Here is a 72089-nt window from a genome sequence, read left to right as displayed (position 1 = left end):
GCTTATCAACAGCAACTCACCGCTCTTCATGTTGAAGTTCGTACAAGCTTTAGGTCACTTCAAGAACATTACTCTTCTCTTGATCGAAGGCTTGGCCAGATTGAACAACATATAGTCGGATCATCACCTTCACACGGTAAGGCTCCAATGAAAAATGGTTCTGGTAATGCTGAGAAAGAAGATGTCGACTCTATGAGTCTGATCCCGTTTTGGTTATGACAAAACTAATGTTTCTTACCTGTGCACTAAGCTTCTTGAACAGGTTCATCCTTAGCACGCACTGATGGTAGGAACACAAGGAAGTCATACGAACTTCAAGATCAAAGCTTACTTATGGCATCTAAAGAATCAAAAGAATGAAGACCCTTTTTATTATTGTATTTGCATTCAATTCATTTGGTTTGTAAGTTAATATGGTTTTTAATAATTGCATCACACGCATGGTAGGATTATATGCTCCAAACCGTTGAATGACCTTAGGGATCGACTGACGTCAGATTTTTTGGATTATCTCTCAAGACCATAAATCGACCTTAAGACACATAATGAAAAAATCTTTTAAGCCTTGAAATTAGGAATAGCTTCCCAAGAGGGGGGGTGAATTGGCTTTTAAAAATTTCTTTTAATTCCTTTTGAGATACCTTAAACTTCCTTTATTTCTTTTAACCAATTCTTGACTTGTTTGTTTAATTCTTTAATTAATTGAGAACTTAGTTCTTTTATCCAATCAATAACACAATTAAACAATCAATTAATTAAACAATATCTTCAAGCCAAACAATCAATTTATTTGTCAAGTACAAGTTAAAAAACAAACAACCAAACCAAGATATAAAGTATTCAACACTTTGGTAATATAACAACTCAAGATGGTTGTTTGTTTATATTTTCCAAATTTGAACCTAGCCCTGTAGTGAATGAGAATTTATGCTTGCTAATGTAAAGCCCTGTATAGATGAATCAAATCACTCTTTCCAAATATTTAGAACTCAAATAAACTCTTGGTAAATTTATCTTTGGGATGTTAACCAAATAACGTACTCCCGTAAGGTTTCCGCAAGATATGGTGTAACCAACATACTCCCTTTCGGTTTCCGCAACCTAAATCAAAATTAAACCTTAAGTTTATTTGATTTCCAAATATATGTAGTTTATATGATTTTCAAATTTAAACCATCCACGAAATTTAAATATGCTGAAAATAAAGAGTAAGGGAAAGAGAAAATGAGACGGAGATTTTTACGAGGTTCGGCTTATACCCAGCCTACGTCCTCGCCTTTGGCAAACCACCAAAGGATTCACTAGTTCAGTTCCGTTGACAGGTGGAACAATACCAATTACAAAACTCCTTGGTTAAGGCTAGAGCAACTTGCCTTCTCCAAACGATATCCCCTCGTTTGGTCACTCCTTATATAGGCTAGAGCCCGCCTCTCTAAGCAATATCCCCTTACTTAGCCAACGATCCAAACACCTTGGAACGTCAATGAACTATAAGAAACACAAGATAAAATCTTCGTACAAGTATACTCTCTCAAAGAGCAAGTTAGTACAATTTCAACACATATACTTTGAATGTAAAATATTAATATGAAATACAATGAAGCTCAAGTGTAGAATTCACCAACATCCTTCTTAGAAGAGGATTAACAGTAGGAACTCAGAGAAAGAAGGATCAGAACTTCAGAATTCTCAGCAAAATAATTTTTCAACGAGTGAACAAGAGAGCTTTGGAAGAACAAGAATACTTTCAGCTTTACAAGCAGATTTTTCAATTCTTGGATAAGTTTTGATTTGCAAAACCATGTATTTATAGGTTTTCAAACTTGTTTCCATGTTGCAAAAGTTTCCTTTGAGAGTTTCCTAAATTTTTAGAAAGTTTGGAGCTCAAATGAATATATTTTAAAATATTAGAATTTGAAAAATTTTCCCGTTGAACAATGTTCAGTCATCTGAAATGTCTAGGTCAGTCGACTGAAGTTTCTTAACCCCTTAAAAAAAAAAAAAAAAAAAAACTGGATACAGGGTCAATTAACTGAAATCAGGGTTCAGTCATCTGATGTCGTAGGTTCAGTCGACTGAAGTTGCAAGTTCAGTCGTCTGAACTTGCTACTGTAACTCTCTGCCTATTTTGTCTTGTTCTTTTGTTAGCAGTGACCCCACTTCAATGTTTTGGCTATAACTTTTTCTTTATAACTAAAAATTAGGTGTTCTTGTGTCAAATGAAAGCTAAGATAAAATCCTACAACTTTCATGTTGACCACTTTTCAAAATAATAAGGTTTTGATAGTGAAAAATGCACCTTAATGTGACTATATAAAAATTGACAGCAAATAGAAAAACCCTTTTTGGTTTTTTTTATTCCAAAAATGATTCTAACCCTTTTAGAATAATTTTTAGCCTTAAAAATATTTTTCAGGTATTTTAAAAAGTATCTAGGTCTAAGTTAACCTAAGAGCTTCAAAATATTTCAAACGATATTTTAAACATTAAAAGTACTTACATGAAAACTTCTAAAACTTTTCTCATTCTTAAGTCTTCATGTTTTGTTTCTTCAAGCTTCCATCTTTTCTTCAAGCTTTCATATTCTTTGAGCTTTATCACTTTGCCTTTCTTTGGATCTTTTAATATTCCTTGGCTTTCAACAACTCATTCATGTCTTCATATTCTTCAAGGTTTAATATATCATCTTTAAATCCATGCTTGGACTCTTTTAAGCTTCATTTGATCCTTTTGAGCACTTTGACCTTTGCTTTCTCATATATGAGCCCTGTAATATCATTACTCACACAAAAACATTAAATTTCACTTGTTTGTTAGCATCAAAACAAGATAACAAGGTTTTAAACCTTGTAAGGCCAACAAGCCTATTTGAAAACACACAAAATAGGGATTGAATCAAATAAGGTCAAAAGAAAGAAATATATTTTTTCAAAGGGGTCGAGTGACCGACCCATTAGTGTTATAAATGCCTCCATTGACTGAACGACCAAGAAGTCAACATTTGACTTGCTCGGTTGACCGAACCATATGTGAATGCATTGTCCATGGTCGACTGAACCCTGACCTTGTCCCTTCCCACCTTCCACAGCCGACTGAATGATCAGTTCAAAAGTGCCTCGACAAATCGAAGCCCATGAACCAGCAAACCGAACTCAAGGCCGAGTGACTGAACCTCGAAGGGTTAGAAAATCACCCTGGCTCGATTAGCCAACTAGTGTCCCCGGGCTACCAAACCCTAAAATTATTTCAAACTTACTGTGTCTATTCGGGCGACCGGCCCTTATCTCCGGGCAACAGAACCTCTCGGGTTCCTGTATTTTTACCACGGTAATTAGCTCTAAACAGGGGTTAATTATTAATTAAACTTTTCAAAAATTCCCTTTGTGTCCCTAACAATCTAAAATTAAGGGAATTCTATATATACCCATTCATTTAGAGAGATTAGCAATGGATTAGCAATATAACTAGCAAAAATTCTCTTTGATTTTTCTTGAGCCCATATTGCTTATACTTCACATTTCTAAGCCAAATTTTTCATACTCTCACATTTTATTGCTTGCAAAATCTTTCTAAAGGAGAGATTTATATTTTCTTGTGATCCTTTTCTTGCAAACTAATTGCAAGTGAAAGGGAGCTTGTTCCTTATTGTTGTGTGCTCACATATATTGCTCTTAAAGCTCATTACTCTCAATATTCTTGTATTGCTTGTTATTTTTCTTGGAGAGTAAAGTTAGGGTTTATCTCATCATATTTAATTGATCAATATTATTTCAGAATAACCCTCATTAGCTTCTGAGTCTTGGCATCTTCATTGCCAGATTCGAAAGCTTGCTTACACTATTTGATAAACTATTTTTTAGCAAGCTTGATCCCTAAATCTCGATTGTGCTTAATATTTGAAAAATATTATTGCTGAGATTCTTACCTTGAGATTCAAAGTTCCTTTGATATTATATATTGATTATAATTTTTCTAAATCAAAGGTAGTCACTCTCACGTATACACACGTTTATTTACATCTTTGGAGAGTTGAAATCTTGTCAGATATTATCTCACTTGAGCATATATTCTTATTATATGTGAGTGCATATTTGGATCATAATATTGTACAAATCTACTTGTGTTAGAAGCACCTTTCCATTGTACGAAAAATTTATTGATTGTATTCCAAGCGTGGCCTGAGGTGGGTATTCTCCACCCCTTAAGGAGTGTTTGGGCCTTCTCCACCCCATAAAGAGAGTTTGTAAAGGTTGGGGTTAGCCCTAAAAATTTGACCTGGGGTATTCCCTTGCCTAGTAAGGAAAGGGTAGTTGTAATCGGCGCCACTCCACTCGTTAAGTGAGCAATAGTGCTAATACTCGGGCTTGCGAGCTAAGGTGGGGAGATAGACACATTTGCCGAACCCCAATAACATATTCGGTTTCACTTTTACTTTTCCTACTTTATATTCTACTCTTGCTTGATTTAATTCCTTTGCTGAATATATTGCATATATGATTGACACAGAATTGTAATTTGTTGAGAGATACTGGAACTGTATTGCCTGTGCTGAGATTTGATTGATTTATCATTTCTGCAATTTTATACGTGCTTGGGTTGCCCCTAGGTTGTGTATTACTGATGCTAGCTTAGTTAAAACTAGGAAGAAATTTTAAATTTCCAATTCACCCCACACACCCCCCCCCCCCCTCCCTCTTGGGAACACACCAATTCAACAGAAGATGAAGATGAAGATAAAAAGGAAGATGAAGATGAAGATGAAACTAAAACTAATAGGGCAAATGATGCTTAGATATTTTCATTACCTTAAAAAAATCTTTGGTTGTCATATTTAACTCTATTACTATTTTCTTTTACCATGCTATTTTGGAACTTGTTGACTTTCTTCTTATGCATGATGAATGGTTATTATCAGTTTTGTGATTATGATGGCTCACTGCATTACTTTTTGATTGTTTATGCTTTTCTTGATATCATTCTCTTTTTGATTGAAGTCAAAAGGGGGAGAAAAGATTGAGCAAAAGAGAGCATATGAAATTTTATTGAGCTGAAAAGAAATTTTATTGAGCTAATAAGAAAGCATATGAAATTTTATTGAAATTTTATATTGAGCTGATATTCTATGAAATTTTATTGAGCTGATTTTCTGATCATGAATGAAATACAAATTTTATTGAATGTGGTATATGTTTTATTCAGGGGAAGTTATAGTTGACAACTGATGATGTCATGATACATGTTCATTAAGTTAATATGAATTCTGATTTACTTTACGAATCTTGTTGAGATTATGCTTATTGTAAGGGGGAGCCTTATTAAGGCTTACTCACTTTTGTTCCTTATTTGTCATCATAAAAAAGGGGGAGATTTTTTGCCTAACAAGGCTTAATCTCGTTTTAATGATAACAAATTAAAGGTACTTAACTTGGTTGTTTAAGTAAAGTTTCAGGACTCAAATACTTTCATGTGATCAAGATTAAGTATTGGAAGAACTTGAATAAAGCTTGTGTTTAAAGTTATAAAGATAAATGAAGTTTATACTCAAGGCAATGAGTTATGATGAATGATTAAAGCATATTGAAGGAAGAAGCTCAAGATAGACAAAGAATGGAAGTAAATGCATAAAGACTTAGTTCTTAGAAAGTTATAATTTATAAGAAGTATCATGTAAGTTCTTCATACGATTTCAATATAGATGTTTGAAGCTTTTAGGAAAGTTCAAGTGACTTAGAGACCTTATTTCAAAATCATGGAAAATTCCTTTAAAGTCTTGCTTATTTTTTACCAAGAACAAAGTAAAGTTTTGAAATCAAAATTTGAAAAACACATAAGCTGAAAACAAGATAGACGACTAATGAATCTTCATTAGGCAACTGACATTTTATTCTGATAAATTATGAGCAAATAGAACTGAGACAGGCGACTGACCCTTAAAGTCCGGTCGACTAACCCAACACTGAGTTTCAAAAATACATTGAACTTACAAAGCTCAAGCAACTGACCTTGGGCATAGTCGACTGAAGTTCATGTTTTTAACTTTTAAACAACGTTTGAAAAGTTTCAAATTTGATTTCTTGGGCTCCAAACTTTGAGAATACTTGGGAAATACTGTAGGTAACTTGGGGAAAACATCAAGTGACTTTATTACTCTATAAATACTTGTTAGTTTCACAAATTACCTACAACAATCAAGCACATATGATTTACAATTTCAAAGTTCTCCTGCTGAAAGATTTTCTAAAGTATTGTTATGCTATTGCTGAAACAATCCACGATTTTCTGATCTTTTCTACTAAGATTTTTAAATCTAATTAGAACCCTGGCGATATTCTACTAAGCTTCAATCTTCTATATTGATTATTTTTTTAGTATGTTATTTTTCAATTGTACAAATCTGCTCTAACAGAGAGTTCTACTTGTATGAACCAAGTTTTTTCTTGTTTCTTGTTTTCTTGACGATTTAGGATTATTGGATCGTTGCATAGCAAGAGGGGATTCTTGTTAGAGAGGATAACTCCACCTTTGAGGGAGAGAGGTTGTAACTTCACCTAGTAAAGAAGTTGGAAAGGAAAATCCTCACAGCGTGTTGCTTGGGGTAAGGATGTAGGCTTTTAGCCGAACCTTGTAAAAAATCTGGTCTTTAGCTCTTCTTCCCTAATCTCCTTACTTTATTGCAAGTTTATTATCTGCGTGTATGTTTATTGAGAACTTACTACATATTGGAAGTTGCTGAAATACTAATTTTGTTTCATACTTGAAATCAAGGAACATATTGGTTATCATTGCTTGGTTTAACAAGTTCAAAGTTGAATACTAATTTTTATATCACAGCTGAGGTTAATCTTGCTTAATTAATTAAAGGAAAGCTTTAGGCTTTATAAAATTAATCTTTTGAAATTATTTTAACATTCTCACTATCTTTTGTTGAAGAAAATTCTTATTTTGAATATTGAAGTTTTGAGATTTTAATCAAGCTAGTATTTAATATCATTCATTTATAAAATATGATTTTGGATTGAACAAAGGATTGTTGACTTCAATATTACTGCTAATTGTGTGATTGTTAGACATTAAATTTAAAAGGGTAATACTTAACTAAGGTATTTACAAACCTAAGTTACAAAGAAATTTTGAAAACCTAATTCACCCCACCTCTTGGGAATATACCTAAATTCTCAGTTAATATGTTTTTGTGTAATTGAATATTAATGTGTGTATTAGTGTGTGTGCATTAGTGTGGGTATTATCATTATTTAGTGTTTGCATTATTAAAAATCTCTATAAAATTTTAAAAAAAAAATTTCAAAAAATATAATTTTTTTCCTTTTAGTTCCCAAAATCTAATTTTGACATATAATGGGATAAAGAGAAGATTTTACTATATAGTGTTTTTTCCTTTATCTCTAGGCATGATAGAAATTTTTAACCTTCAAAAATTGCATGATTCGAGAAGGATTATGATATCAACTAATAGAGTTAAATAAAACTTACCATGATTGCTTGCTTGTAATAGAGTCTTTGTTTGAAAAATGTTTTCAAAAATCTCAAATATATGTGTTTTTTCAGTGGTTTTCTCAATTTTAACTAGATGATGATGAAGCCCTAACTTAATACACATGCATTTAATCAAATCATGTTTTTCAAATCAACACCTTTTTCAAAACCTCTTGCTTCATTCATTCATCAAAGATTGGTAACACAAAAATCGGTCCCCCTTTTCTAAAAAGCTAGTTTTCAAATCGATAATATAAACCTGATGTTTTCAAACCAACTATTTTCTATCATCATCATCATCATCATCATCATTTTTTCTTTAAAATTAGGGTTCTAAGGCAAACCCCTTTTAGAGCAATACTTTGAGCTTCTCAAAGCCATGTTAGAGTGCTATTGGACAATGATGCCAACACTGAAAGACCCAAAGGGGTCTTTTCTCTTTTATTTTCTATTTCTTTTCTTTTGAAGGTACACATACATAATTGTGACTATTCTACGAATATGTGTCGATAAGGGTGCTTGTTGGCTAACTACCACTAGAATAGTTAGTTAATCAACCTTTTTATGCACAAATGCACTCTCGAACTTATTTTATTAGAGTTTTCTTTATTTTCCCTATATTTTCAAAAAAAAAAAGTGGCAACTCCATGTCATATGTGCTTTTATTTGTTTTATCCCCCTTTTTTTTCTTCAAATCTCCTCTTGTTTAGGGATCACCACTCCCTTTGTCAACATCCTAGACAAAATTTGGTGTTGATAGATCTCAAAACCCATTTCTTACCACAAGAAGGTATTAAAAAGTTTCTCTATAAAAGAAAAATAATAATTATGAAAATACAACATATATAAACTATTTTGCATAAGAAAAATTATTTTTATTACCTACACAAGTTCCAACAAATATCCTTTTGTTTTCTTTGGGAAGATTCTCCAATCTAGGAAATGGAAGGGTCACAAGTTTGGATTCCTTGCTATTGAACGTAAAAACCAAGCAAGCACACCTCTTTTTTTTCCTAGTTGGTTGCCTTTTTTCTATAAGCACACAACTACCTTTTCATCTTCTAGTTGATTATAAATGTTAGCTAGTAGGGTTGGTCCTCATACTCTCCTCCTATCTGCAGATCCTTGACAAATGAACTAAAAATGAAAGCAAACATAAAGGCTAAACAGAGCTACAAGTAACATTCTTAATACAAAACTATCATGCAATGAAAATCACTTTATGCAAACGAATAAATCAAATTTTCTATTTATAAAGTTTCAAATATCACTTGATCCATTCTCCTTGCCCCCTTCATTAACATCACATGAATCTCTATTATTGGAATTTGCGTGAAGTGAAGGATCAATATTATATCGAGTCTAAGAGTCTACAAAACCATGTGATTGATTTTGTCCCTCCAATATCGATGACTCAACAATAGAATCCAACTCTCTTTACGATTGGACTTGAGCTCTAACTTTGCGCAATAATGTGTTTTCGTCATTAGAATCAAAGGAGATGGTCTTCAATAAGTGAGTTATCAATTGCAACCAAAATTAAATAGATAAACTATATCACATGTTCATCAACCTAAGAGGGTTTGACCATCTATTAATATTTACTGATATATTAGTATCTGTGAAAAGAACATACATTCATAATTAAAGAAATAACAAGTGGAACATATAGCACCAAAATCCACTAATCATCATATTGAACTTGCAACGATTTGGAGCCCTGACTTGGCCATTAGTAGCTCAACAAGTGCTCCGTCTACATCATTTTAGCAGCCAATTAATTTTATTGTCATGTTCTTGCCCTAGCGTGTTATTCAAACTATTGAAAATTTGATACTCATTGTCCAAAACCAATCCCATATCAAAGTTATCAATGGAACAAAGTATTCAGAGTCTCTACAATATTTCACAAATATCATTCATTGAGCTTAAGAAGCTAATACAATTGACCAGCCACTTAACATTCTCCAAAGTGCATCAAGTGGGAAAAATTGACTAGTGTGAATACCAATGCTTCTTTCTTAACTCATTTTACCTTGGGCTACATCAACCCAATCACATTTGAATAAAGCAATATTAAATCTACTATAATAATAATTCAATTTAACAATGTTAGTTATGAACCATTGTACCTAACATTTCCAAGCAACGGTCATGCATCACTACTACTTGCATAGCTCTGAGTCATTACAATGACCATAATATCATTGTTCTTAAATTTAAGTCAAGAGGTCGTCCACAATAGACAAGGTTTCGAGATGCTTTAAACTCCCTTTTAAATAGCACTCACTACTTTTTAAATGGCAACCATTAAAAGAAAAAATTATATTAATTTTTTTTGAAATTCATATAAATTTAAATTAAAATGGATTTCTAAAATTGTAAAGTTCTCCCAAACCCAACCTGAAAATCATTGATTAACTTGCCCTAGAATGGAAGATCAAAGCAAGTTCCAAAAAAAAATTTGTCACCAGAACAAAATTTACTTTGTTTGCAAAATGAAGGATAGAAAAAAAGGGGGCGCATTTATAGAATGTAATGAGGCTCAAATATAAGTGTATAGAAGCATAACATTTTGTAAAGCCAAAATTGTTTTTATTCTAAAACTAATATTTATGCTATTGTGTTAACAAAAATGAATTAGTCTGATGTTTGGAGTAACCTTAGATTTGGATTTGCATTGAATTTGAATAAAAGATAATGTAGTTTTATATAAAAATTTGTCCATATCTATCCAAATCCAAATTCGAGGTCTGAAATCCATGCTCCAAGCGCAGCATAATATCTATTCATTTATAAACGATAAAATAAAATTAACTTGTGTCGTCCTTCACCTTAAAATAGCATTTACTTTTCTATGAATTGTTAAATTTATAAGCGCAAGTTATATGAGAGAAAACTAAAGGCTAGTTTAGTTGCGTAAAATAAATTTTATTTTTTATTTTAGTTTTTCAAATAATTACGAAGATGTTAGTTAATTTATCATTTTTACAACATTCGTAGGAAATAACTAAACAACCATAAACAATTTTGACATTATTTGCTTATGAAAATAATTTTATTTTTTATTTCTAATTTTTAAAATAATTACAAAAATACTACTTAATTCTCTAATTTTCTTAATTTATACAAAAAAAATTTAAAAAATATATTTACATTATTTTTCTATATTTTTAATACTTACTTTGCATATGGGAGCATGAAATTCGGATATTGAACTTTAACTTACGCAGGTTATTATTTTAAATTCACACAAATCCAAAAAGAAGTCTCAAAATTCATTAGTCTAAATATTACCTTATAGAAAATTTTGAAAAATTGAAAAACAAGTTGTATTTTTTGTGTAAAAATAATAAAAAAAATTATGTTGCACATTTAAATCAACCCTTTACGTTCTATCTTTAATAAAATCTTGAAAATTTAAAAGAAACTAATTTGTTTTAATTCCTTGAAAAACTAAAAATTAGAAAATTGAAGAAAAAAAAAACATTTTTCTCAACTAAATTGCTCTTAAGGTCTACCAAATCTTCCTTTAGGGACCAATCTTTCGTTATTATTTTTCCATTGATAGGATTAAACAATAAAAATTGGGAAAAAGACACTGACCTCTCCTTATGTTTGGTAAAAGGACATTCACCTCCCTTTAGGTTTCAAAAATCTTGGGGAGTTCCAAAAATCTTGGGGAACTCCCTTAATATTTAATAAAAAAAATCGCCTAACATTTGATTTTTAGGACACTTAACTCCTTTAAAAGACTTTTCTTCTTACAAAATATAAATCGAGGTTTGTATCATTTAAGCAAGCATTAGGAAAAGGTCCATAGAATTCTCAAATGTTGGGTTTGTGATTCATATTTTGAGTGGAACGCATGCACCGGGAAAGCATCTTGAAGCGAGGAACAAGAGAGAAGTTTGTAGGAAGGAAACTGTCGCCAGTTTACTCGACGGGTTGAGGGATAACCGTCGACAGTTTCACACTGAATACAAAGGAATTCTCTTGGCTTCAAACCGTTGATGGTTTGCCCTAAGCCGTCGATGGTTATATTCAGTATACATCATGGAATTCGAACGGAAGATCAGTAGATTGGGAGATTTCAGAAATTTTTCCTCTGGGGAATCGCTATAAAAGTGTTTTAGATATAGTTGAAGTCTTTTGTATGCATAGGATTAGTATTTAATCATTATTTTGTAACCCTAGTTTGATGAGCTTCTTGTAAGCTTCATTGTGATAGTGAAAAATAACTGTTGCTCCCGTGGACTTAGGCAAATTGTTGAACCACATAAATCTTGTGTCTTTGACCGTTGCTTTCATTTATTCTCATTGTAGAGTGATTTCTTATTCCGTATAATTCATCATTGAGTGATTGCATTGCTTCTTTTGTGATTATTTCATGAGTTTGTGTGAGGGCTTCCACTGCATGCACTCGGTATCAACAATTGGTATCAGAGCTATAGGTTCGAAATGACTGGGATTTCTTCTACAAGGTTTGATGTAGGTAAGTTTGGTGGAACAGGAAATTTCGGGCTTTGGAAGAGGAGAAGAACTTGCTAGTGCAGCAAGGTATGATGAAGGCACTACACGGAAAGAAACCGGAAGGCATGGATAACACGAATTGGAAGGACTTGGAAGTGAAAGTTGTGTCCACTATCAGGTTATGTCTGGCCAATGACATGTTGTATCACGTCATGGATGAGAAATCGCTGGCAGCAATTTGGCTGAAACTGGAGCGTTGGTACATGTTCAAGTCATTGACAAACAAGTGGTATCTTAAGCAAAAACTACATTGGCTTAAGATGGCATAGGATTCGAACTTGACTCGGTTCATCAACACATTCAATCAGATCATTAGTGATTTGAAGCGATTTGATGTGAAGTTCAAGGAAAAGGACAAAGCATTGATGCTATTGAATTCCCTACCTACGTTGCCTATATACGAGAATATGGTTACGACTCTGACATGGGGAAAGAAACCCTGGAGTAAGGGGATATCACGAGTGCATTGTTGGGGTTCCATCAAAAGAAGAAGGCCAACGATGAGAGTTCATAAGGTGAAGGGCTTGTGGTGAAAGGTAATCAGGATTATAAGAGATGCAAGTTCTGGAGCAGATCGAGTGGTAATAAAACTCAATCGCAGTCTAGGAGGAGGAATGACGTTTGTTGTTTAAAGTGCATGAAAATAAGGCACATAAAATCGGAGTGTCTAGAGTGGGAGAAGGAGAAATCAAAAACTCAAGAGGGTTCGTCAAAATATGCTAATGTAGTGAAAGAATGAGACTTAGGAAATAGTGATTGTGATATGTTTTCGATTTCATCAGGTTCAAAATGCCTCACGGATTCTTGGATCCTAGACTTAAAATGTTCTTTTCACATGATGCCCAACAAATTTTGGTTCACTACTTACAAATTGGTGAGTTCTGGGTCCATTCTTATGGGCAAAATTGTCGGAATGCGGGATATCAAAATCAAAATGTATGATGGTGTGGTAAGGACGTTATGTGGTGTAAAGTATGTGTAATGCCCCAACCTAGGTTTGCCAAGGAGCATTGCATCTCTCATCCTTCACCTGGACCAGACAATAGAAGGCAGTCCTTATCGGACTAATGACTGGCCCCACAGACCAACATGTGTCTTTTTCAGTGTATTTTGTCCTCACTCACACACTTCCTGAGAAAACTTCCCAGAAGGTCACCCATTCCAAGATTACTCCAAGCCAAGCACGCTTAACCATGGAGTTTTTATGGAAAGACTCCTAAAAAAGAAAGGTGCACCTTGTTTATATGGATAGTAATATCTAATCATTTTAAGTCTTTCTTTCACAGGGTATCACATTGATACCATTTTGGCGTTGTCACTTAACCTTATAGGCCTTGTGCCCGTGGTAACAACGGGTACCTATCAGAACACTCACAAAACACCCTACCCCACACGATAGGCCTACTCAGCAAGCCCATAAACGGAGAGTCTTACTTCGCTACAATCATTCATAAGCGTGAGTTCTCCAGGATCAGGGGTAACTACCCCTTTACTCTAATACCATTTTGTAATACCCCAACTTGGGTCTACGAGGGAGCACTGCATCTCTCCTTGTCTACCTAGATCAAAAAACAGGGGGGCGGGCCTTATCGGACTAATGATTGGCCCCACATACCAACACGTGTCTTTTTCAGTGTGTTTTGTCCTCGTTCACACACTTCTTGAGAAAACTTCCCAAAAGATCACCCATCCCAAGGCTACTCCAAGCCAAGCATGCTTAACCATGGAGTTCTTATGGGAAGGCTCCCTAAAAAAAAATGCACCTTGTTTATATGGGTAGTAACATCTAATCCTTTTAAACCTTTCTCCCATGGGGTATCACAGTATGTAATTGATCTACAGAAGAATGTGATATCGTTGGGCACTTTGGATTGTAATGGGTATAGTAACAAGTCTGAAAGTAGGACAATGAAGGTGTGTAAATGCGTCTTTATGGTGATGAAGGGGCAGAGGTTAGCAGGGAATCTCTACGCACCACTAGGTAACATAGTTGTAGGTGGAGCTGCAGCTGAAAATTATGAGTCAAAGAATATCATTTTGTGTAAAACAACCACGCACAAAATAGAGAGTATTCTTAACTACATTATTTTGGATGTTTGGGGACCGGTAAGGGTAGCATCACAGGCTGGGCATGTGTATTTCATGAGTTTATCACGAAAGGTTTGGGGGTACCTCATGCGGAACAAGTTGGAGATGTTTCACATGTTTAACTTGTGGCTGCGATGGAGAACCAGACCAGGATAGAGTTCCTCAAGTCAAACATTGGAGTTAAGTACGCTGGTGTTCAAGGAGTTTTATGAGCATGACATGTTATATGCAAGGCTTGCAAAGAACTTCTTGGTAAAGTCAACGAGTATGGCGTGTTTCTCGATTAATCAATTGCTAAGGGTATCACTAGATAGGAAAGTTGCATGAAAGGCTTGGATAGGTTATGCGGTAGACCACTTTGGTTTGAGAGTGTTCGGAGGTCCAACCATGCACGTTTCTAGTGAGGTGTAATCTAAGTTTGATGTTTTGTCTAGACGGTACATCTTTTTGGGGTATAAGAAAGATGGGTTCAAGCTATGTAAACATAGTTGTAGATGGAGCTGCAGTTGAAAGTTCAGAGTCAAATAATACCGTTTTGTGTAAAACAACCACACAAAACGGAGAGTATTCTTAACTACATTGTTTTCGATGTTTGGTGACCGGTGAGGGTAGCATCATTGGTTAGGCAGGGGTATTTCGTGAGTTTGTCACGAAAGGTCTAGGGGTACCTCATGCGAAACAAGTTGGAGATGTTTCCCAAGTTTAACTTGTGGTTGCGGTGGAGTACCAGATCGGGAGAGAGTTCCTCAGGTCAAACATTGGAGTTAAGTACGCTGGTGTTCAAGGAGTTTTGTGAGCATGACATGTTATATGCAGGGCTTGCAAGCAACTTCTTAGTAAAGTTAGAGAGTATGACGTGTTTCTCGATTAATCGATCGCTAAGGGTATCACTAGATAGGAGAGTTGCAGGAGAGGCTTAGACAGGTCATGCGGAAGAACACTTTGGTTTGAAAGTGTTCAGAGGTCCAACCATGCACTTTTCTAGTGAGGTGTGATCTAAGTTTGGTGCTTTGTCTAGATGGTATACCTTTCTGGGGTATAAGAAAGATGGGTTCAAGTTGTGTAATCCAATGGCAAATAGGGTGGTGATCAGTGGAGACATGGTTTTTGGTGTTAAATCCATGGTGCAACGCATTCAAGTAGATGAAGAGAAACGGGTGCTAGAAAACTACAGCGGCAACAAGCATATTATACAGATGGAGTTGGAGACTCAGGGCAGAAGTGCAGGGAGTTCCAGCTCAAGAGACTTACAGTATCACAGTATAAAAGGTAGTAGAAAGGAAATTGTGGTGTAGGTGGAGTTACAAACTCAAGGTAGAGATAACATTGGTTATAATGTAGAGAGTTCAAGCTCAAGATATTAACAGGATCACAATGGGCCTAGATGCATTATCAGGCCACCGCCTAGGTATAAATTTTATGATCTAATGTCATATGTATTTATTTTTACCAAGAAGGATCCTACTACTTTTCAGGAGGTAGTACACAACCAAGAGAAGGGTAGGTGGATAGGTGCCATAGTGGAGGAAATGGAGTCATTGTATAAAAATCAAATGAGGGGGTTAGTGGAGCTCCCAGAGGGGAGAGGGAGATAGGATGCAAATGGGCAATTATTCTGTTGTTTTATGTGAGTGACATACCAATTGCTAGGAAGGTTCCGACTGAGGTAGATCAGTTGGAGACTCTATTGGGAAAAGAAGTTGACATGAAGGTTTTGAATGTTGTCAAAAAATATACTTGGGTTAGAGATTCACAAGGAGAAAGTTGCAAGGAGATTGGGATTATCTCAGGATGGTTGTGTGAACAAAACTGCAAGGATATTGTGGTTATCTCAATGTGGTTTTGTGGTGTAGGTGTTGGAGAAGTTTAATGTAGTTAATGTTAAATCAGTCACAAGTATACCATTGGTGATTCAATGTAAACAATCTACCACTCAGTACTCAAGGACAGACGGTGATGTTTAGGACATGTCAAAGGTTTCCTGCGCCAGTACAGTGGGGTACTTCGGCGAGCAATAGATTGATCCGTCAGTTGTGAGATTCATGGATGTAGACTACACAAGGAACTTGGATGACAGGAGGCATACAACGAGGTATGTTGTGGGAAGGCCTAATTGTTGAAAGTCTAGGGTACAGTCTCAAGTAGCACTAGTTACAACTGGATCGGAGTACTTGGCAATGGCTAAGGCTGCCAAGGTAGCTTTGTGATTTAAAGGATCGTTCAAGGAGCTAGGTGTACAGTTAGGTGGAGTTCCTGTTACCACGAACAAGTTCAAGCATCGCTTGAACTTGGTTTACATCTCCAGTTGTTAAATGGGAGGATGTCCCAATCTACTGACCCAGGAGTAGCAGCGAAGTTATGCTTTCGGATTTCTCCTAAGTGGTAAATATTTGTCAAGGTAGATATTATTGGGTTTGTGACTCATATTTTGAGTAGAACGAATGCACTAGGAAAGCATCGTGAAGCGAGGAACAAGAGAGAAGTTTCCAGGAAGGAAACCGTCGCCGGTTTTACCCAATGGTTTGAGGGATAACCGTCGATGGTTTGAGTGTAACCATCGACAGTTTCAAGCAGAATGCAAAGGAATTTTCTCGGCTTCAAACCGTCTATGGTTTGCCCCAAACTATCAACGGTTACATTCAGTGTATGTCACAGAATTCGAATAGAAGATCAGTAGATTGGGAGAATTCGAAGGGTTTTCCTTTGAGGAATCACTACAGAAGTATTTTAGATATAGTAGAAGTCTTATGTACACATAAGGTTAGTATTTAATTATTATTTTGTAACCCTAGTTTGATGAGCTTCTTGTAAGCTTCATTGTGATAGTGAAAAACAGTCATTGCTCTCGTGAATGTATGCTAATTGCCGAACCACGTAAATCTTGTGTGTTTGATTGTTGCTTTCATTTATTCTCATTGCTGAGTGATTGCTTATTTTGTATAGTTCATCATTGAGTGATTGCATTACTTGTTTTGTAATTGTTTTGTGAGTTTGTGTAGGGCTTCAACTGTGCCCACTCGACAACAACATCAAAAGTTCAAGAAAGGTCCCTAAGATGTTTTAAACTTATAAGGGAGGAGTCTTTTAGTCAAACCTCACCATAGGTCAATATCTTTTATCCTTAAAAATTTTATAATTCTAAAAACTATATGTTCATAAAAAAGAGGCCTAACAAATAATAGAAGACATACTTCTACCTCATTTTCATTTCATGAACTACATGTTTATCCGGTTTTCATTTTGGGTACTAAACATCCGCGCATTAGATTTTATTTAGATATCTAGTACTTATTTGATGACAATACCAGTGATGGCAAAACTTTTGATATCTATGTTGAAAATATTAAAGAAATGAAAGGAAAATATCAAAGAATTCACATTTTCATGTTTTGTTATCGAGAGAGAATGAAAAATATACCAAATTCATGAACTAAATATTGATTTTACACATCATTAATATTTCATTTTTCTTTATTATTAATCATATAAAAATAAACTTTCATTTTTTATAAAATTTAATATTGAAAGAAAATATAATAGAAATTGAGTTTCCTCTTTACTTTCCTTTCCTTTTCTTTGACCTAAACAGACCGCTCAGGTCCATTTAATTTTTAGTTTTTTTAAAAATATTATAATTTTTTTTTTTGTTTATTTCTAATTTTTTTAAATTTCATATTAAAAAGATAGGAAATAAAGAATTTATTTAAACGTGCATAATCATTTTTTATTATATATCTTTAGATTTTAAAATAATCACAAAAAAGACAACTTGTTTCCTAATTTTCTAAGTTTTATATAAAATACTATTTAAAATCATAAATTTGAGGGTTTAAATTTAGATTTACATCGATTTAGAAAAATAAAAAAAATAAAAGGTTTTATATATAATCTACACAAATTAAAGTCGAAGGCCCTAATCCTATGCTGTATATGTAAAGTAAGAGTTGGAAATGTAAAAAAAATAAATAAATAAATAAATAAAGATTCCAACTTTTCTATATAAATTTAAAAATTTGAAAAACAAGATAATATTTTTATAGTTATTTAAAAAATTTTAAAAAAAATTTACAAGCAAATAGTATCAAAGCTATTTGTTGTTATTCATTTATTTCATACAAATGTTATAAAATTAAATAATTAACTATTTTTTGTAATTTATTAAAAAATAAAAATAAAAAATGAAATTAAATTTTTTGTCAAAAAACCAACTCAAAAGAGATGGAGAGGCAAATGAATGACACATAAAATACCTCACAGCCTAAACTCAGGGAGCCTCTGGCTGCAAAACACAACCTAAGCAAACTTGGGCCAATGCCCCACACCAAAAGAATGCACATACAAAATAGTTTAGAGACAAATGTTTTGAGACTTGCTTGTGGACTAATGGTGTTTGAGAACATAAAATTTTAAATTTAAATTTGTGTAAACTTGCACTGAATTTAATTGAGTTTTATTCTCAATTTTGTTTTAATTCATCCAAATTCAAAGAGAAGTTTTGAACTTCACACTCCCAAACACATACTGAAGGGAGAAGAAAAGACAAAAGAAAAAGAAATGGCTTATCAACTAAAATTGGCAATTAACTAGGCCAAAGGTTCCCAATTGTAAGCCTTTAAGCTGAGTTAAAACATATTTTTACATCATCCAAATACTGCTAAATAAGGTTCAGCAGTACTCCCCTTCCAAGCCTTGAAAGTGACATCTCTCATTCATAGCATCCAAAAATTGGGGGACATTGAAGAAGAGGGTATCCACATACAGAACTATAAACAGATGGAACAAGTTCTACCCTGGAAGAGAAAAACAGCGGTAAGCAGAAGAAGCTATGGAGCTAGATGGGCACTTTCAATTTGTACCCCGTTTTGGTTCCTTAATTATTACACAACTGCATAGAGAAAAAGAACTACTGAGTTGGAAATATGAAAATTTAGAGAATATTATCAGCGACGCCTAGAGAGGAAGAACTCATAATCAGGGTGTCTGTTCACAGAAGTCAGCTTTCCCTTGCTAACGGCAGCTCTTGCCATAAGAGATGCCGTGTGCTCAAGAGTTCTGAGCCGTTCTTTCAAAATTTTAGAAGGGCCTAAGCTCGGTATTTCTGCTGGCTGGCTCACCGCAGACTGCTTCAACTGGAACCAGCATTCACCCTGTTCAAACATTTTATACACATGTTAAACCCTATAAATTTTGGATTTTGAGAAAGCACATACTGCCTGAAACATTAGCACAATAACAGTATTGATGTCATGCATTTGTGAACTTTTAGCACATCCAAATGTGAAAGCTGGAAGAAAACAGCTGTTGCTATATTTTGGAAACCAGAGAAGCTGAATATGAAGTAGTGCTCTTAATGAGAGGCAAATGTATGTGCGCGTATAGAGAATAGGAAACCCATGGATCGTGCATACGTGCCCGACCCTTTTCATGGCTGGGGTAGTCATGACATCGAGAATAATGCTGTGGCAATGATTTTCTCTGAAACCAAGACATGAAATATTCAGAGAGTCGAAATGTATTACTAAAAGAACAGGGGTGAAACGTTGCCAAAGATTTAGCGTAAGTCGCAACACTAAAGCCACAAGATGTCACACAAGAGAGAACCAATGTTATGATTAATAAAAAAAAAAAACAGTTTTTATCAGAGGACAAGGGAAGATCTCTCTTTATGACAGAGAGAACCAACCATGGTACTTTGTTCATCTCTCTTTCACAGGAGGAAAGACGATGGACATCGAGGGAGCTGTGTTTCTTTCTCTTATCAAAAACAGCAAGCCCATGGGTGAAGATCCTTAGGAAAGCCAGCCATTTTGTCATTTTATGATTTAGAGCAAACATTTCTGGATGTTTTGCATCAGTGGAGAAGATTCCAATCAAGCATGCAATTCAAATTATCTGTGTAACAGATGGAAAGGAGGCATCAGTGTGGAAGAAGTTTTGGGAAGCAACTATGGGGGCAGTAAAGAGTTGAAATCCAAAGGCTTCCAAAGAGCGATGCACTATATTGAGGCTCTATGGATGTAGGCCTAGATCACAAGCAGAAGCAACAGGATTTCATAGGTTGCAGCCAGTTCCCGAACAGAAGTGCATCGTCTTGATTGCAGCTCTATGTATGTAGACCAGGATCACAAGCAGAAGCAACAGGATCACAGGTTGCTGTTGGTTTTGAGAGAATTGAAGTTCCACACCTCACCAGCAATACTGGAGAAACTCCACTGAGATTGATCAAGAAATAAAAGGTTTTGGCAAAGGAAGGTCTCTGACTAGGATGAGTGTGATGCAAATCGATCAGGAAGATCTTATTTGGGCCAGTATTGGAAGGGCCCAGGATAATCTATTAGCCCGACCCAATGATACGAAGGCTTTTATGGAATGAGTGGGGAGAGCAGGTTGTGCGGTGAGGAAGAGAACAACTCATTTTCCTCACAGTATTAAGGAGTTACTGATTGAGCAATTGCGAAGGAAAGGGCGTGTTTTCAGATTTTAAAAAGGAAGCTGAGGCCCCATCCTCTGATTTCGGGGAAGGTTTCGAGATGGAGGCTGCAGATATTTCTAGAGGCTTCGGAATCAGACAAATGCGACTAGAGAGGTATAGGTACAGATGACATGCCAATTTGAGAAGAACTTAGCCAAAAACCATTTGGGGTTAAATTCCACACTTTAGCAATTTCCTGACAATTCCACTGTCCCTATTTCCACTCCAAATTTTGAGACAAGGAGTTTTGAAATTGATCAACAGGAGGCCCAACACATATAATGAAATTTCAGAAGGTACTCTTCTCCCAACTTTGTCGTTACCTCATACAAACTTTGAATCACCTGCACACCATAGGGGGTAAATAAATGGGGGCACTTTCAAAAGAGTGGACCTTTTAGATGATGTGAGGGGTAACCAGGCCACTTAGGATTTCCCACATGAGTTTGATATTAGTTTGGTGGATCCTTGCAGAGAGAAAGTTAGGCTGAGGTGATGGAACCTGGGAACAGGAAAAAAGTGAAAAATTAAAAAAGGGGGGTGGGGGGGAAGTTGGATAGGTTAGCTTCTTTGGTTAACTATGACAAAGGAGGCAGTTCCTAGGTGGTTATTAGTAGTGTCAAATGGGGCTTTTTTGTTGGAAAATGTCTGGATTAGGGGGAGGTAGTAAGAGAAGAGTGATAAAGTAGATAGTTAACAAGGATAGTCCTGATATCTTGTTTTTGCTGGGCTATGTTAGGAGTAGGCATTTTTTTCTATTAGGAGCATTCGGGACTTTAGGAGTAGAGATTGGTATTTCCCCCTTCATCTCGCACATCTGGGCACCAAATTGAGGTGCAGGACACGAGGGTTGCTTCTATCACAAATTGTCTAGTAGGGCCTTTCTTTCTATTGGTTTTGCTGGAGCTTAAGCTTTCAGAGAGTGGTTTATGGGCCAACTTTGTCTTTCCTTGCCGAATTCTCTTTTTTGATGAATTAGTCAGTGTCTCTGGCCTTTGCAATCTGCCTTGGAATGTAGAAGGGAATTTGAAGCTCTAAAGATATTACAGGGGTCATGGGTCACCAGCAGTATAAGGAGGTTTAATATTCATGAGTGCTGGTTCAAATATGCTCCTTTGAGTTGAGGTAGTTTTACACGGATGGCGTCATGAGATGGACAAGCCTCTTCCTTTATTGACAATCATGTTTACCAATGTGTGGAAGAGGTTTTTCCAAATGTTGTGCAATAGACCCTTGCCAGGCTTGTCTTTGATCATTGCTATGTGCTTTTAAATTCAAATCTTGTGCAGTGGTGTCCCACCCTTTTTAGATTTGAGGGCATGTGAATGACACGCACTCCTCCTTTTGGTGAGTGTGAGTGTTGTTAGGGAGAGTGTCAGGTCCATGGCTGGGACAGCATTAAATTGATGAAAAAGTAGTTGAAGTTTGTTAAAATCAAGTTGAAGAAATGGAATAAAGAGGCGTCCTAGAATGTCAAAGAGAGTATTTTTTCCCTTGGAAAAAAGAAAACTGTATTTTTTTTTTTTTCCCTGAAATTGTTGGTTGGATAGTCTGGAGGAATGTGGGTAATTAGGTGAGGATAGGGCCAGAAGGGTTATTCTTTCTAATGATTTGGGTATGCTATTTAGTGCCAGAAGTCAAGGATGAAGTGGGCAAGGGAGGCGCCTATAGTTTGGGATGATTTCAAATAATGGCTAGCGGGGGGCCAAAAAAGGATTTATCAAGGAATTAGAACTAGATTCAAGGAGCTTTGTGGGGGATCATAAACAGATTGGGGGATTGCCTGAATAGATTGATGTTCGAGGGTTTTGATTGGAGTCCCATTGGGGCAAGCTCTGCTTAGTGGATTGAGCTGCTTTTCAAAGTTGAAGAAATTAAAAAAAAAAAAAGACGACGGCTGCAATGAGTAGGGAGAAAGATCCACGTCCTGGTGGTTACAAGATCGCTTTTTCAGGATAGATGAGAGTTTTTGCAAAAGGGGAATAGAAGGTTTCTTGAGAAATTTCACTGTAATGGGGTTGTGGAAAATAGTGTGAATTCTACTTTTTTTAGCCATAATCCCGAAGGAGGAGAGTTCCAAGAGGACAAGGGACTTCACGAATATTGTTGGTTTTTTGAGTCCGATCTCTGTTTTGATGCTAACGAAACACCAGTATCTTATGTGTGTATTTAGTATGTGAACAGGCTTAAATTTCAGCACACATAAGGAAAGGAAAAATGAAAGCCAGAATAGAACTTAAAAGCTCACATCATCTGGCGTATTCCAAGAAGGCAGTAGAGTAAATATGAAGAAGAAGACTTATGTTTTTAATTTGTAATGTATTTTGTTTTACATTTGACCTGTAATAATACATAGCCTGCATGATGTGAATGATAAGCTTAGATGACCATAGATTAATCGTAGGGAATCGAACAAAGGCCATAGATCGACCCTAGGACACAATACCCTTAATCTAATTCACAAGGGTTTCAAAAAGAATTTAGGATCAAAAATGGGGCAAGAATGCGGTCGACCGACGCTAGGTTTTTGGGCTTAATTAAAAGCCTCGGTTGACCAACCATCACAAGGTCATTTGACCTTGGCCAACCGAACTAAGAAAGTTGACCAAAGTCAAAGATTTAGTCGACCGAACCCTTAGAAGTATAAGTGCCTAGGTCGACCGAACCAACCAAGAGTCAACATATTGACTTCGTTCGGTCGACCGTTCTGAAATGAACGTGTCCTCCATGGTCGACCGAACTGACACGTGTCTGACCCCCAACTACTTGGTCGACCGAACGCATAGTTCAAAGTGGCCACGGTCGACCGAACCTCATGAACGGTCAACCGAACCTCAACCATGGTCGACCAAACCTACGAAGGGTTCAAAATCGCCCTTGGACGGTCGACCAAAACCTTAGTTCAAAAATGTCACGATCAACCGAACTTAGTGATATGGTCGACCGAACCTTGAATATGGTCAAACGAACCTCTCAGGTTGACAAAATTTTTACCGCAATTAAAAAGGGTTATTTTTCATTAAACCTAATTAAACATTTTCAAAAATAATCTTTGTGTCCCCAACGGTCATATTTTCACTCATATTGGGCATTTGTTTTTACAGATCATATTGTTTTACTCTCATCTTGCATTCATTTTTCAAATCATATCTTTAGAGAGTAAATCCATAGTTTTCTCCCACATACTTCATTTGATAACTATTCTTGAGAGTTAATATTATTTGCTTGTGAATCTTGCCCATCCATTACAAGATTCAGAAGCTCATTTGTTTGTGCTTGCAAAAATATTTTTGAGCCATAAACCCTACATTCTCCAGCACCTTATTGAGAAAAATATTATTGGAGAAATTTCTTGTTTGGGCATAAAATCTTTGAACACTCATCATACACATTTTTTTTACACAAAGATTATATTGAGAAAAAAAACCATACTCACACTGAGCTTATATTCTCATCATATGTGAGTGCATTAATTGATTGTGTGAAGTGGTATATATCTGCTTAGTGTAAGAAGCATTTGTTTGTACACAAAAATTATTTGAATATTTGTCATATTCCCGATGTGTGGTCGGAAGAGGGAGACTAGCCCTGTGAATAGTCCCGAACTGGTTCAGACCCGGTTAAGAGAACTAGGTGCACCAACCTGTAAGGTGTTGTAAAAGGTGTTGTTCCACCCGTGAAGTAAGCAACTAGTGGAATCCTCTTACTTGTGAGCTAAGGCGGGGACGTAGGCAGTATTGGCCGAACCCCGATAACATATCGTATGTCTACTATTAATTTCCAGCACTTTATATTCCTGCACATGTTATATTCAATATATTGTGAATGTTGTGTATGATTTAATTTCCGCATATTACTTTTATCTGCACAATTGGTACATGCTTAGAAAGACTCCAAGTAGTGAATTACTGATATCTGGTTTAACCTAAGAAAAAGTTTTAAAATTTCAATTCACCCACCACCCCCTCTCTTGGGAATACACCAATTCGAACAATTGGTATCAAAACCTCGTGGCATTGACTTAAACGTTTTTGCTAAAGATCGGGATGGCTCACATTGGTGTATCCCCATTCGAAGAGGGACAGTTACCTACTAGCCCTCCATTGTTTTGTGGTGTAAACTACACCCACTGGAAAATTAGAATTAGCGTTTTTATAAAATCAATGGATTGAAGGGCTTGATAGGTGATTGTTGGAGGAACTTGTATGCAAACGAATGAAAATGATACTACTTTAGTGCATGCAAATTCATATGCCATGGAGATTTTATATTGTGCTTTAGAATCTAACATTTTTCATGAAATCATAGCTTGCACGAGTGCAAAGGAAATCTAGGATGAACTCGAAAGAAAATATGGAAAAACCCGGGAGAATGAGACCACCACTCAGGAAGTGATAAATGATAGGGAAATTGCATTAACAGAAAAAGAGGTATATGATTTTAACTCAAGCTTAAATGATGATTCTTACATTAAATGTTGTGATATGTCAAATGTTGAGTCATCTGTTGAATATCATGATAATTTTGTTAATGATGCATGTGATGATTCTTATGCTGAATGTTGTGTTGTGTCATATGATGAATCATCTAATATTCCCCGTGATAATACTATTAACATTGCATGCAATGATTCATATAATAACTATGATATATCTTATGATGAATCATGTGCTAAATTGATAAATGAAAGCATGTCTTCGTATGAAAAGCTAGATTAGACTTTATTTAAAATGAATAAATTTCTAGCAAAGTTATCTACGTAGAAATCATTACTGAAAAACGAGACTAAAAGGATAGCAAAGCAATTAGATGAATTAAAAGATTATCATGCTATTCTTGAAAAGAAAAAGATTGAGAAGATTTTGAAAATCATCTGCTTAGAGAAAGAGATAAATGATTATTCTAGAGGTATAATCAAAGCTGAAAATGAAAATAATAATCATAACGAACCCTTCGCAGTTAAAATGAAAAATATTTTCAAAAAGGGTTCATGTTCTGTCTATCAAACCCACAGACATAAGAATTTTCATGCCTCATCTGGAGAAAACAGAACAAGTAAGCAAATTCCTTCACATGCATAAAAAGCTTGCTTATCTTGTATAAGAAAAGGGCACGTTTGGTTAATTGTCTACTTAGATGTGCCAGAGGCTTAGACAAAGAAATGATATGGGTTATCATGAAGGCGAACCCCGTAGGACCTAAGGAAAAATGGATTTAAATTAATAATACTTAATTATTTAATTCTTTCTCAGTTCCTAGGTTTAAGGGTTGTGATGACTATAGGCTCAGGAAGCGGTGCGTGCATAAAATTTCAAATCTTAGTATATGCCTTCATTACACACTATTTGTATACTAAGAACTTCAAATGAAATCATACCAATACGAAATTTCAAGAAATTTATCCAATTAACCTAATACATTTACATCTTAATGATTGGGTAAAATATGAAAATATTGGTCAAAGTATGTCAAAGTAAAATCCACTTCCAAATGGACAAGGCATGTTTGCCTCGTAATTTATTTTAAATGCTTAACACATATTTAATTATGAACATCCTAAGTTAAGTATATTATGTCCATTGCACATGTTTGGGCCATAGAGAATCATTTAACCGTAAGCTTATTCCTGAGCACAAAAGCCAAATTAAAGTTTTGTCATCACTCTAGGCTTAAGCACTAATAATTATCAAGTTCCCATTCCATCAAGTGCTTATTTAAAAGACATCCCTTCTCAACCAATTAGGGGCATCCACTAAGGGAATCAAGTCTTCAAAGGATATCTTTACCACCACGATCACATTCGGTAAAGATTTTACCTATTCCTTGGTTCGTATCCTTGCTCAATATTGTGATCATATTCAAATGATACTTTCCATTTTCCGAAGAGCATTGTTCAAGAAAATTCACATACTCATAAATGCTCTTTGCCTAAGCGTTTGGACATATTCAATTCCACGCAAATATCTTGAATCATGTCCACTCATAATGAATACTCTTCGAACTTAACAGAAATTTTAATCCTTAAGAGTATTTAATCTATACTTCTTACACAAGGCTCTCAATTTTTAAATCAAATCCTTTAGAGCTCTATATACCTTGATTGTGTTGAATGGTTAAATTGGCTACCTAGGTCCTAATCTTGATGAATGTGTATATCTCAAAGTAACCTATGCACATGTAATTAATATTGGAAGTCATTCAATCTTGTGCCTCTCACGCGTATTGAGATTCATAAGAAAAGAGGCAGACATAGGCTTATTACCTTAACGAATATTCATTGTGACTTTTTGGTCCGATAAGCCTAAAGCATTCATCACCAAGCTTAAACCATGGAAAATCTTAAAAATCTTGGCTAATGGAATTAGAAAATTATGAAAAGGCATAAAATGGAGTAGCGCATAACTCAGGGGAGTATTACACTTCATGTCTATACAAATTAAATGCTCTCATTATCTCACAACATTCATGCCCATATGCCTTAATGACTAACAATATTGCACCGAACTCAAAACTATCCTCTGTTCTCCACTATTTATACTCTTTGATGGATAAATTATATTTTATGAATTGTTGATTGCTACCTGATTGCATGCTTGTCTAAAATGTCTCCTGCATGGCGGATGCAGTGATCTGAATTATATGCTGGTAGTGGAATTTAAGTTGTTGCATGCTTTATACGAATATTTTGTTGAGAACAACCATATATCAGGTATAGGTTTTATGGGAAAATGTCTGATTTACAGACAGCATGCTGCCGAAATTTCAATAGGAATTTTTTCAAAATAAAACCTTATACATAGATGATTATGATAAAATTAATCTCAAAATCTATTTGAAAGGATGAGTGAAAACTGAAAATTTTGAATTTCATCCTTACATAATCATCAAGTATTTAGAGAGCTAAGCACCTTCCCTATCGTAAGAGCATAAATGACTTACATGCATCACTTTCATTTATTAAAATATTGAGACTCTTCTGAAAAGTCCTAAACATTATATCCCGTGCTTAAAACTTTATGATTTGATATGGAATGTTCTTGGGTCATGAACTCTATAGCATGCCTTAATTTACATTCTTTGATGCATCTATGGTCTATAGGGACAACCATACTAATCAAGTGACAAATGTAATTGATAAATATTCAGTATAGTTAATTTTAAAAATTTTGATTGATGACTTATACTACTAGGCATAATGAAACAGATCTCTAACTAGTATAAGCAGTTTACTTCATCTAAGCTAAATCTCAAATCAATAGGGGGCGCTCTTGAAATAAACTTTCTATCTTATTTGTGCTCACCAATATTCTTAGGCTAAGATGTGCATTGAAACGTATTGTGGCACGTGCTTGATTGTTATGTTTTTTTATTAAATACCTTAAGTAAAAAATATAATACTTGCCACAGTCTCTGAATTTGTCATATGATCTTGCATGAGATTGCTAAATCTTTAGGATCATTGTGGTTGTGTTTTTCGTCTTATATTTTGTGTGCTTAAATGAAATACTAGAAAAATTATGTTTGCCTGAGCATGAATTTTAAAGTTCTTTTTCTGCAAGCACACTCCTAGCACCTCTTGAAAACATCATAAGGGGGATATATATATACATATATATATTTATTTACATATATTTTTTTATTATTTGGCAAGAAATGATTTTACATGTGACATATCTTATTTTCTTACTTGTGTGCCTAAATGCTATATCTTTAAAATTGTTTTAATACCCAAAATACTATTTGATAAAAAGGGGAGAATTTTTTTTGTGCTTAAACGTTAAAAAGGGGGTAAATATTTTTTAAGAGGGGAATTCTCTTAAACTAAGTCTATTTTCAAATGACAATTTTTTTTCATTTAACCCTTTTTGTTGATGCCAAAAGGGGGAGAATTTATATGAGAGCAAAATGTTTGACCAAAAGGGGAATTTTGTTTAAGGTAAATGTTTTAATGAGGTAAATATCTGAGCTGCATGCATGTATGCATTTGTGCTACAATGATAAAACTAAATGCATATTATTTGAGATGTCTTCTTTTGTGAATATGCTTGACCTATATTGTTTATTTTCAAGTTATACATATTCTTAGAGGGAGCCTTTTCAAGTTTATCCCATTTTACTCAGGTGTTTGTCATTATCAAAAAATGGGAGATTGTTAGCTTTTTGAGTTCAATCTCTATTTTGATGCTGACGAAATACCAGTATCTTATGTGTGTATTTAGTATGTGAACAGGCTTAAATTTCAGCACACATAAGGAAAGGGAAAATAGAAGCCAGAATAGAACTTAAAAGCTCACATCATCTGGCATATTCTAGGAAGACGGTAGAGCAAAGATGAAGAAGAAGAAGACTTATGTTTTTAATTTGTAATGCATTTTGTTTTATATTTGGTCAATAATAATGCATGGCATGCATGAAGTGAAAGATAAGCTCAGATGACCATAGATTGACCGTAGGGAATCGAACAAAGGCCATAGACTGACCCTAGGACACAATACCCTTAATCTAAAATACTATAACTTATTCACAAGGGTTTCAAAAAGAATTTAGGGTCAAAATTGGGGCAAGAATGTGGTCGACCGACGCCAGGTTTTTGGGCTTAATTAAAAGCCTTGGTCGACCAACCATCACAAGGTCATTTGACCTTGGTCAACCAAAATGAGAAAATTGACCAAAGTGAAAGATTTGATCGACCGAACCCTGGCAATATAAATGCCTCGATCGACCGAACCGACCAGGAGTCAACATATTGACTTCGTTTGGTCAACCATTTTGAAATGCACTTGTCCTCCACGGTCGACCGAGCTAACACGTGTCTGACCCCCAACTACTTGGTCGACCGAATACATAGTTCAAAGTAGCCACGGTCGGCCGAACCTCATGAACGGTCAACCGAACCTCAGCCATGGTCGACCGAACCTACAAAGGGATCAAAATCGCCTTTGGACGATAGACCAAAATCTTAGTTCAAAAAAGTCACGGTCGACCGAACTTAGTGATATGGTCGACCGAACCTTGCATATGGTCGACCGAACCTCTCAGGTTGGCAAAATTTTTACCGCAGTTAAACAGGGTTATTTTTACTTAAACCTAATTAAACATTTTCAAATATAACATTTGTGTCCCCAATGGTCATATTTTCACCCAACTCTATATATACCTCTTCATTTGTCTTAATTAGCATAGGATTAGCAAAACTCATTAAGAAAAATTCTCTCAAATTTTTATACTCATTTTTTATCCTCTCTTTATTATTACTTTGAAAAATCTATTTTCAAGAGAGTATTATATTTATCTTGGGCATTTGTTTTTACAGATCATATTGTTTTACTCTCATATTGCATTCATTTTTCAAATTATATCTTTTGAAAGTAAATCCATAGTTTTCTCCCACATACTTCATTTGATAAACATTCTTGGGAGTTAATATTATTTGCTTGTGAATCTTGCACATCTATTGCAAGATTCAAAGGCTCATTTTCTTGTACTCACGAAAATATTTTTGAGTCATAAACCCTAGATTCTCTAGCATCTTATTGAGAAAAATATTTTTGGAGAAATTTCTTATTTGGGCATAAAATCTTTGAGCACTCATCATACACATTTTTTTTTACACAAAGATTATATTGAGAAAAACACCATACTCACATTGAGCTTACATTCTCATCATATGTGAGTGCATTAATTGATTGTGCGTAGTGGTACATATCTGCTTAGTGTAAGAAGCATTTGTTTGTACACCAAAATTATTTGAATATTTGTTGTATTCCCGACGTGTGGTCGGAAGAGGGAAACTAGCCCTATGAATAGTCTCGGACTGGTTCATACCCCGTTAAGAGAACTAGGTGCAACATCATGTAAGGTGTTGTAAACAGTATCGCTCCACCCGTGAAGTGAGCAACTAGTGGAATCCTCTTGCTTGCAAGCTGAGGCAGGAACATAGGCAGTATTGGTCGAACCCCAATAATATATCGTGTGTCTACCATTAATTTCCAGCACTTTATATTCCGGAACATGTATGTTATATTCGATATACTACCCATGATTTAATTTCCGCATATTACTTTTATCTGCGCAATTGATATATGCTTAGAAAGACCTTAGGTTGTGAATTACAAATATCTAGTTTAACCTAGGCAAAAATTTTAAAATTCCAATTCACCCCCCGTCTTGGGAATACACCAATTCCAACACATATTAGTTTGGTTACAAATCTTTAAGGTTTTATCTAACATTGTCTAAGAGGCTGAGATAGATCTTGAGGACACAGTGACTATGACTCAGTCTTTTTCATCTGTGGCTAATGAGTTTATCAAGGATGTGACAAGGAGTGTAGGATAGTTAACTTTTATGATGGATTTCGAGAAAGCTTACAACATGGTGAATTGGGTTTCATTTAGAAAAAAATGATCGTAGGAAAGGCTCCAGGTTAGCATGGAGGAATGAGATAAGAGGTTGTTTTGAGCTGGACGAATATGCCAATAATTGTTAATGGTCAACCTTGAAAGTGGTTTAGGGCTTCTTGTCGGCTTAGATAAGGAGATATGTTGTCACCATTTTTGTTTACCCTGGTGGTTAATTTTTTAAGTAGGATGATCCATCATCCTAGGGTTTGGAAGTAATTAGAGGTTTATTGGCAGGAAGGGAAGCGGTGGAGGTGTCACATATTCAGGTTGCTAATGATATTTTATTTTTTCTTGAGGATAAAGTCGTGAAATTCTAAAAGGTAATCACTTTGTTGAGTGTGTTCAAAAAGATTTTGGGATTAAAAATCAACATGTCCAATAGCAGAGTTTCCAGCATTAATTTGGCTTGTAGTGATTTAGAGGGATTTAAGCTTTGACGATGGCTGTTATCCTATTTAGGTTGCCCTAAGAGGGGCGGTCCCGCTTCTACTGCTTTTAGGTTGGAGGGTTGGAAGACAGCATAGGTCATATACACTTATTAGTGCTTCCCTCACCAACAAGCTCATTTATTTCTCAACTCTTTTAGAGTTCCCATGAGTGTCGCTAGGGTGCTAGAGAGGTTGTGTATGATTTTCTTAAGTCTGGCATTGGGGATATCAAGGAACATCTAGTTAGTTGGGAGGTGGTTAGAAGGCCTAAATCTAAAAGGAAAGTGGGGCTTGATAATGCCATATCTAAAAGCATCTCTCTAATTGGAAAATGGTTAAGGAGGTGCCCCTTAGAGGTCAATTGCCAATGGCACATGGTAACTAGAAGTACGAAGTTCATCAGAATGGGCTGGATATTAGAGGAAGTGGTATTATTTCTCATGCGAGTCCCTGGAAATTTGTTTCCCACATTGCTTGGTTTTTCTTTCCCGTCACCTGCAAGCTTCGATCTTCAGAACATCCGACCATGTTTGGGTGGATGAATTTCACTGGGGTGGTTGGTGCCTCATCTTTTTCAGCTTCTTTTCTTCACAATGCATCAATCAGGTCTGAGATGTTGGTGCCTTATCTTTTTAAGTATTCTTCTCTTCACAGTGCACCAAGCAGGTCTTTCTTCTCCCCTGCAACTCTCTTTACTGGGATTTCTATTTGTTTCAAGAAATTTTATGAATGCGAGGTTGACAAACTCACTATTGCCTAGTGTTCTGGATCATTTGGTTCCTTCAATAGGGGTGATAAGAGAGTTTTGTCTTGGGGGTTCTTGAGGTTCTTTTTCTTCTAAATCTTTTTTCCTGCATAACTTTCAAAATCGTTCCCCAGATCATTTTCCTTGGAGCCATATCATAGGGGAAAGGTTCTGTTTAAGATTTTGACTTTCATATGGACTGTGATTCTCGACAGCATTAATACACATAACTCATTGCAAGCTAGAAGACCCTATAAGGGCCTCATTCCTTCTGTGTGCATGATGAGTCATGAGTCTAATGAAACTAATGCACACTTTTTCCTTCATTGTTGGGTGGCGAACCATCTGCAAGGCGCTCTTTTTTCTTGTTTTGGTGAAGCTTGAGGAGCGCTGCGGGGTCTGGGCAACTTATTGCTAGTGAGATATTGGGACTTTGGGAAGAGTAGAAAGGGACGAGCCTTATGGATTTGAGCATATTTTGCTATTCTGTGGGCTCCTTGGATTGAGAGGAATGTGAAATTTTTCAAGCATCGCACAACCTCCCCTCTTTTATTGACTGATAAATTTTTTGGGCTTCTCTTTGGGCTCATTCAATTGGGTTTCTTGGGGTGATGTCACTGTCCAGTGAGAGCAGCATTATTATTGTGATTTTTTTATTTGTTTTAGGGAAGAAGTATTGCTCTCCACTCATTGCACTTTTGTTTGTTCTCTTTGAGTATATTATTATTATCGAAAAAATATATAGTTTATTCTTCCCTCTCACTGTGTTAATATTGTATCATATCAATTACATCTCACCCAAAAAACATAGAAGCCAAAAGGGCAATCATAGACAATATTCCATAAACATCTAGACTTTCTGATCATATGTAAATGCTAGAATCATTAACTTCATATTTTCATTTAAAAATTTCATTTCCGCTCTTTCAATAGGAACAAATCTTTATTGAAAAAGAAGGAAGTATAGCTGCACAAGGAACAGATTTATGATTTACAGCCTGGATGACTAGAAGCCTGGCATATCAGCCTCCCAAAATTGTGCCCAAAAACAACAATTCCCTTTGAGTTGACCTAGACTGGCCACAATATGATGAAGGTAAAATGTTCCAAATACATCTAAAGAACTTGTGGGTAAATCCAAGGGCATTTTGTGAATCATTATCAGAAGAAACAGATACAGATATGTCACATCACCTTAGGAGCTGCTTCAATAATTATTTTAACAGATTTGAAATTAAAGTAGCTCATTAACAGTGAAAATAATTATCAATACCTGTGCATTATAACTTTGAAGACCGACAACTGGCAAAACTATACCACCGTCCATGCTTGAGGAATCAATTGCAGTACTTCTATGAACCAAATGGCCCAGCGAATGGTAAGTCAAGAATGCCGCATGAAAGTTACCATCAGGTATCTTATAGATAGGATACCATGCGACTGAAAACCTGAAATTGATTGATGTTGAAAGATTTCATTATGTACTTTGTTTAGAATCACTCAGCAAAATTATTATGCTTTTTCCACTACATGCACACGCTCAGAGTCTAAAGAAAATCAGTTTTCTTCTGTTTCACTAAGTGCAACACAATCTACCCAAAAACTCAAGAATTACTACTAAGTTACTAACCAGGATCTAGGATGAAGTTCACGTAGATCCATGGAGTCTAGTTTAGTTGGATCACCATATGCTTTGCATTGTCCATCACCTCTAACAAGCTCCTTAATCCTGAAATAAAGGTAAAGGATCAGGATCGAGCCAGAGACATGGTCCAATAGAAGTATTTCTCAATCAAAGAGTCATGAAGTACAAGAGAATATGCAAACCATGCCACGCAGCACAAAGATTTATTATACCAAAAATATCTAAAATCCATGCCTACTGAAAACTACTGGAAAGATTCATAGCTGGGTCAAACAAAACCATTCTGTTGCCTTCAAAAGTTCAACTATCAAACAACAAACAATTTGGCACTGGCTTCTGTTGTTTGCATGTGTTCATGCTCTAATGATATTTTGAAATAGGAAGGATGGACATGGACATGGAAAATGAAGAAGGGACATGGTACATTTTAAAAACAATGTGTTTGCAAATAATATCCTTCCTTTTTAAGTTTAATTATACAAAAATATGTTTATACAGGTATATCCTAAGTACAATGTCGTATTAGAGAGAAAGCATCCTTAGATTATTAGTTTGTTTATACAAATATACCCTCACATGTGCCAACTCTAAATACAATATTGTACTTGACAAAAATATCCCTAATTTCTAAATTTGTTTGCACAAAAGTACCATTCTATGGAACCTGAGCAATAATGTTATCATTATTATCTTCCTGTCACTCATAGTGAAAAAATTTTTATCTAGTGCTAGCTGATATCTTCATAAACAGAAACTATCAAGCTAAAATATATTATTTTTTACCCATAAAACTTTGATTAGATAACACGGGGGCAAAACACACTTAAGACATCTGTCCAAATATTTTATTACTACAAGTTCTACAATCTAAAGCCATCCATTCAAATTAACAAGGGATTTGAAGAAGAACAAATTGAAAAAATTCATTTTCACTCACAACATTTTGATCACATGACATGATAGTGAAAATATGACTAAAAACATCCCCAAGGACTTCAGCAGGGCCATTCAAAGACATGTTGCTGCAAAAATACTAATATTATTCTTATAAGAAATCTAAATTCCATACCAAAAAATTTTAAATAAAACAGAACTAGTCTATGATAAGAAATTCACAATTTATTAGTTATGGACGTTTATGCTTTATAGGTTGAACTATACAACCCTCATCAGTTACCACACAAAGAAACTGAATACAAGAGGAAGCAAAAACAGAACACAATATGCCATTTAATTTATTGTCTGTTAACAATGCATGGGATAGATGTGTATTGGAATGTTTGATTGTCAGTGCCCATTGTGGTGACACGTGTTTGATACTGACATGTTCTATCTGTACAAGTGCAATGCTGCATAAATAATTGAAAATTCTAGAGCAACAAAAAGTGTACAAGCACTCTTGAAAGTTTGAACTAATTTATGATAATAAATTCACAATTTTATTAGTTATGGATGGTTTGTACTTTATAGACTGAAGTATACAACCCTTATCAGTTACCACACAAAGAAATTGAAAACAAGAGGATGCAAAAACGGAACACTTACTTCTCAAATAATGGCCGTCTTTGCTGCGGTTGTTCAAATTCAAAAAATTCAAATAGTAGCTCTGCATCATCCGACCATTTATTGCCATCTGATTTAGCAGATATGTCGTCTCTGGAAGACACCAAAGATGATTCTGAACTACACGCCTGATTTACATCCAGCAAACACTTGGTGTGCATGGCTTGAGGCTGAGGAATAAGAATAGAAAATATTGGAAGGCGATCAATATTAGAAGAGTCTTCTGACATTTCACCCTTCTCACATGCCTCTAGAATCTCACCACCCGGACTTCCTTTGTCATCTGTAGAACTTTCATGGTTTCCAAACAGCTGAACTGCTGACAAGAAAGGGACAAAATATGCACGAAATGCGGAATGATCAGAACCCAATCTCTTTGAATTTTCATATTCTGCCCTCACTTCTAACCCGTAGACGCCATGTCTTTCATACCACTGCCAAAGACTTCCTAAAGATATATTAGGTGTCTCATGCCTGCAGAGAGATGCACCATTAGCCTGACCTTGCAAGCAAGTCTGGCAACTTCGAATATTTTGTGATTGACATATTGCTGGAGAAGCAGAATGAAGAACCCTTTCAAACTCAGCAATTGGGCTACCAATGGTCAATTGAACAATCTCAGATGCCAACCGTAATCGACAAGCATCATTAATTGCTTGTGCAATCTTATCTGACTCTGCAGCAAGAGTAGAAATGCTACCATTAGATAAAAGCGCTGAGCAGCTGGCAGAAACAGGCTTGTTACTGTGCTCTATAGGTATGCAGGTTATCTGATTACTAAACTTCAGAGTCTGGCCATCATTTTCTGAATAGCAATTTACACTTCCAGAATCCTGAATCATGCAAGTTACACCGGTATTCATTGCAGAAACAAGATTTTGAGAATTGGAAACCCTTTCTTCTTCTGGAATATTCTTCAGAGTGCAAATTTCAGCACCTGGTGCATCCAAATGTGATGATGAAATGTCATATTTACCAGAGCTTGTGAGCTCAGGCTGTTTTAGCCCAACAGGAACCCATTTCTGCAGAACAGAACCAGAATTGCAGTCCCGCTTGCTGCATTCTGAAAGAGATGCTCCTTTGTCTACTTCAGAAACTTCATTACCAACAAGAGGAGGATAGTACACAGGAGGCTGAACCTCAAGAAAATTCGACTGGTTCAATGAATCATGCGACTTCAGCATTGGGCATTTCTTATCTTCTGTGGTTTGATCATCTATAGAAGAAACACTGTTATAGACATGCCCAAGAGACTGTAGTCCATCTGTTTCAGAGGCCACACATTCAACGCCTTCGCTTCCAAAACCAATGCTTGGAGAACCAATTTGAAGAACACTAGCAAATCCTTTGCTGTTGTTCACCTCAGCTGGGATATTCAATATTTCATTCTGTTGCAAATTAATCTCTTCTGGAGCATTTGAGCTGACCTTTACAGTATGAGATCCCTTCTTTGAATAACAGTTGAAACTTTGTTTTGATCCTTGACTACTTTTCTTTTTAAGGTTTCTAGAAGACTTAACATTTGACTTTTTATCTTCAGGTTTTGATAATATATTTGACTCAATGGCATTAGATTTTCTTTTAAGCACAGGGTCCTCTTTCGAAGAAACACTGAAATCTGAGCAAACTGGATTAGCTTTCTTCACTTCATAATCAAGCTCAGTAGCATCATTCTTCTGAACCTTCTGCCACACAGAATGATTATTTTCTTTCCCAGTGCGGCTATGCAAATTTCCAACACTGCCAACTATGTGGACATTCGAATTCTTGGGTGCTCTTTTAGCTTCCGTACCTCTCTTACCTGGTAAAACCAACTGTGTGTTTTGGCTGTTATGGACCTGACAGCACACTCCTACAGCATGATTATAGGAATCTACAACACCATTCAAGGAATTTAGATGAGAAAAGCATCCCTTTCTAGAAGGGTAACCAGGTGGTTCTGAAGAATTAGTTACATTGCTTTCCCCATTGGATGCTTTTTCATCATCACCGGCAGTAGTGCTATCATCACTGTTCCAACCAACAGAGACTGGATCCAACAAAATAGAATCAGGCATATCAGAGAAAATTTGAGAATGTGAATCATCACAACAGACGTTCTCTTCTTCATCTAAGATCAATCCATTTTCTGACTTATCTGTAGGATGTTCATTAGTAGAATCTTGAACTGCAGATGGTACTACAGCTTCCAGTGCATTCAAATCGTCATTGGAAGGAGTGCACCTCTTATGATTTTCAGAACAGTTTATTATGTCATTACTATCTGCTCCAAAATCATGTCTATTAGCCCTACAATCAGTCAGCAAAATTGACGGTACAGCTGCACATGAAACAAATTCATTCTGATGATCCATATCATTGTTAGTACAGGTTTCAGAGGTTGAGCTTCCATGGACATATTCTTCAGAATTTGCTTCAAGTTCTGTAGAACCAGAATCACATGAACGTTTCTTTTTCTGTTTCCCCTTCTTTCTTGCCTTGTTTCTTGAGTTTTTTCTTACAGTTTTGCCTACTTTGGAATGGTCAATGGGCATATCAGATGAATCATTGGCAGTACAGCCACTCAGTATTAAGCTGGAGGAATCACCACCCGAAAAAAGATTTGGACAAGAATTACCAGATAGTTCATTAAATTTAGCTGCAGTATTTACCAAGGCCTTATTTCGAGCTTTATGTTGCACATTTGATCCAGAAAAGCTTCTTGCTGTATATGGTTTGACAGAGAATATATTATCATGGGGAGGTCCTCTCTGCACCTTCTGTCGATCAGCCTTGAATGAATTTATATGTGGTGGGGAAACCAGATGGAGACCATCCATTTTCACATGACCTCCAGATTCCAATTGGCTTGAGTGATCACGGAATTGCAATGGCAGTGCAACAATTTTCCATTGTCCATCGGGTTCGAGCACAAGGAACGTCACGAAAGCAAGCCTAAGACATAAAAAGGAAGAAATTTCAGTTTCATATCCACCATATGTGTGCGTGCGTCAGTTATCTTGTGATGCAACAGAAATGAGAAAAGTATGACTAAATAATTTTCTTTTTTATAGGTAGTAAATAATTAATGAAATATTATTAGCCCCCACAACTAAACACTTAAAAAGCTTCTCAGCAATTACAAAACAAACTTTTTTTATATATTAAGTCTTTATTTTATGATCAGTCTTCTTTGTTCTTAGGAGGTAACCTGGACCAATCCCTCATCCACCTATTTTAATGTACTAATGAGAGTTAAAACTAAGGGTATGCTTGCCAACTGCCACTATTCATGTAATTGGTGATTGAAGTTAATGCTAGTGGCAGCTGCTTCGATTATAATTTACAGTTGTGTTTCCTGTGTCTTGGACATGTCAGATGTTCGGCTAAAACTCTTGAGGAGCAAAATGACAAATAAGTGCATAATATTGTCTGAAGTGCTATTGAGGTTTTTGGTAAATTTTTAGCTATTGTAAAGAAGTAAAATGACATTATTTTCAATAGAACAGGAGCTATGGCTGCAGTTGTGAAAAGCTTCAGATTTAAGCTTTTGGCACTCTGCATTTGGGCATCTCAAATGTTTCAACCAGTTGGTATTTGGGGCTCCCAAACACCAAGCCAAAAATTAAAGAGGTAAAAAAGAAGAAGAAGAAGAAGAAGAAGAAGAAGGACGTCCTGTGTTTCATTTATGGCTTAAACCCAATAGCAAGCTGGCAGAAATCTAATCAGCAATACATAATGATCAAAGTTTTATAAGCCGAATCATTAACCTTCTCTGACCTCCAAAATCCTAATCCTAATTTCTGATAATTTTGAATTAAAAAAAAATATATATTAACATCAAACAGTCAAATATTGCACTTCATTTTTTTTTAACTTTTTTTAAATGGAAGGACCACATATATTTCCATCAATCACTCATTATTATTTTCATTTGGTAATATTTTTTAAGGAATAACTGGAAACATATATTTATTATAATTTTAAAAACAAGGCCCACAATTTTTTTATATTAATTGTCAATCTTTATTTTTAGAAACAAAAATGTTTTTTTATTATTATAATGCATAATAAATAAGAGAGGATATCAATTTTATTTTTACCCATGCATAGAATGCGATGCTGCTAGTATATGTAAAAGAAATACCATGAGAAATGAAAAGAGGAACTTCCATGAAATGTTTAACAAATGCGTCAAAAAAAAAAAAAAGCTTGCCACATGATTGAATTAAAGCAATCCCAACAGTGCAACTGTCAGAAAAGAAAACACACATCTAAATCCAAAATCACTTTTTACCTATGGTCAGAATTCCTACAAACAAGGGATAAGCTTTCACAACCCTGGAGAAAGAGTGGACACAAATCAAAAGCATGTTAGGAAAAAATAATAATAATTCCAAAGTAAAGAAAAATTAATATAGGCCTAAAACAAGGCAGAAAAATTACTCAAGCTGACAAGCCAAAGTAAAAAAAAAAAAAATTAGTATAGGCCCAACTCAATGCTGTAAAAAAAATATTTGACCTCTGTAGATGTTCTGCAGCCGTTTAATTCTGAAGATTTCCTCAGTATAGAACCCTTTCCTCCGTCTGAAACTTTCTGAGTGTTGCTACGGGTTCTTCGAAGGGCACAATGCATCTTTCGTTGTGCCTGTCCATGTCAGAAGCAAAAATGTTAGAACAGGGAATACTGTCCAATGAACAGACTAGGAAGCAAATTGTTATTTAGATATAGGTATAAAGTTTAGAAATTTTCACAAAAAATAAATGATGCCCCACACATAACCAAAGCTTCAAAATTTTTTTCAATCACATAAACAAAGCTGAAATTAAATACAAAGCCCAGAGTAGTATTAACGGAACCTGGGCCAGCTGATCTTGGGTGTAGGCAAAAGATTAAGATCAATGAGAAAGGATGATATCTAAAAAATTATAAAATAATGAAATATAGGTACAAGTTCAAAAAATATCTTCTTTTTTTTTTATGCAAGGAGCAAGTTTAGAATACATTTGTCACACCTATTGTTGGAATCAGACAGCTTAGGTATAAAAAATAATAATACAGAAAATAAAAAATAAAAAACAAAAAAGGGATGCAACCGACATCAAACAACATCAATATCTTGAAGACAACAATGTAAAAAATTGGCGGATGTGTAGCAGATGGCATCACAAGACTGCCTCAACACTGACTGGTAATTAACAATCATTATTTATCATGCATGGTTGAGAAGAATTGCAGCATGCTCAAGAAATGCACCAAGATTGAGAAGCAAAGATCCCTAAAATTTCTCCACTCAGTTCAATCCATCAAAACCTTTAAACCTACTACTTGCAATCAGTTGGTCACAAGAATCTGTCTCCATCACCTCTAGTAGGGGCCATATTTTCAGTCAAGTTATAAGCAAAAGTTTGACACAGAACATGGCCATAAATCTAAGTGGCAGAAAAGGATTCTAACGGCAACTCAGCTAAAATAGGGCACCAAATAATGTCTTTAAAGGAAAAACTTAATGTTAAAAAAAGTTTCTTTTTCCAGACACCATAATATTTAAATCCTCATCCAACTCAAAGCCAAATAGCATCTGCAATAAACAGGGTGCACTCTCTAAATACAGTAACAATCCAAAGCTCTTAATCAAATCCATGATTCTAGTTCACATTTACTAAAAGCTAATTGGTTAGATAAACATGCATCATTGATACAATAAATAGTCCAATATTAAAATAAATAAGTTAAATATTTTCTGTTAATTATATCAACAATTTATTACAAATTTAAACCAAACTCTATTTATTAAGAATAAATGTGTTTTATATGCACTTTCTAATTGTTTTAAATATGTCCATTACATGCTAGCAGTGGCAGATCTACATGATCTGCAGTGTGGGCTATAGCCCCTTCCCCCCCTGCCTCCCCCACCCCAGCCTAGAAAATGACCAACATTCCCTTCATATATAAGCTCCCAGATTTTTTGGAATTATATACCCGTTCAAGCAGCCTCCACGGGCGTCTCAGTCAGAATAACAAAAATATGAGGCTTGATTAGGAATGTTGGAAAAAAAATATATATGTGAAGGGAATAAACCTGAGCCAACAATTGAGAGATAGGGACCGAGTGTTCTGCCTTTCATTTTTTTTTTCTATTTTTTTTTAATTCTTCAAGTGACAAGTCTAAGTTAATATATAATGATCTATGATGATATGCAGATGCTTTCAAAACCTGAATATTTCAATAAAGAACTGACTCTACATATGATAGCCCCAACCCCCAGATGTCCTACCACCACCCCCCACATTGTTCTCAAGTTTATATTTTGGCTGCACTTTAGTGGGAAGTGGATAACCACTTTTATATCCAAAAAAAAAATCAAAAAGTTTCAGTTGTTCTAAATACAGCACCATGTGACTCTTAAAACAAAAAAATATTATTAATTGTTGTCATTCTAACATTAATTGCGTCATTTCTCAGTAAGTATTCGGACCTTGTAATTACATTGCAAGCATTGAAACACTGGATAAGTCAGATTTTTAAAAAAAGGGCATTAGTCAAGGTCGTAGCATTATATCTGAGCTCCACACTCCACGTGGAGGGTGCTAGTAATATGGTAGCTACACATGGACAGAGCCAGATATACCATTAACTATTTCATTACACAATTCATCTATACCATTAACTAGTATTCCCACAACCAGGTTTGGTGACTCTGTGCCAAGGGTGTGTTTGTTTTGCGCGCTAAGATTTCACAGGATCCGACTAGACTAGTTATGATAATTATCCTTTGTGTTTCATTTATCATTTTATAAGCGACATGATAAGAACAATGACCAACATCACCAAGCCTTAAGTCCCACTTGGTGGGGTTGGCTGCATGATCCTTTCCCGCAAGTCACACGATATAGGGCAATATCCATAATGAGTGGAAACTTCTTCTTCTTTTTCTTTTTAGCTTTTATCCCTACAAGATGCCTTATATGCAAGGGAAAGGGCGGGGGGACGACTGTAAACCACATGCATGAGTTAAGCGTGCCCCTATCCCAAGTCTATCCAATCCTATATTCTGGTTGCGCCAAACATGGGCTATAAAGAGCTTACCCAAGCCTAGACACCCATAGCCTGCAAAATAAATTCACCCTGAAAGGCTTACTTCCAAGTGCTTCAGAGGTTGGGTGATCCGAAGTTCAAATCTTGGGAAACAGTGGCATGATTGGTTTTACTCATGACTCTATTTTGACACCACTATGTCCTTGGGAGGGATTGGATCAGACTATAGCACAATTGCCTTCAGAGAGATCTGCAGCTCTCTGACAGGCCCATAAACCCAGGCCCTCTAGCCCATGGGCTGTACACCCAGGCCCCTACCAGTGCTGATCATACACCAGGACTTACAATACATAAAGAGAGATTTCATCAACTGCTTTCCCCTTACAGCATGTTTATTTAGCGAATAAAGTCACTGTATTATCCTCTAAGCACCCCTTATTTCCAGAAACCAACTTTTCTTCAGTAAAAAGAGTCTTCACCTTCTCAAACTAGCCCCAGAAACCAATAATAAAGCACTAGTAATTTTTTTTTTTTTTTTTAAAAAGCGTCCACGGCAACAAGGCTCCATCTGTATGATATTTGTTATGTTGCGCGCTTATCCATCAACACCATGCACACGTCCAAAAAGTCTCATCTCTAGAATCCAACTTTTATTCAGTAACAAGATCTAACTCATAAATTTTTAGCCCTTGTCCGACTCCCAAATATTCTCAAAAAGATTTGCCACTCTTTCATCAGTACCAAATCAGAGCTTTTATATCCTTGAAGCTCCTAACTGTCAATCCTGGAAGAAACTCAAGGCATAACATTTTGCATGGATACAACTGCTCTAACATCAATTACACCAGTTAACAGATACTTTCTTTTCAAAAATAAAATTATGATTACTCCAATGTGAATATTACTATTTTTAATAACATTTCGGAATTCTTATTGTTTCATAATGTCACAGTAGGAGAGAAACATTTACTTCCAATTGTAGCTACATAACCAATAGAATATGGTCCATCAATGACAATCACTAATTATGGGTAACTGAATGACTTAGAGAAATTTATGTTGCAATATCGAGCAAAGATTTGAATTCTATATTTGCATTCTCCCTCAAACATGATGTTTAAGGAGCATGGCATGCTCTGCAAAGTAGTAAAATATCTTTCCCGACCCCTTAGATGTGCCCGCACTTTTTCTTCAGTATCATAATAATTTAACCATAAAGTCTGGGGTTAGGGACATCCATGGAAGGGAATAAAACTGAGGAAAATCCCCTTTTGACTGCTATTTTTTTTGCAAGTCTAGCACCACACATGATGGAGCACAATATTTCCCATTGGCAGTGGAGAAATGAAAGTGACAATTCTAAAATTTTTAACCGTATTTCAATCTAGGCCTGGTTTTGTCCGAAGAAGTAATGAGATCAAGGGATTGATCTAAAAAAATCAATAATTGGAAGCTGGGCTTGCTCTGATATCAAAACTTGACATTAGACAATCCTTAAATTTACAGGATTGAGACTGCTTTAACCAAGTTATTGACCTTGAGGAAAAGGAATATTTGTTAGATTTGTATGGGGATAAAAATAAGATTTTACATTGTCCTGGAGTTGTTGTAAGGGAAATCTCTAACAATGAACAGGAGAAAATGGTTGAGCAATTAAATATTTTTTCACATAACTGGAATATAAATTGGACAAAGACGAGAAACAAGAACAGCTCCAAAAAAAAAATGGTAAAAACTAAATAGGGGAAAGAGTTTTTACAAGTTCTCTCAATCCAACACGCACACCCGATCCAAATCTCTTCCCAAGAACTATGATGGGGAAACTCAAGTTGCCAGCATTCTCCCCTTAACAAGTGTGAGAAGAACTGAGAAACAATAAGAGGAGGAGGGGAAAAAGTTTCTTGTCTTGATATTCACCATTATATCATCCTCAAGATTCACCACAATCAATGGCACATTCAGGTAATAATTACAATCAAAATTGCAATTATGAGGCAAAACATCCAAAATAAACCTTCTTAGTCCAGTATAGTCTCATAAACCCTATCCCAACCACATGGCAAGCAGTACTGCAGCACATTTTGGAAGCATCTCACATATAAGTTTAAAGTTTGTCCACAGAATAAAAGACATGGCACGAAATAGAGCTGCAGGGTGAAAATGGATTTGTTGAACCAACCTCAAGTAGTTATGTGAGGTTTTACAAAGATAAATGAGTTGAGGTGTATCTTCTGATCCTTCATGCTTCAATTTAGAAATCTCTTCTGGGAAATTGATAAAAAGGGAGTTTTTTTACTGAAGATAAAATAAACCCTCTTTTGGTTCAGATCAATGAAACATAAACTTTTGTAAACTACTTTTTGCCTCTGTTTATGTTTATCCTTTCTTGATTAGAGTAATTCCTCATCGCAAACAGATAATGCAATCTTTAGATTCAATTAGTTGAGATTTAAAAGTAGGCATCCCTCATTGAAAAAATAACCTTGGCCAGTTGGAAATTTTCTATGGAGAATTTAAAGCATAAATAGTCCATGGAATAAACTGAATGCTTAAAATTTGCATTAACCGCAGCTTACACAAGCTGGAAGTCTGGAAGAAGATTCATTATGTCAACTAAAGTACTTGAAACAAATGAACAAGATGAGAGGATGTTGACTGACAAAGACTACTCATTCATGTACCATGAAAGTAATACAATCACTGTTATGGATCGTTCAATGATCAATATGTGAACAGTATCACAATGACAAGCAATTAGTCAAAAGGATTGTGATGCCTTAGAATTTGAATGAATACAATGAAAGTATAACTCAAATAAATAACACAAGCAGAAGCACAAAAATACGCGCAAATATGATGACTCAACTTTGATGGTAAAATAACATACAAATTAAATGGAAATAGAGGCAACTGTTAAAACGAATGATAATAGGCAATTGCTGAGACTTTATAAGAAATTTAAAAATAAATATATACATCTGCTTTCACATACATGGAAGAATGGGGTTGATCATTAATATTTTCATCATAATTGGTAATAAGTAGTAAAATTCCGTACAACTGACATACCCAAATCTGCAGGAAGCAACAGTATGGACTGCAGTACTATTTTCAAACATGTAAACCAGCTGACTTACGTTCAGCTAACCTTATTTACAGAAACAGCCAAAAGAAAATCATCTACAGGCATAAAGAATGACATTAAGGCATATTACAAAAGCATTTGTCAATTGAATCTATCATCATAACCTGCAAAATAGTAGCTCAACCTATTTAGACGACAACAATAATGCCCTGGTCAAATTGAATTGCACAAATTTTCCTAAGATAACAAATTTTAAATTTGTTTAAAACCCAAAATAAAGAATAAACTTCATTCCAATTGAATCGTAATCAATGGTTTCGAAATAAAAAAGATAGAAAATTTATAGCAAAACAGAAATAGTAATGTGATGCAGTGAAATGAATCAAATAATTCAAAACACTGATTGCTAAATTTATAAAGAAAATGGCCAAAAAATATATCAATCCAATGTCGGAAAGCTAATAAACCAAAATTATTGCAGAATAACAACAACAATACCTCAGCAGAATCATACCCAAGTCACTAACTCAAAAATGGGGGATTTCAATATTTTTGTAAGCTATCCAAAGAGGTTTATTTAGTGCCTAACCAAATAAACTGAAAAAAAAAAAAAAAAAATACCTGTCTCCTCCAAGTATAAGCTCAAACAGAGGAACACATTTTATGCTCAGCAACCTCTAATGCATTTTTCTTCAGAACCTCAATATGCAACTAGAGAAAACTGGACAAGGAACAACAAGAAGAACGGATATGTCGTCCCCATCATGCAAAAAAACCAAAAAAGAAAGAAAAAGGATGTGCATAACAGAAGAAGAGTCAAATGCAAAAAATTCCCAAAAATGGCTGCAGCCCTATTCAAATTCTGAAACAAACAATCCACCAAACCTAAATTATCATTCCTAATCAATTTAGAGTACCACAATTAAATTTAACAAATACACATTAAACCAATAGATTAAAATTTCCTATTTTTATCAAAGAAGTGCCTATTCTAAGTTTCTCACGACCTCAATCCATATAAGAAAAAAAAAAAAAAAAACACACAGAGAAATGAGACGAGAGAGAGGATTGACTAAGTTTAACTACTGATCACAATTCTACTACTAAATTTAATAGTCCATTAACTAAAAACACAAAACCAGAAATACCGTAAGAACTAAATGTAGTAATGATAACCCAATAACAGACATTTGTTTAAAAAAAAACACCCAAAACAGACCATCAGAATAAAAATTTTTGAATAAACTGCATCATAACCCTGAATTCTCAAATTTAGATGAATCTTCCCCAAATTTAGCTGAGGTTCAGATAATTCGCAAATCAACCCCTAAATTTATCAGAGATACTCCTTCATTTTCTCCGCCCTCTCCGTTATTATCGAAATTAAAAAACAAAAAAAACAAAAAAAAAAGAATAAAATTACGAAAATAAATTCCCCTTTAATTCTCGAAGCGATAAACCTCTGAATCCGATTTGTTAAATTTAGTGTTCTCTGCGGCGCCCGCCACGAAATAAATAAGTAAATTCTGCGGCAGCAATCCAATTTAGTCACCAGATAAACGGCAAGAAAATTTCTCCCACTACTAATAATAATAATAAAAACAATAATTAAATAAGTTATAGTCTATGAGTAAATTATTCAAAGAAACAAAAACAAAAAAAACAAAAAAAAAAAAAACGAAAAGCAAAAGGTCCGACGATTATGGAGGAGGTTTTGGAGGTGTCACAGAAATCGGAGGTTCTCTTCTTACCAAGTATACTCCTTTCTTCGCTCCTTTCCCGCCCCCGCCCCCTCTCTTTTCTCTATTTTCGTTAGCTTTTCTCTCCCACTAAACTCTGAAGTCTGAAGTTAGCGTCGGCTACCATGAATATCGCAGTTGACAGAGAGACAGGGAGAGAAGGGTAAAAGAGGTCAGTGGACGTTGAGAATGTAAATTTGAGAATCGAGTAGGGGTAAGATCGTCAAAAAATCAACTTACCCACAACTCGAGTCACCACATTGCATGCATGCAAGGATTCAGGGCTCCGGATGGTTAATGACCGTTCAATATTTAAAAATTTTAATAATTTTTATGCAATAAATGCGAAATGGCTTGTACAGAAGGGAAAGGAATTATCCTATGCTCCCGTAACTCATCCGTGAACAATGCTACTCCGCAGGATTAATCGTCTTACGGACGGCTTGGATCGCTTTCAACAGCGATGGGAGCGATGGCCCGAACTATCGTAATCAACCGACGTGACAAAGTGCAATGTAAGAGCGCGTGCCAATAACAGCCAATCACGCGGAGCGTGACCGAGCATGCGTGGGAGTAAATATCGGTTTGGTAGGAGATCTCGTGCTCTTGGGCATCGCGCGGGGTGGCTTGCACGTGCCCCTTCATCATATGCGGTAATTCTGAGGCGTTCAAAAATCATATGCGGTAATTTTCAGACGATTTAGTATATTAAAAGGTTGAGAGCATAAGCACAATTCAATAAAAATTTATTAGCTGTTCTAAAATATAGTCTTAAAACCAAAGGGCAAAATTGAAAACTGCCTTCATTATGAGTTTATATTTTACTTTGGATTTTTATGAATAAAAAAAATATTCTTTTATTTGTTAAGTGTAAATTATATATTGAATTGAGTATTTCTGACAGTACAATATAATTTCATAAGATATATGTTATGTGAATAGATGAAAATTGTAAACATATATAAAATATGTAATTTTATTAATATATATATTGTTGACCCTGTGGGTCATTCTCAATTTTGATAATGACAAATACTCTGATATTTAATGGTTGTCAAGTTTGTGTGCAGGTTCTTATTGACAAGTTCATATTATGGCATGCGGCAACCTAAAGAGAAGTGAAAACCCAGCATATTTATTGTTGTATTTTTTAGCATTAGGTCTGTAATAATAATCTTCCAAGGTCTGTAATAATCTGCATATCATGCATGTAGGACTATAAACTCAAGACCTTAGATGACCTTAGGGAACACCCTTCGATCAACCTTCGGTCGACCGATTCCAGGTTTTTTTGGCATATTTAAAAAGGCCTTAGAGAGACCCTAGGTCCCAACACTTGTACGTAAGAAAGTCCACAATATCACTTATAAAATCAGGGGAATTAATTAAAGCAAAATTTGGACTTAATAAAAAATATGTGAAAGGTCGAGCGACCAAACCCCGAGTGTTTAAAACACTTCAGGCGCCCTATTGAGAAGTCAGCGGATTGACTAGGTTTCGGGCGACCGAACATATAATGAATGTATTGCCCTTGGGCGACCAAACCCACGTCAGAACACTTTTTAACTACCCCGGCGCCCGAACGATCATGTTCAAAAAGGGCTTAGGCGACCGAATTGGTCAGTTCGGTTAACCGAACTTTGCTTCAGGCACTCGAATCGCGGACAGAAAGTTTATGTCTTTGGTTCAGCCAATTGACCCTGACTTCAGGCACCCGAACCTTTAAAAATTGAATTTCTGACTGAATCTATTCGGGCACTCGAACCTCAAACCGAGCACCAGAATCTCACAAGTTAAATAATTTTTTACCAGGGTTAAAATTAAGTAAACAGGGTTAATTTTCTTACTGGCTTTTATAACAAATTTAATAATACCCTTGGTATCCCCAACAGTCATAATTTTGTCTTTGCCTATATATATCTCTTCATTTGCAAAATTAAGACAATATTAGCAAATAAGATTAAGCCAAAATTTTCTGAAAAATTTTAAATCCTATTTTCTCCTACTAAGTCCATAACACTTAAATACCTTCATTTCTTTGAGAAATCTTACCTTGTGAGTGTTTATTGCTTGTTATATTGTGCTAGAAACCCTCACTTGTACATTACACATTTGATTTTCATATTGAGGGTTGAGCTAGATTTTTCCCCCGATTTCATTTGATAAATCTTTGGTTAGAAAAAATCATATAACTAAGTGAGTTTGAATTATCATAGCAATACTCATTTGGGCTTATTCTTTTGTGTGCAAAAATATTTTACAAAGTTAGATTTCAAACAACTCTTGTGCTAAATACATTTGAGAAAATATTTTTGAGATTGTTTGAATACTTTCATTGGCATCTTTGAAATCCTAAGCTTGCATTTAGATATTTTATATTGTGTTTCAAAGAAAACCTTGTTTATACACTCTTGCGCATATTTTAGATTATCCATAATATTAAGTGTTGATTGCACACGTAGAACACTGAGCTTATAGTTCATACATCATTGAGTTGCATTGATTATATTGTGCATAGCGGTACATATCAGCTTATGTAAGAAGTGTTTGTTTGCACATAAAATTTTAAATCTATTGTATTCCAAACACGGGCCTGAAGAGAGAGACTAGCCCTGTTGAATAGTCTCAGACTGGCTTAAACCCGATTAGGAAAGTTAAGTGTGTCATCCTAATAAGGCGTGTTGGTTGAGGTCAGCCTCGTTAATTGACTTGGTTGTAAACGGTGCCGCTCCACCCGTTAAGTGAACATTAGTGGAATCCTCGGGCTTGTGAGTTAGAGGCGGAGACGTAGGCATAGTTGGCTAAACCCTGATAACATATCTGGTGTTGATTTTATTTTCCGCAATTTACTTTTTGCACCTGTATGTTTATGTTTATCGTTTAAATATTTGATTGGGATTGTGAATACATAGAAAGACCCTAGGTTTGTGAAATACTGCTTGCTAGATTAGTTGAACCTGGGGGATTAATTTTTAAATACCCAATTTGTAGTGACCCGAAGAATAATAGTATTTAAATAATAATGAGGGAGAGAAATGGAAACAGTAACAGAAGGAGGCAGCCGACTTCGTTGATGAATGCTTCGCATTCATCGACGACATTGCATTTTGGAGGTAAAATTTTCAAGAAAATTTTACAGGCCTCGTCAACGAACACAGTTATTTCATCGATGAGGGTATTTCAGGATCTTGTCAACAAGGTCCCGTCTCGTCAACGAGAAGATATTGAGAAGGACTTTTGAGAAGTCTAAAATTCGTCGATGAAGGTGCAGGTTTGTCGACGAACTTCCTACAGGACTCATTGACGAGGTGACGTGACTCATCCACCTCGTCAACGAATTCCGTAGTATAAATAGTGCTTAAACTTAGTTTTTACACAGAATTTCAGCACAGACCTTCTCTCTCTTCTCTCCTACGGCCTCTCCCTCTTCTCTCTTCGATTCCGGCCCCGTTGTTCGCCGGATTGACAATCTGAGGCTACCACGACGCTTCTGGCGGAGTTCTCTTCAAGTCTACCGAAGCGAATCGTTGGTGGAACGAAGTCAAAATTCATCCCAAATTTAGGGTAAGGTCTTTTATTTGGAATTTGGGTTTCCAACAGTTGTAAGAAATGTAATAGACATAGAAATAATAATGTTTTATTCTGGAATTTATGGTTTTCAGGGTGTTGAGTGAAAAACCCTGCGGGTGTAGGACCCATTACAGTAGGAGAGTTTTAGCATAAATCAAGTAAGGGAAATATGCTATGCTACGTTATTTGAGTATGATTTTAGTATAAAATTATAAATGTTCCACCAGAGTATTATTCACAGTAGAGACTTATACAGTTTATCAAGTATGATTAATATGTTTTAAAATTACTATGTGACTTGAAAATATAGATATAGTATATAAACATGCTTTACAGTATTTTTCAGAGATGTGTTTTACAGAATATACAAACAGTGAATGTATTTTACAACAATCACAGAAATACCATGATTATACAGTTTTACAGTACCATGACATACAGATTTACAATTAATTATAGAAACACAATTGATATAGATACAGTTTTCTACAGCGTCATGGTTTATACAGTTATTACATAATCATGGTAAAACAGATAGTTGTATATAGAGATGTATTATATAGTATCAGACCCTATTGGACCATACAGTTACAGAGCACGGTACCGTAGCTACATACAGTATATAGAGTGCAACCACCTATTTAGATAATACGTGGTATAAAGGTCGATCGCATAGAACCTACGAGTGGACAGGCTCCCCATCAAATATGGGTAGAGGAGGGCTGATCAGACCTATGGAGTATAGTGATCTATTCCTGGTTGGCCGGTCAGGGTAGATCCCGCCTACGAGTCGCACAACCCTATCATGAGGGGTTAAATCATGACACACAGTTATCCATAGGGAAGATTTCAATTATTACTATGTTTATACAGATTTACAGAGACAGAAAATATATATATTTATTAGAAGTATTTTGAGTAGAAGCCTAAAGTATAGAAATGTAAAGCAACAGATAAAAGATGATGATTTATATTATTGGTATTGTACTTTACATTTTCAGTGATATATGATTATATAGTAATAGATTTTCATAGTATTATAACTCATTTGCCACACACTAGCAATAACATATTTCGTCTTACTGAGCGTTGGCTCATCCCAATTAATTTAACATTTTTCAAGTGATCCAGGTAGGCGAGCAGATCAGGCTCATAGGTTGAGAGGCTTCAATACTACCCTTTCGATAGAGAGTGAGTAATTGTTTTGGAGTATTTTTGTATAACTCTAGCCAGTCGTGGGTATTTTGGGGAACAGTCATATATGTATATATTGGGAAATATTTTAGCACTCTAGTATTGAATATAATTACATATGATTATATTTATTTGATTTTTGCTTCTCGCTGCTTAGGTTGATGATTGGGTTTAATCCAGTGTGGTATTAGAACATTTTAAATGTTATAGTATAAAAAATAAAATAAAATAACCTAGTTAAATAACAGGTCGTTACACAATTCACCTCCCTCTTGCGAATACACCAAGGCTAACAATTGGTATCAGAGCCTCGTTGCACTAGACTTAAACGTTTTTGCAAAAGATCGCAATGGCTCACATTGGTATATCCCTATTCGGAGAGAGGCAGTCACCTTCTAGTCCTCTTTTATTTTGTGGTGTTGATTATAGCGCTTGAAAAATTAGAATGTGCATATTTTTCAAATCTATGAATTGGAGGGTCTGGCAGGTGATTGATAAAGGAATTTGTATGCTAGTAGAAAATGATATTAATTTGTTGTATGCAAATTCACATGCCATGGACATGCTATATTGTGCTTTAGGCGCTAATATTTTGCTTGAGATTGTGGCATGTACAAATGCGAGGGAGATCTGGGTTGAGCTGGAAAAGATATATAGAGAGACCTAAGAAGGTAACCATCACTCCAGAGATATCATTTTCAGATGATCAGGGAGTGGTAAGTGATAGGGATAGTGCATCAATAGAACATAAGGTATATGATTCTCATCTAACTAGTTTGAGGATTCATGTATTGAATACTATGTTGCTACATGTGTTGAATCATCTATTGAATATTGTGATAATTTTGTTATTGATGCACGTGATGATTCTTGTGAAAAATATTGCAATATATTGTATGATGAATCATTTGGTATTCCTTGTGAAAATACTGTTATTGTTGCATGCAATGATTCATGTGAAAATTTTGATGAATCATGTGCTGAATTGATAAATGAAAGCATGCCTTCATGTGAAAAACTGGAAAATGCCTTATTGAAAATGAATAAGTTTCTAGTTAGGGTGAACAAGAAGAAGGTATCTTTCAAAAATGAAAATGAAAGGATAGCTCAACAATTAGAAAAATTGAAGAAATACCATGCTATCCTTGAGAAGAAAAAGATTAATAAGGTCTTGAAAATTATCTGCTTAGAAAGAAAAATTGACAATTATTCAGAAATGATTTTCAAATCTAAGAAATATAGTTCAAATAAACCCTTAGAAGTTGAAAGAAATAAACCTTTTAGAAATGATTCATCTTGCGAATCCCATTGTCATGCCAATGTGTTGGGACATAACAGTATAATACCGAGAATCCTCAGGTGGAGGAACCAATGGAGCAGATCATTGCACCACCGCCTCCTACTCCAGCTTCGGAGCTTAGGAGATCTACTCGGTCCAATGCACCAAACAGAAGGTATATTGATTACTTACTTCCTACAAATGGAGGAGAGCCCGAATGCTATGATGAAGCATGTCAGGTGGTAGATACGAGCAAGTGGGAGCTTGCGATGAAGGATGAGATGAAGTCCCTCAACTCCAACAGAACGTGGGAACTAGCTGAGTTGCCCAAAGGCCTTCACAACAAGTGGGTGTATAGAATCAAAGAGGAGCATGATGGCTCCAGAAGGTACAAGTCTCGGTTGGTAGTCAAAGGCTTCGAATAGAAGGAAGGTATTGACTACACCGGCATCTTTGCACCAGTTGTGAAGCTGACAACCATCAGATTAGTCAGCAGGAATCGAGCAGACAGGAAGGTGGTGACTATAGAGAAACTGAAGTTGTGTTCAACTTTGGTTGGTCTTCATGCCTATATTTTGAGCACATCATTTATTCATGATACTGGTTGAGGAGGCATCTCCGTCTCCAAGTGGGAGATTGTTGTTGCTAAAGCCAAGAGACGCTGAGCTGGAGACACGCGTGAGGAGATAAAGTAGCTGAGCTGGAGACACACGTGAGGAGAGTTGCAAGATGGACATTTATCCACCATTTATCTCCATTTATCTCATGATTGTAAACCTCCCAAATTTGTTATTTAATGTATTTAATTGTGATTTAAATATCAACCCTATAAATAGAGAGCTGAGGAATGTAATATACACAAGAGAGGCACAAAAAGCTCAGAGAGTGAGAGAGAAGAAAGTGAGGAGGAAGAGAGTGAGAGTTGTAATTTTCCGGCGAATAGTGAATTTTGTGGTGTGTTCCATGGACGTAGGTCGATATTGACCGAACCACGTTAAATTTCTGGTGTCATATCTTTCTGGTTGCTCACAGGGTCCTAAAAAGACTAGTCCTGTTGAATTGTTCCAGACTGGCTTAGACCCGGTTAGGAAAGTTAGGTGCGTAATTCTAGTAAGGCGTGTTGGTTGAGGTCAGCCCCGTTAATTGACCTGGTTGTAAACGGTGCCGCTCCACCTGTTAAGTGAGCATTAGTGGAATTCTCAGACTTGCGAGCTAGAGGCGGAGACGTAGGCACAGTTGACCAAACTCCAATAACATATCTAGTGTTGATTTTATTTTCCACAATTTACTTTCTGTACTTGTATGTTTATGTTTATCACTTAAATATTTGATTAGGATTGTGAATACATAGAAAAACCCTAAGTTTGTGAAATACTGCTTGCTAGATTAGTTGAACCTAGGGGATTAATTTTTAAATACCCAGTCACCCCCCCTCTTGGGAATACACGAAGGCTAAAATATACTATACTGTAATGCAGATATGGTGTGTTTTTATCTTATAGAATTAAATTATTTAATTTCTCAAATTTTATCTTTTTTTTGTTCTTATAATTCAAATAATTTTTCAATTCTTTTAATATTTTATTTCTTTTTTTTTCTTCTAAGTCCATAAATAATTTATTGCCTTTTTTCCCATATGGCCATTTTTGTCATGCTCAAATAGTAAAATTTATTACTAATAATATTGCTTAAACTTATAAGGGTAATTTTGTCCAAAAAAGTATTTACCATTCATGTGACATATTTAATTATTTTTAATGCCGCATACAATTTAAAATATACTTAAATTTTAATCCAAATTTATTTAGTAATATAATATAAAACTTAAAGTTAAGACATACTTTGACTTTTTTGTCACTTACGTGTAGATTAATATCTAATAAATTGTTGTAGACGTGAACTTAAATACTATTGAATTCATTGATGTTGGTCTCAAGAACAGGAATTTACTAATAAATTGTTGTGGACATGATATTAAATACTATTAAATTCATTAATATTCATATTAAGAACATGAATTTAAGGCATTAAACTTAGGTTTGCTTTTTTGCTTTTTTAAATTCATTGAACCTATTGAACTTACCCAAAACGAAAGTTAGCAGTTAATACATCTCATATTCCATTATTTTTTTACTCTCAAAATTTGAATGCAAGACAAAAAAGTTCGAAGTTTTAACTTTAAAATTTAGATTTGTATCTTTGATAAATCTCAATATAATTTAATATTACATTTTTCAAAGCCACACTAATTTAGAGATTGTTTGGTATCATTTTCAAAAATTAACAAAAATAAAAATAAAAAACAAAAAGTAAAAATTAGAAACAAAAACTGAAAATTATAAACTAAAAATCAATTTAGTTAATATTTCTAAAATTAAAACAAATTAAAAACTTGAGCTCATTTTTGTCCTTGAATGAAATAATAATTAAAAAGTATGATTAAAGTAATTAAAATATAAAATAATATAAATTAAAAATGCTATAATAGAAATAAAAATTACTATAATTATTTTATTTTATCTATTATATTTCGAAATTAACTCTACAGAATAATCTTATTTACATGACACTTTAAAATAATAAAAGTATTTTGCAAATGGCTTCTACTATTTATTATTTTTGAAATTTTGTGGCTATTTTTATTTTAATTATATTTTAAATTCATATGATCATTTTATTTTACTTTTAATCTTAAAAATATGTACAAAGTAAATTATTTAATTTGAAAAAAAAATTGATATTACAACATTCTAACAATAGGTTGTCAAAATAATAGAAAACCATTAAATTTGGTTTTCAGTTTTCGTTTTTTCTCTTTCTTTTTTTTTTGCAAACGATTGAAAAATCAAAAATAAAAATAGAAATAGGCAATGCAAACAAACACACTTTCATAATTTGTTTTTCCTTATACAGAATGAAAATAGAAAATATAAAATAGGAACCTTCAATTCACATATATCGAGGTCTAAGCTTCAAGCTACAAAATGTAAAGTAAATGTATTCAATTCACATATTATGTGTTTTAAGGAGAAAATCATTAGGTGTGCTTGGAGTCAACATCTTCTTTTTCTATATATCACAACATCCTAGAGAATGGTTATCTAGAATGGTGTGGGATGATAATAATATCGATAGTTCGATGTAGTCGCCACTATCTTGTTATTTTCTTAGGTGTAGTTAGTTCACCTTACTATGAATCCTTGATTGGTCTCTAGACTAATTTTAAGGTTAAAAAATCAGTAGTCTCTATTTGTTTTTAGCAAAACTGGGGTTGGAAGTTCAATTATGTGAGAGAAAGGTAGTGACAACCTCTACACAATCAAACTACAAATGATACCCAATTAATTATGAATCATTCCTAAATTGAATTGAATGGTCCTTAATTAACTCCTTAATGAATAAATAGATATTGAAATTCTAAAAAGAAAATATAAAATAATGTGCAATTTAGGAATGTCTAATAAGACCTCCAAAGGAGAGGATATTATTAGATAAACTCCCCTAAAAAATGATATAAGTGAGGTATGAAACACTTCTTTATTGTAGACACGGTCCTAGTTGAGCCACATATCATTGTCCATACGGTGACACGTGTCCCACTATCTTTTTTTTTTAATATATATATATATATATATATATATATATATATATGTTGACTTTTTGAGTCCTATCACTATTATGACAAATAACAGCATTTCATGTTTGTGCTTAGTGTTGAACCGGCCAAATCCTAGAAAAACATAAATGATGCTACAATATGGAAGCCTTGAAAAGCTCCTACATGATTGCATTCCAAGGTGTATTCCACAGACACCGAAGAGCAAAGATAGAAGACTTATGTAATTTTGTATTGTAATAGTAATTAGGATTTGAATGTGCATGCATTTCACTTGATTTATAGTGAAACTTATCAAGACCTAGATTGACCATAGGAACCCCAAACTAAACAAAAACCTTTCCTCCTCAAAAACAAACATTTTCAAAAAAAAGTTTAAAATAGTTTTTAAAATAAGACAAGGTCTAAAACTCAATTTATGAAGGCTCGGTCGATCGACCTCCTCACAAAGGAATTAGCCCGACAAACTAGAGGGTACTACGGTCATTTTAACTTGCCCGATAGACCGGCCTCTTGAAGGCTTAAATAAGCCCATTTGACCAACACTGTTCACCCGAGTGACCGGTTGTTCAACTCGGCAGGCCATTTCTCAATCTTTTAGAAATCGCCAAACGGCCAGCCGATCGGCACTTTGCACAATCAACCAGTCCTCTCAAATTTTTGAAAATTACACAAAGGCTAGTTGACCGAACCTCAGACCGGTCGACCAGACCTCTCAGGTTGGCTATTTTTTGAGCGCTAAAACGTATTTAATTTTTAATTAAACAATTTTAAGAATTCCCACCATGTCCCTAACTGTTAGATTTTTTGGAAACTCTATATATAGCCCACTCATAAGCATAATTAGCTAATTGATTAGCATTAAAATTCTCTTAAATATTTTAGGCAATTATTTTCCTACTCTGATATATACAAGCATATTTTCATTCTCTTTCTCATACTCTTTTGCTAAATCATTAAAGAAAGAGAGCTTTGATTACTTCTCACATTCTTTATTGCAAAAATATTTTGAGAGCATTTACATATTTCTCATACATCTTTCTTTTGAAAATATTTTTGGAGGAAATCTTGGGGTTCTTACAAGTAAGCCTTGACCATATATTTTATTAATATATATTTGCTTGAGGGGCTTCTTGTTCTTGAGATTTCAAAGGGCAAATTATTATTTTTCTAACTTTTATTTCTATACACTTTCTTGGAGAAAATTTTTTAAAGGGGTTCTTGAAAAAGGTTTGAGCTTGTATTCAAGTTCATATACTTAGCTTGAAAGCATTTCATTTTATTTGGTGATAATCTCAAAGATTAATCTCTCCTATACACTTCATCATTGAATATTGTTTGTGGAGAAAATCTTTGAATAAATCAAGAGTACTTGAACAATATATTTGTAGAGACCCGGAAATTTATAGCCATTAAATAATAAAAAGAGAGAAAATAGGTGGAAGGAAAAGAAATTCAAAAAGGGGACAAAGCAGGGTTCTTCGATGAACCCTCTAGTCTCGTCGACAAACTCCTTCACTCGCTCGTCGTACACCATGTGTCTCATCGACGAAAATATACCGAGAGTGGTGAAGTCAGGCCTGAAGTTTGTCAATGAAGGTTATGAGCTCATCAACGAACTCCCTTCTTGGCCTCGTCGATGAGGTGACGTGTCTCGTCGACAAATCTAGGTGTATAAATATGCCAAATTCAGGTTTTTAGCTAGAACCTGCATGCAAAAATCCTCTCTCTCTCTCTCTCTAGAATTTCATTTCCTCTACCTTCTCTCTAGATTTCTGGCTTCTTTTTTTGCCAGTTCAACAATTGGAAGCCGCCACATTACTCCTGGGAAGATTTTTTACAAGTTTGCTAGGCAGATTGTTGGTTAGGCCAACTTGGGCACCATCTCAAAGATTGGGTAAGTTGGTTACTTTAAGTTTTATAAGGTATTTGGTATTTCTGGACTGAGAAAAGTGTAGTAGATGGTATAATATTGAAATTTTATTGGGAAAAAATGTAAATTTCAGAGTGTTGAGCTAGGAATACTACATGCATAGTTTTGGGTTAATTTGGTGGGCTTCTCAGTAAGTCAGGTAAGGAGATAAATTAATTCAGCATTTTCATGAAATTATTTAATATTATACAGCATTTATTTTTAGAAATTACGTATGATATAATACAATGTTTGTGAATACTGTTGTTGAGCAGAGAAATGAATTTTATATATTTTAACTGAAAACATGGTTTCAGTTCGGATTTATATTTAGAATAACATCCACGTTTGTGTGGCATGAGTATGACTTTCCATGAAAATTATGTTATACCAAAATATTATGTTTTCTTCAGAATAAGCATATTATGACAATTTTCAGAAAAATCATAAAAACAGCACAGGAACTATGGTTTTGAGGTATTATGTTAAACAGTACTGAAATATCAAGATTCAGTATATTATGTTTTATGCTAGCGCAGATGCCATGATTTATATGATATGATATGTTGACACAGATGTCGTGATTACATGTTATGATATGCTGTTGCAGATTCGTGATTTATGTTGGCATAAATGTCGTAATCATGTATGTTATGTCAGAATTCATGAAAATATGATCATGCCAAATATTTCTATGAAATATGAAACAATTATGTATTAGTATCATGAAATGTATTATATATTATTAGAACCCTGATGGCTTAGTTTAGTTTCACGAAGCACGGTACCGTAGCTATATGATCAAGTTTATGTTTATGTTAATGCTACCACACATATCAAATAGAGTGTGGGAGATGGCAATCGATGTGGCTTCATGGTAGTGCAAGTGTCTCACTGGCAGTTCGGACCAGGTAGGGCAAGCCCATTGTACTTACAGACTTATGTTGATTTAGCATGGTCGGCCAGCCACTAGGTACGCCTTCGAACCATACAACCCTATCATGTGGGCGTAAGACATGACACCAGCTAGCTATCCATCCAGGGTATTATTTCAAGTATTGTACAGTTATATAAGATGATTTACATTATTCATAAATACATTATGATATGTTATGTTACGAATAATTATATTTATTCAGGAATCATACAGACAGTTTTTACTAGATATGATTTATATGTTGTTTATGTTTATCACGAGAATACTCATGTTGCCACACATTGATGTTAGTTTATCTCCCTTAATGAGAGGTGTCTCACCCCAACATTACAAACATTTCAGGAAATCTAGGTAGGAGGGCGGATAAAGCCCCGCAGTAGTAAAAGTTGACCGAGCTACCCTGTCAGAAGGGTAAGTAGTTGAGCTAGGATCAGATGGATTTTTTGATTGAGCCCCTAGGATATCTTTTGGGGTCTTTTGTGGATGATTGTATATATATGAAAGATTCATTAGAACTCTGGTATGGTTTCTGGTGTTGTATGACATATATGTAATTTTATGTTTTCCACTGCTTAGGTATCAGAGTTGTATGATAGGTATATCCCTGGCACCCATGGGTCCAGGTTGATCATGACTATGACTGTTTAATAGGATATCAGGATTATTTTGTATGTTATTATGTGGAAAAAATATATATGGTAAAAGAGGCAGGTTGTTACAGTTTGTTATTAGAGCCTTGGTTGCTATGTTTTGTAAACTCTAGAGTGCAGCGGAAATAATACCAGAGTATAGGAAAAGGATTTGAGGTTTTGTTCTACAGTATGGAGATAGGACTTCTGTGGTGGTTTCTGTGTCTTTCTTGGGGTGGCGATTTTGAGAAAGTCATAGTAAACTATTGTCGGGCTGTGTTTCTAAAGTGTAGGACTGAATTTTGAATTAAGATAAGGATGTCAAGATAGAAGGGATATCATGAGTTTTGGTTAGATACGTAAATTATAAGGGTAGGGTCCCTAAGTCATGTTCATTGTCTTTACAGGATGGACCCTGGTGGTGGCAGTGCTCATGCGAGTGGTAGTGAGGGTGTAGGGCCCTCGGGTGCAGGCAGAGCTGATTCAAATGTGGTATTACATAGTGTAGCTCAGCAGGTCATGGCTGAGGTTTCATGAAGCTCCAAGGAGCAAGGGGGAACATCTACAGGTCACGAGTGTACGATAGAGAAATTCACCAAGATGAACCCTCCTACATTTTCAAGAGGAGCTGATCCTGCAGTCGTAAAAAACTGAATGTAAGAAATTGAGAAAGTTTTGGCAATGCTACAGTGCACGGAGGAGTAGAGGGTTTTATTTGCCACTTATAAACTGACAGGAGAAGCCTAAAGATGGTGGACTGCCGTAAAACTATTGGGGGAATAGAGGGTGGTGCCTATAGCCATGACTTGGTGCCGGTTTAGAGAATTGTTCTTTGATAGGTATTTTCCAGCCACTACTAGAGAGGCCAAAGTGAAGGAGTTCCTGAATTTGAAGTAGGGACAATAAACAGTCCAGCAATATGCAGCGAGGTTCATAGAGCTGTCTCGCTTCGCCCCGTATATCATTCCCGATGAAGTCAAGAAGGTGAGACAATTTGAAAGAGGTCTAAGGCAAGAAATTTATAAATAGGTAGCAATGTTGAAAGTGCAGGACTTTGCTAAATTGGTAGATAGAGCAGTTGTGGCTGAGGTTAGTGAGCGGATGGGTGCAGAGGAGCAAGGACAAAAGAAGAGGTCCATGCCTTCAAGCTTTCAGTAGAGATCTAGTCGGGGCCAGTGAAGGAGAGGAAATTATGGTAGAGGACAGAAGTAGGAGATAGGGGGGCGTGAGGTTCAGGGAGTGCATACCTACCCTTTATGTCAGACATGTGGGAAGAGACACTTGCGAGAGTATCAAAGTGGGGAGAGGCGTTTTTTATCACTGCGGTAGACTGAAACATTTGGTGCGAGATTGCCTTATACCACCTAGTGAAGCTCCTGCTCCCAAACCTTATCGGGGAGGTTATCAGGCACCCCATAAAGTCCAGCAGAGGAATGTAGCTCCAGCGAGGGTATATGCTTTGATATCGGGAGACACGGAGGTCGCAGACGACATATCTACAAGTACCCTTACTGCTTTATCATATCAAGCTATTGCTTTATTTGATACAAGTGCCACCCATTCCTTTGTGTTTGTGGGATACATTAAATTTTTTGGTGTTGAGACATAGTTATTAGATGTTGAATAGTTAGTAGCAACACCGATAGGGTCAATGGTGAGGTGTTGTATGTTGCTCAAAGGCTATCCAGTAGAAATTTAGGTGAGAATATTACCTGTTGACCTAATTGTGCTAGATATGCATGGATTCGATATAATACTGGGTATGGACTGGCTGGCTACTAACCATGCTAGTATCAATTGTTATTTGAAAGAGGTGATATTCAGACCACCGGGAAAGTAAGAATTTAGATTTGTGGGGTCACAAGTGCATTCCTTGCCTCAGTTAGTTTCAGCAATGCAGGTGAGGAGAGTACTCTACGATGGATGTAAGGGGTTTATGGCTTATGTAAAAGAGATGACAGAAAATGAATTGAAGTTTGTTAGTACACCAGTGGTAAAGGAGTTTCCAGATGTTTTTCTAGAGGAACTACCTGGGTTGCCTCCCAACCGCGTCTATATTTTGATATCGACGTACTTTTAGGTACGACACCAATTTCTAAAGCTCATTATCGAATGGCTTCAGCAGAATTGGGAGAATTAAAGGATTAATTGTAGGATTTATTAAATAAAGGGTTTATTAGACCTAGTGTATCACCCTGGGGAGCTCCAGTTTTATTTGTGAAAAGAAAGACGGGTCTATGAAAATATGCATAGATTATAGGGAAATAAACAAAGTAACAATTAAGAACAGGTAACCTCTACCCCATATAGATGATTTATTTGATCAACTCTAGGGGACCCAGGTCTATTCTAAAATAGACCTCAGGTCAAGTTATCACCAGGTGAAAGTTAAAGCAGAAGACGTTTCGAAGACGGCTTTCAGGACTAGGTATGGGCATTATGAATTTCTAATTATGCCATTTGGTTTGACAAATGTTCCTATTGTATTCATGGATTTGATGAATAGAATTTTCCACTAGTATTTAGACCGGTTCGTTGTGGTTTTCATTGATGACATACTAGTCTACTCAAGGAGTTTTGAGGAGCATGAGACGCACCTAAGGCTAGTACTTCAGATGCTCAGGGAAAAGAAATTGTATGCCAAGTTTAGTAAATGTGAATTCTAGTTAAAGAAAGTTGCGCTTCTGGGGCATGTTATATCAGGAGATGGAATCTCAATAGATCCCAGCAAGATAGATGTAGTGGTGAATTGGGCTAGGCCAAGGAACATTCAGGAAATCAGGAGTTTCTTGGGACAAACGAGATATTACCATCGGTTTTTAGAAGGATTCTCAGCATTATCAGGGCCTATGACACGACTAACTAGAAAGAATGTCATGTTTGAATGGGACAACACTTATAAACAGAGCTTCTAGGAATTGAAACAAAGGCTCATCACTGCACCAGTATTGACTATTCCATTGGGAGGTGATGGTTACATGATCTACTGTGACGCATCTTTGAGAGGGCTCAAATGTGTATTGATGTAGCAGGGCAGAGTAGTAGCATATGCCTCTATAGAATTGAAAGAATATGAAAAGAATTATCTCAATCATGATCTAGAATTGGCTGTAGTGGTTCATTCATTGAAAATTTGGAGGCATTATCTGTACGGAGAGAGATGTGAAATATTTTCAGACCATAAAAGTTTAAAGTACTTCTTCACGCAAAAGGAGTTGAATATGCAACAAAGAAGATGATTAGAGCTCATCAAGGATAATGATTGTACTATCAACTACCATCTAGGTAAAGCAAACGTGGTGGCTGATGCGCTGAGCCGAAAATCCATGATAGCAGCATTGTCAGCAGTAGAAATTCAGCACCTAATCCATATGGACTTGGAGAGGATTGGCATGGAGTTAATAGAGAGTGATCACCAAGCATTTATTGCTAACTTGGTGGTGCAACCTACCCTACAGGAAAGGATTAAAGATGCTCAAAGGGATGACACAAAATTAGTAGAGCTGATAGCTAAAATGCAGGACAGACAGGGAAAGGAGTTCAATATTTCTGATGATGGAACTCTGAGGTTCCATACTAGGTTGTGCGTGCCTGCAGATATGGATATCAGAAGGACAATCCTATAGGAGGCTCACAGGTCCCTGTATACGGTTCATCCTGGCAACACTAAAATGTATAGGGATATACGAGAGTCTTTCTAGTGGAGTGGTATGAAAAGAGAGATTGCCGAGTTTGTGCAACAATATTTGACGTGCCAACAAGTAAAGGCTAAGCACCAGAGGCCAGCGGGCCAGCTACAACCACTTTACATCCCAGAGTGGAAATGGGATCACATTTCTATGGACTTCGTGATAGGTTTACCTCCAGTGCGGCAAGGGCAGAATGCTATTTGGGTGGTCGTAGATTAACTGACAAAGACCACTCACTTTATCCTTGTCAAAGTCAACTACTCTATGGACATACTAGTAGAGATATATATATATATTCAAGAGATAGTATGATCACATAGTGTGTCAATGTCTATAGTATCAGAATGAGACCCACGTTTCATGTCACGCTTTTGGAGGAGCTTGCAGGAGGCTCTGGGGTCTTAGTTATCATTCAACACAACATTTCATCCTCAAACGTACGGGCAGTCAAGGAGGACAATTCAGATATTAGAGGATATGCTACGAGTATGTGTGCTAGATTTTGGGGGTAGTTGGACTCAATATATACCACTAGTAGAGTTTGCATACAATGACAGCTATTTGGCCAGTATTGACATGACACCTTTCGAGGCGTTATATGGTAGGAGATGCTGATCTCCACTGTACTGGGACGATATAGGATAGAGGCAAGTTTTGGGACTAGAGTTAGTGTAGCAGGCGTACGATAAAGTCTGACTTATTAAAGAAAGAATCGGTGTAGTTCAGAGTCGGCAGAAAAGCTACGCAGAAACTCGCAGCCAAAAATTGGAATTTAAAATAGGAGACCATGTGTTTATAAAGATAGCGCCACTGAAAGGAACTATAAGGTTTGGGAGAAAGGGTAAGCTAAACCCTAGGTTTAATGACCCTTTTGAGATACTGGAGAGGGTGGGGTCAGTTGCCTACCGACCAACTTTACTACCGATTTTATCTAGGATACATAACGTATTTCATGTTTCCATGCTGAGGAAATATGTCCCAAATCCCTCTCATGGGGTCAGTCATACAGAGATAGAGTTAAAAGATTCATTAGCTTATGAGGAGATACCAGTGTAGATTATGGATAGGAAAGAACAGGAATTGCGCAGTAAAAGAATTCTGTTAGTAAAAATCCTGTCGAGAAATCACACAGTGGAAGAAGTTTCTTGGGAAATTGAGGAAGAAATACGACAGAAATACTCGCACTTATTTAGTGGGAACTAGCAGTAATTAGAAAAAAAAAATGTAGATAAGTATGTTGAATTTCTTTTGTGCAGGTTAGTCAGTACATGTAATAATTTTTTGTTAGTAGGTAGTGTTTTAGTTTTGGGAGAATTTTTCTTTTATGTGTATATTTGTAATGTAACGACCTCAAAATTATATCATTATATATATATATATATATAATCATACCTATGCAGCGAAAACATAAGTCATATATTCATATACACTATACAATACTAGAATTCAGTATATACAAACTATAGCAATAAAACATCTTCCAACCAGTATCATCTACTCCAAAAATACAAAACTCTGTCACAAAATCACCCTACAATAAGGGTAATCTAGAAATCTCTATCTACGAGCCTGATTTGCTCGCCTAAATGACTTACTTGAAAAATATTAGAATAATAGGGTGAGTCGACGCTCAGTAAGTGTAAATATGCTATTACTAGTGTGTGGCGACTAAGTTACATATAAACTTTAAATAATATCTGAGCTGTAATAAAATGATAAGTCTGTAAAGCATATCTTACATTTTTCGCAGTTTAAAGCATATTTGTATCATCTTAATTTTTTACTTTTCATACTGCTAATATCATACTATATTCATCAAATACTGTAAAACTGTATACATATATATAACTGTGCTTTTATCCCTAGAACTCTGTATGTCATGATTTGACCCCTCATGACAAGATTATGCGGCCCGTAGGCAGGACTTAACCTGGTTGGCCCTCTAGGAAAGTCACTATACTCTACACTACCTCAGCCTGGCCAAAATGCATACTCTCCTAGGTGTGGGACTGGCTGCTACCTCGTCAAACTGGCCCCCTCAACCCAACGAATTGGGTAGCTGCATACTCTCCGAGCACAGTTGATGGTACCCACATGCTATTTGAGATATGTGGTTGCACTCTATATGAATTAACAATGGTACCGTGCTCTATATTCTATATCTGTTTCTGTATCTGTATGTAATCTTTTCATAGGGATCTGATACTATATATATACATATATAATTTTTCACAATTTTCATCATGTTTCCAAAATAACCAAAACACTATAACTCTGTACTGTAAATACTATCATATCTGTAGCATCTTGATGCTAAAACTGTATCATCTGTCTGTATAATCTATCTGCATACTCTGGGTGTTATGGCATTTAGGAAAACATAGCTTTCTATATACTCTATATATACTGATCTGAATAAACATATGTATACTGCTATATATATATATATATATATATATATATATGTCTTTGTAATCATTTGAATAAAACGATATATGTATACGTATTCTGTCTGTATAAAATCTGTAAATATCTAAATATATCTGCATAACTTGATATACTGAAAAAATGTATAAAAACTTCATATCAAATAATATCTACTCAGGTCACGCATACTTTAAAACTCATATTCTATATAATAACTGGTATACATTCATATATATATATATATATATATATATATATATATATATAAAATTCTGCTGTAAATAATAATCTGGTAAAAGCGAATAATTTATGCTAAAAACATACTAAAATTGCCTAGCATAGCATATTTCCCTTACCTAGTTTCTGAAAAGCTCTCACTGAACTCTGGCCTTACACCCACATGGTTCTCCACTCAACACCTTGAAAACGACATCCCCCATAACAAAATATCAGTAATTTCCTGTAAAAAACATTTTCTATAACTGCATGAAAAGCAGATTCTGAATAAAACACCTTACCCTGAATTTGGGATGAATTTCAAACCAATTTCTCCCACGATAAGCTCCAGCATACTTGCAGAGAACTTCGTTAGGAGCGTCGTGGTGGCCTCAAATCTTCAATCCGGCAAGAAATGGAGCTGAGATAGAAAAGAGAAGGGGAGGGTTGTGTTTTAGAGAGAGAGAGAAAGTTTGCACCAGTTTTATGCTAAAAAATTTGGGTTTTCACTATTTATAGCCCCAAATTTGTTGACGAGACACGTCATCTCATCGACAAGTCCTTAAGGAATTTCGTCGATGGACTTCCTCCCTCGTCAACAAATTTCAGACTGCCCCAAAAACCTCTCTCGGTATTTTCTCGTCGACGAAACCTGTCCTCGTCGACGAGCTCCTCTTATATCCTCATCGAAGAATCCCTTGTGTTTGTCGACGAGATGTTGAAAAATTCCTCGGGTTATTACATTCTCCCCTCCTTATAAAATTTTGTCCTCGAAATTTATTATTTGGATTGAACGCCATTATACACTCTACCATGTCATAAAGGTAAAGGGTCAACTTATTTTATCACTGACCCTCACTTATGCCGGAGGAATACTATGGTTACATACTATGTTTTGGGAGATTACACATATGAAACTAAAAACTATCCATTATCTAAAATCAATACATGTACCTGCAAAAGAAACATTATTTAACTATTATACTTTACCTGATTACCTTTAAACCTCTTGGAACATCTACGAGTATCTCTGCCTGATTTGTTCCTTGAGTTCCCAAGAAGCTTCCTCCATAACGTGATTTTTCCACAAAACTTTCACTAACTGAATTTCTTTTGTGCGCAGTACTTGTGTCTTTCGGTCTAGGATTTGTATTGGTACTTCTTCATAAGCTAATGAATCCTTAAGCTTTATTTCTACATAGCTGATAATATGGGACGGGTCTAGGACGTATTTCCATAGTATAGAAACATGAAACACGTCATGAATTTCGAGTCAAAGTTGACGGCAAAGCTAACCTATAGGCAACTGGTCCTACTTTCTTTAGTATCTCAAAAGGACCAATATACCTAGAACTCAACTTGCCATTCTTCCCAAACCTCATAACTCCTTTCAGAGGAGTTATCTTCAAAAATACTCGATCTCCCACAACAAACTTTAGCTCTCGGCGGCGAGTGTCTGCGTAACTTTTCTGCTAACTCTGCACGATGCTAATTCTTTCTTTAATTAGTTAGACCTTATCACACGCCTGCTATACAATATCTGGACCTAACACTCGCCTTTCACCTACTTCATCCTAGAAGAGAGGAGATTGACATCTCCTACCATACAATGCCTCGTAAGGTGTCATGCCGATACTAACCTGATAGCTGTTATTATAAGCAAACTCGACTAACGACATAAACTGGGTTCAACTACCCCCAAAATCAAGCACGCAAGCACGAAACATATCTTCTAAAGTCTGGATTGTCCTCTCGGTCTGACCATCTATTTAGGGATAGAAAGTAGTGCTAAATTCTAACTGTGTACCCATAGTCTCTTGAAAACTTTTTCAGAATTGTGAAGTAAACCGAGGATCTCGGTCCGAAACTATGGATACTGGAACACCATGGACACGAACTATCTCCTGAATATAAATCTCCGCCAACCTTTCCATGGAATAACTAACTTTATTAGGGATGAAATGAGCGGTATTCGTCAAACGATCAACAACCACCCAAATCGCATTCAGACCTTGTCGCGCCGATGGTAATCCCGTATCGAAATCTGTTGAAATGTGATCCCATTTCCACTCTGGAATAAATAATGGCTGCAACTACCCTACTGGTCTCTAGTGCTCAGCTTTAACCTGCTAGCACATCAAGCACTGTTGTACAAGTTCGGCTATCTCTCTTTTCATTCCACTCCACTAGAAATACTCTCACAAATCCCTATACATTTTAGTGCTACCTAGATGTACGATGTATAAAGATCTGTGAGCCTTCTTCAGTATAGTTCTTCTGATCTCGATATCCGTAGGAACACAGAGCCTATTACAGAACCATAGGGCTCCATCATCTGATATGTTGAATTCCTCACCCTGACCATTTTGTTCCCTAGCCATTACCTCTGCCAACTCTACATCATCACCCTGAGCTGCTTTAATCCTTTTGTATAGCGTAGGATGAACCACTAATGTGGCAATGACTGCTTGAGGACTCTCCTCTATTAATTTTATGCTGAGCCTTTCCAAATCTATCAAATTTGAATGTGAAATCTCCATGACTACCAGTATCGATCCCCCTGATTTTTTGCTCAGAGCATTTGCCACTACATTTGCCTTCCCTAGATGGTAACTAATCGTGCAATCATAGTCTTTAATAAGCTCTAGCGACCTTCGTTGCCTCATATTCAGCTCTTTCTGGGTGAAGAAATATTTTAGGATCTTGTGATACGTGAAAATCTCGCACTTTCCACCATATAGGTAATGCCTCTAGATCTTGAGAGCATGCATCACTGCTGCTAACTTTAAATCATGCACATGATAATTCTTCTCATATTCTTTAAGCTGTCTAGACGCTTACGCGATAACCTTGCCGTGTTGCATTAATACGCACCTAAGACCCTTCAATTGCACATCACTATATATTACAAACTCGTTCTCCCCTGAAGGAATAGTCAATACTGGAGCTGAAACTAACCACCACTTTAACTCCTGAAAACTCTGCTCACAGTTGTCGGTCCAATCAAACTTCACATTTTTTCTCGTAAGTCGTGTTAACGGACTAGACAACCTAAAGAAGCCATCCACGAAGCATCGGTAATAGCATGCCAATCCCAAAAAACTCCTGACTTCTTGAACACTTCCTGGCCTTTCCCAATTCAGTACTACTTCTATTTTACTTGGATCAACTGACACTCCCGCTTCAGAGATCACATGGCCGAGAAAGGTAACCTGCCTTAACCAAAACTCACACTTCTTGAATTTTGCATACAATTTTCTTTCCCTTAATATCTGCAACACCAGCCTCAAATGATGCTCGTACTCCTAAAAACTCCTCGAATAGACCAGTATATCATCAATGAACACAACCATGAACTGGTCCAAATATTGATGGAACACTCGATTCATTAAGTCCATAAATATTGCAGGTGTGTTAGTCAACCCAAATGACATCACTAAGAACTCGTAATGCCTATATTTGGTACGGAATGCAGTTTTCGAAATATCATTTGCTCTAACTTTCACCTGATGGTAACACAACCGCAAGTCGATTTTAGAATAAACTCGGGTCCCCTAGAGTTGATCAAATAAATCGTTGATCCTCGGGAGAGGATATTTGTTCTTGATTGTTAGTTTGTTTATCTCCTTATAATTAATGCATAATCTCATGGTTCCATCTTTCTTTTTACGAATAGAACTGGTGCTCCCCAGGGTGACATGCTGGGCCTGATAAAACCTTTATCCATAAATTCTCGTAGTTGATGTTTCAATTCTTTCAACTTGACTAGAGCCATACAGTATGGTGCTTTAGATACTGGTGCAAATCCTAACAATAGATCTATAGTAAAATCAATCTCACAGTCAGGCAACAAACTAGGCAATTCTTCTGGAAATTCTCTTACTACTAGTATGTCAACTTGTTTTAATTCTTCTTTTGGCAATTCTTTTATGTATGCAACATACCCCTGACAACCATCCTGTACTAATCTCCTCACCTGAATGGCCGACACGAGTTGTGGCATGGCACATACACGTGAACCCATAAATCTATACTCTTGTTCATCCGAGGGTCTAAAAATTACTTCCTTCTAGTGGCAATCTATACTGGCATGATAAGGGGCTAGCTAGTCCATGCCCAGTATCACATCAAACCCCTACATGTCTAGTACCATGAGATCAACTGGTAATACTGTCTCCTGAACATTCACTGGGAAATTTCGAAGCACCTTTCTGCATTTTACCACAGGTCCCATCGGCGTACCCACAGATAATTCTATATCTAGTAGCTGTGTCTCTACCCTAGTTATTCTGACATACCCCGCTGATATAAAAGAGTGAGTGACACCTATATCAAACAAAACAATAATTTTATATGGTAAAGCAATAAGGGTACCTGTGACCACGTCTCTAGCCGTCTCAGCGTCACCCAGCGTCAACGCATAGACCCTCACCAGTGCAGTATTCCTTTACTGGCCTCCGTGGGGCGCCTAGTAACCACCTCGAAATGGCCTAGGAGCTGGTGTGTAATTCGACGGCATCTGACACGATCAAGCCATATGGTCGGGCCTCTCACAACGATAACAGACATTCTCCCCCAGCCAGCACTGACCTGGGTGTCTCCATCCACATCTAGGACAAATGGCAAGAAGTTATCTGCCCTGAAATCCCCCATGCTCTACCATCTGCCTCTGGCCTCCGCCAGATCTACCTCCTCTCCAAGGGCCTCGACTAGGACCCGCCTGAAAACTTGAGGGTGTGGTCCTCTTCTTCTGACTTTGCATCTCAGTCTCCCTCAGTAAACTTTCCTCTGCTATAATAGCCCTAACAACCAACTCTGAGAAATCCCGGATCCTCAGTACTGCCACCTGCCAGTAAATATCTCACCTCAGGTTACTCTCGAATATTCTCGCCTTCTTCACTTCATTGGGGACAATATATAGGCAGAAACCCGAGAGCTCGATAAATCTCACAACATACTATTGGACAGTCATTGACCCCTGGGATAGACTTAGAAACTTCTGTACTCGAGCCTCTCTAACTGAGGCAGGATAGTATCTATCGAAGAACATATCCTTGAATCGTGCCCAAGTCATCGGTACTGGACTCGCCCTCTGCTCCTCCAACAGTCTAGTGGCTGACCACCATCTCTCGGCCTCCCTCGCCAGCCTATACGTAGCATATAAGACTCTCTGCTCGTCGGTGTAGTGAAGTACTATCAGAATCTTCTCCATTTCTTGTAACCAATTCTCTGCAACTGTAGGGTCAGCTGCTCTAGAGAACGTTGGTGGGTTCATCTTCATAAATTTCTCTATAGTACATCCCTGAACTGGAGATGGACCTCCTTGCTCTCTAGAACTCTGTGCTATCTCAGCCATAACTTTCTGAGCCACACTACGTGGCACAACATCTAAATCTCCACCCC

General features: G+C 35.9%; 1 protein-coding gene across 5 annotated transcripts; it reads right to left on the bottom strand.

Annotated features, from left to right (window-relative positions):
* Positions 1–18670: 18670 nt before the first annotated feature.
* LOC131157715 (uncharacterized) lies at positions 18671–47520 on the bottom strand. 5 transcript variants are annotated; one of them, XM_058112056.1, is made up of 8 exons: positions 47230–47403; positions 46100–46199; positions 39873–39998; positions 39648–39691; positions 35354–38305; positions 33794–33892; positions 33437–33611; positions 18671–19262 (listed from the first exon to the last, which is right to left on the bottom strand). In XM_058112056.1, exons 3-8 carry the CDS (start codon positions 39984–39986, stop codon positions 19056–19058), a joined length of 3591 nt encoding a protein of 1196 aa, XP_057968039.1. In that variant the 5' UTR covers positions 39987–39998; positions 46100–46199; positions 47230–47403; the 3' UTR covers positions 18671–19055. The 5 variants fall into 5 exon arrangements, with proteins under 5 accessions (XP_057968039.1, XP_057968041.1, XP_057968042.1 ...); XM_058112058.1 differs by lacking the exon at positions 46100–46199 and adding an exon at positions 45463–45642 and having other exon boundaries at positions 47230–47389; XM_058112059.1 differs by lacking the exon at positions 46100–46199 and adding an exon at positions 45463–45573 and having other exon boundaries at positions 47230–47389.
* Between the last annotated feature and the right edge of the window lie 24569 nt (positions 47521–72089).

The sequence above is a fragment of the Malania oleifera genome, chromosome 6 (assembly GCF_029873635.1).
Source record: "Malania oleifera isolate guangnan ecotype guangnan chromosome 6, ASM2987363v1, whole genome shotgun sequence".
Lineage (NCBI taxonomy): Eukaryota > Viridiplantae > Streptophyta > Magnoliopsida > Santalales > Ximeniaceae > Malania > Malania oleifera.
The sequence above is the reverse complement of the archived record's forward strand: the minus strand, read 5'-3'. Positions and strand labels throughout refer to the sequence as shown.

Coding starts and splice junctions, on each gene's coding strand:
- LOC131157715 (XM_058112057.1), bottom strand. CDS start 39,986: ATGCATTGTGCCCTTCGAAGAACCCGTAGCAACACTCAGAAAGTTTCA. Junction 33,893..35,353: donor AGACGGCCATTATTTGAGAA/GTAAGTGTTCCG, acceptor CCTTTATTTCAG/GATTAAGGAGCTTGTTAGAG. Junction 33,612..33,793: donor GAACTTCATCCTAGATCCTG/GTTAGTAACTTA, acceptor AATCAATTTCAG/GTTTTCAGTCGCATGGTATC.